We start from the raw sequence: 60,223 nt of genomic DNA, 5'->3' as shown, positions 1-60,223 counted from the left end.
AAAGTTCACAGAATTGGTTCACATTATTCATGAATACCATGCATACATACAGCTTTATTCATCTGGTTTCATTTCACATTTAAGTGGTGCCTTCCATGAGGCTAATTAGCATTTCTGTCATAGAGGAACCAGGGCAAGGTCTTTGTTTCTCAACACTGTTGCTAAGGAACCTGTTAAAATGTTTTATTGAAAAGGTGTTGCTCACAATGCCACACGGGGTCTTTGTAGCCTAAAATTGTTCTCTCCGGGATGCCATAGGTTAATGGGGACTTGGTCACACATTAGTGGTCATGGTTTGAAGGGATAATGCTTTTGTCAAATTAACTAAAAAAGTTACATTTATTTTGCATTTTAGCTAACCCTAATCCATTTCCTAACCTTAACCTAATTATCCTAACCCGATAAGTTCATTTCCCTCACCTGTTGCATAAATTCCAACTGTTATAAAAAGTTAAATCTGACAAAAGCTGTATGCCATCCAGTTAAAACCCACATTAGTGGTATTATGTAAATGGCTGGAGGGGGGTTTGGAGTTGAAGGAAATTAATCTGATTATTATTATATTCATGTGCTTTCCCTCCACTGCCATATGTATTATCACTGATCATGGGCCTTTTCTTTTCCTAATCGGGTTATATAGTATATTAAAATATGCTCCAAAAGGACAGAGAGTCATTGGACCATGGGATGCATACAGTACCTCATTCAACTTTGTGTGAGCATAAATACTATAGGTGATCTCTTTTTAGGGGATATTTGGTGCTTAAATGTTGTATTATCCTGATAAATCTGGTTATTGTTCTGTAATCCTGTTTGTTGCATTATCCTTATGAACAAATATAATCATTAAACGTAAAGAGTCCCTTTTAATCAGAGGTATTATCAGATCAGATAAGCCCACATCGGCATCCACAGAGAAAGACAGGAGATTATTGGATGCCTAGACCGGGATGCTACTGCAATAACGCTCTGCAGTTTAAAGTGATGAAATTAGAATTATTAATCAGCCATTGATTAATCATTTTGACACACTGCCTAATTTCCCGGCAGGACAGGGGACTCCAAAGGGTATTTGTGAGGGATGCGCACACTTAAATCAACAGGATGTAATACGATTTGTAAGGCTGTTCCGCTGGGATTTAATACTCCATTAACACAGGGGCATGTCACTGTAAAATTAAAACACATCATAAAGATACACACAAACCAATAGTTATGCCACATACTAGGCTACACTAAGCACACTTAACTTTGCACTTGCAAAAAGCATACTTTGCACCTATCTTGAGTTAGTTTCTTTCAGTCAAGGGGTTTCAAAAAATCTACCATCCATGATGATTGATTCACCTGGTTGATTGTTGATATACTTAGAAAGTTTATGTAAATGTAACAATATTTAACCGTAAGTCAGGGCTGGACTACAGCATTTGGGGCCCAGGGGGGCTTTTTTAGGAAAACAGATTTTTAATTGGGGGGAGACAGCTAACTTTGCTTTTCAACACATTTTGTGTAGAAGAAATGTGCCGTTTTATAATGCTATTCTACACATCTTGTAATGAGGCTATGAGAAAATGTAGAAAATTTAAAGCTCTTTTCCAGCCATTCTACACTTTTCATGGGTCAGAGAAAAAGTGTGCTGTTTAATAGCTCCTCTCATGCTATTGTTCACATTTTGCCATGAGGCTAAGAGAGAATTTTGAGCTTTTAAAGCTAATTTTCTGCAATTCTACACATTCGGCTATCATACGCTATCTGGGGGTGCCCCCAACCTCCTGGGGGCCCACAACCATTCGGTAATCCCAACCTGCAGTAAGTAATATTACTTTATCACAATTCCATGTAGTCTATGAACCAGCTTTCATCATCGACCTAGGTTCCTGGAGTGCCGCAGGATTTTGTCCCAACTGTACACCACACCAGACCAGACCAACTGAGCTAATTGATCAGTTCAGTGATTGCCTAAATTCAACACACCTGGTCTTCCAGGTTGGTTAAATCAAAAATAGGAAGTGCCTGCAGCACTCCAGGACCAGGGTTGCCTAACCCTGACATAGAGAAGGATAGAGACCTCTAGTGGCCAAAAGGTTGTACTAGCATGGGCAGCGTAATTGAGGGTTTCTAACGTAGTCAACTGGGTGGGACTACCATTAGCTGATGCCTCCGGGTGACCCTGTTGGAGTCATGTCAAACCGGGTCATCAGGAGGGATCAGCCTATTGTGAAGAAGAAAATGTACTACTTTAAAATGGAGATGCATGGGCAGCGCCATTGAGGCTCACAGACGCTATAATGGCACAAATACAAAGATGAGGCCTCTATCTATCTCTATGGCCTAGATCTACTAAAACTTTTTGGAGGTGGCAACACTGCCATCTACCTACAATATTGTACCTAGCTCTTCCTTCAGGCACGATCCACGCGGGAGCGTACGTTCGCGTGCCACATCCTTCAGTGTACATAATTTCGCTTCGCTATGCTGTTTCTGATAGAAACGCGGTAGATTGGAACCCATAGATAGGACGAGGATACATATACATAGATAGGACTAGGATACATATATTTGATGAACTGGAAAGTCTGGCCATTTTTTTGTCGAGGGAGGTAAGCAACGTAAGTTAACCCAGTGCATGTTGAGATGAGGCTATTTTGAAAACAAATTGCTTTGTCAGCCCGTAGCATTGTTAGCTGCTGCCTGCCACATTTAGCCGCTAAACTAAGCCAGCTAACGGTAGCTCACAAGCTGATGGCAGTACAGAACTAGCTACCACAGTTAACTGGCTGGCTAGCTAGCAAGCAAACGTTAGTGCTAGCTTGCAGATGTTAGGTAACGTCAGTTATCCAAAGCAAAGCTATGTAATTACTGGTGGTTATAGTTTCAGCCACGTTTAAATTTGATTGGCTTATTGGCTATCTTACTTCCGGTGTTTAAGCGTTTTGTAGTCATGTGCCCCTCACCTGGTAGCTACCCAGCTAACTGTAGTTAGCTATGCTCCTAATTGGTTTGATATAGATAATCACAATATCAACAAAGCCCCTCTGAACCATTTCTGCTTTGTCTATCCAGGTGTCAATTGGATTCTGAATCGTGACCGCGTCTCGTCTAACTATAATTTTCTATGGCTGCCCCAGCCATGCAACAGCCCAGTTACCTTCTGGTTAGTATATTGTGTTGCTGCTCGTCATAAGCAACATGTGAACCTCTTGTTGCCTACTTGAATTTGTGACAATGCCAAGTCATTGTCACATAATAGCTAGCATAGTACCGTGGCAGCAGTAACTGTCGTCAGCAGTAATGTTGTTGTCTTTTCTTCACAGGCCAACCTGAAAATGGACTCGACCACCAAGCCTTTTCTCCAGTGTTGCCAGGAGCTGGTCAAGGTCATTGATGACTACCCTGCAAAGGTTCAGTTTGTCTGTATAAGCCAGTGTCGTTTATACAGAGGGGGGGGAAAGCATGTTTCTGTCAATAGTTAATATCCATCAATATCCATGTCAAAGTTTAGTCAGTCAGCATGTCAGCTTTGTGCCTGAACCTGGTTCAACTCAACCATGTTACCTAAAAACATTCATCCTCTGTTATTATCTCACTCTGCAGGAGCTGCACCTGATTTTCCCCTGGCTGGTAGAGAGTGTTTTTGGCAGTCTGGATGGTGTCATCGTGGGCTGGAACTTGGGATTTCTGCAGGCGTGCAGCAATCAGTACAACATCATTATGGACTTTCTAAACCCTAGGTAGTCTGTCATCCTATGTCTGTCTTTGTGTTCCCGTGTCTTTCTGTCCACTGTCTACCTTTATGACGTTGAATTTTAGAAAAGCAGTAATTTACTGATGTTAATTATGATCGTGTGATTTTCAGTGGTCCAATGATGAAGCTTGTGTACAAGCTTCAAGCAGAGGAGTACAAATATGAAATACCAGTCAGCTTCCTGCCTGTAAGTCACATCTCTTTTTAAATGTAACTTTTTATTTGATACATAGCAAGGTCTTCCACAACTTTTTTTTACACTAACCACTTTATTATTTCTCCTCCCCTCTCGCAGGGTCCTGTAAAGGTGTCCATACAGGAAGGCATTCTCCCAGATTGCCCACTTTTAAACAACAAGCTGCATTTTCCTTTGTCTGGTCTGCAGACACTCAGCCTGGCACTCAGTATCCTTGACGCTTAAACTCACTCGGCCCTCGCTTTCTCAAAAACATTGTTGACAATGTATGTTTGTGATTTGGTGTGTTTTAAAGTCTGGTGGTATGTCCTTAACCCTCTTCAGATCCCTTTGAATATTACATGTTTATGTTTGCCTCCAGTCTCATAACACCAAAGGTAACGATGCTCAACTGTCATAACAATATCTTATTTTGGTAGTTTGTGATACGTGAATCAGACTATATTATTTAACCTCATACAAGTGTTTTGATGTTGTGTTCTCAGAACTACTCTCAAAGACAGCATGTGAGCAGCTTGGATAGTGCATACTTTGTGCTAGTGGACACCTACCTCAAGTATTTCCTTCCTACAGAGGGCAGTGTTCCCCCTTCTCCATTCACCTACAAAAGAGGCTCTGTGTCTCCACCTGCTCCCAGGTACTCTACAGTGGGGATAGAACTCTAAAGTCAGGTGTGACAGAGCGCTAGCAGGGTTGTGATCAGTGGGGTGATAACATTTGAAGGATGCTACCTTAACTTATCCAATAAGAGCACATACTTTCTTATTCCTTTGCCTCCTTTTAGTTTCTCTTTCCTTCCTAATGCTAGGAAACTCAGTGCGCACTGTCATGTCTTTGGTGTCCAGGGCTCCCAGCGTACCTTTTGCAGGGTATGGCATCCACAGCACCAGCCTCCTTAAGCGCCACATATCCCATCAGCCCTCAGTCACTGCTGACCCTGCAGCCCAGGAGATCTGGAGGTCAGAGGCATTACTACAGGTGAGCCGCCTTCATTTGTCAGCCATGAATGGATTTGGTGTGAACTGTCAGTCAGGTGTTTAGGGAATCGGGAATAAGACGTGTGTGTGTGTGTGTTATCCCCAGGTGTTTGTGGAGATGTGGCTGAATCACTACTCCCTGGAGATGTATCAGAAGCTGCAGTCCCCCCAGGTGAAGGTAAGAGCATGTCACACATGGCCCTTCCCACTACCAGACTCAACCCCTTCACCTGCACTGCAATACCGCACGACTGACTGGCTGATCTCTATCCCCACCCCCACACACACACACGAAACACAGCAGGGCTCACCCCATTGAGTACCATTGGCCTTCCCCCACTCCCACACTGGCATTTGCCTCACATGGTGATCTGCATCAAATCAACCTGTCCCCTGGCTTTCACAACTGGGACACAAAACGGGTCCCAATGTACTCTTTTTAACTAGAGGGGAATATTTCTATCTGAATAAGATGTGCACTCTCTCATCTGGGCTATAGAAATGTGATTTGTATCCATCTCCTTTTTGACTGTATATGAGTTTGTTTTTTAATGCCATTTCTAATGCATTTTTCAGGGTAACTGGAAAATCAGACAGAGGGAGGTCTGGCTTCAGTTGGTCTTGACTGTCTTTATTTGCATAGATTATGAAACATGAATACTGTCAAAATTATCAAAGTTCAATGTCAACCCAATCAAAAAAGGGCATGGGATCAGGCATTTCTAATTTTATCTGAAAGGCAGGCTTTTTGTTTGGAGGATTTTCTTTTGTTGCTGAATTATTGGCATATGGGCAACTGCAGTGCAAATTTACTGCACTTATTTGTGTATGTGTATCTGGTAGTAGTGCTTTTGCTTCTCTCAGACCTGTGCATGCTGTCTGTGGCTCCATTCACTGTTTCAGTACCCTTGTGTTGTTTATTTGGCTGTTAAGCTGTTTGCCATCTCTACATCCATTCAATATAATCTAGCCAAGTCTTTTTCATTATCCATACACCTCTCAAATCCCCAAAGGCGTAAAAGCCATTCTTCCTATCCCTGCTATCACCTAGTAGCCTAGTACATATACCATCTTCTGTTAGAATGTATAGTTAAAGTATGTGGTCATCCATAGTGTAAAAGATGCAGTACTCCCTCTCCCCCTTAAAAGAAACTACCGGTCATGGCCATTGGACCGAAACAATCCTTTTACCTTTTGAACCGTTCTTCCCAAAAACCTCTAACAAATCTGTTTTTAACCATGTTTTGTGTCCCTCATTGTAGAGAAGAATGGTTTTCTTTCCTGTGTTTGGGGTGAAAGGGCTACTACATTACTCTAACTGCCATAGTATTGTGTTCATGTGGTCAATATATTTCTGTTTGTCTTTATCCTTTGTTTTGTTTCTACTCGTTTTCTCCCCTTTTTGGTCTTCACCCCTTTTTCTTTGGATGCACCCTATCCTTTGTATTCATGTTCACCTCCCTCTTCTCTCTCCTATTCCCCCCCCCACTGTAATGTTGTTTCCCTCCTCTTCATCCCCTGGTTGTGATGGGTCGTACAGCTGGCGCTGCTGCAGTATCGCCTCAGTATGTCCAGCATGCTGTGCCAACCCCTGACCCCTCCTGGCTCTGGAACCCTCGACACGTACCAAGTACTTTCCCTTTTCATTCAATCCCTCTAGGCTTGCTGGAGGTAAACCTAGGCTCTGAAGACAGAGTAGCGTTAAGCTTAGGACAGGAAGGTCAAGGGTACTTCTCTTCAAGAAAGCATTTGAATGCTGTTACAGTGCATTCTATAAAAACCAACTGCCTGAACGCAACCAGTCGAAGACCTATCCTTGGATGGGCCCCATTTTGACAGCACACCATTTTGACATCTCACAGTAGAATATGGCCCATAGAGAAATATTAATAATTTGAAGAGATTGACATTTTAATTTGTGCGCATGTGCACGCACCCTTTTTCTTTTAAAGCATGTCTTGCTATGTGGTTAATGTGTGTACCATTTCTTTCTCATTTCACATTTTTCCATTCTGCGCAAACAATACTACAGTATTCAAAACCTCAATAACCACATTGCCCTAAATCAATGAATTCATCATCAAATTGTCTACCTCATTCTCTAAGAATAATGGGCCTGAATCTCAATTTAAAGTATGTGCCTGTTTCTGAGCTAGACACATTGAATGCCTTTTCCAGATGGACTTTTTCAACAGCATGGTCATTTGAGAAACAGTACCAGGAATAGGGGTTATTGTTATCCGAGGAGCTTCTTATGATTGGCTGCTGTCCCTGTGGATTTGTGTATGACTGGCTGTTTCAGGAGCCATTCACCCCAACAGAGGAGCACGTTCTGGTGGTTCGTCTCCTAGTGAAGCACCTCCATGCCTTCTCCTGCAGCCTGAAACCTGAGCAGGTCTCCTCCTCGGCTCACTCCCACACCAGCCCCCTGGAGGAGTTGAAGAGGTGAGCTGAGCAGTGAGCACCACCAGGGTCAGACATTAGGGTCGACATTCTCTCAACTTTATTGTAACTTTAATGGTCTGGATCTAGTTTGGCCTCTAATTCACTGTTGGTCTGTCTCTAGGGTGGTGGTACATCGTTTTGTCCAGCAGAAGCTATATGTGTTCCTCCAGCACTGCTTTGGCCACTGGCCTTTAGATGCCTCTTTCAGAGTGGTAGGTATCACAGCTCAATCCTCAACCTTCTCAGCTTGGGTGAGGTGTTGGTGTCAATCACAACTTCTCATTGGGTCCAACCAATACAACTCACCACCTCTATAATGGAGATAAAAATGTTTGTGTGCTCTTATCGCCACTGTAAAAACCATTATCTCTACGTTTAGGTGTTGGAGACGTGGCTTAGCTACATCCAGCCATGGAGGTACACAGGAGAGAAGACCAATCCTCAGACAGACCAGAACAAAGTTGTACCTGAGAAATGGTGAGTTATTTGTTGGATCACCAGATGGGTCAGGCTGAATAAATGTGTTTGTAGTGCTTCCTTCAAGTCTTTGACTCTGCAGTACTGACAAGGAATTAGATATGTCTTATTGCTTCCTCACACTTTTACATTAATCTTCCTAACCAGTTTTTCTCAACAAAAAATTCAGGAGCATGTTTGTTCAGGAGAACCTGCTCATGTACACCAAGCTCTTTCAGGGCTTCCTTAACAGGGTGGTACGCACAGACCTGGTCAACGTCAAAAATGCACTAATGGTCTTCAGGGTGGCCAAAGTCTTTGCTCAGCCAAACCTATCGGAGATGATTCAGAAAGGTATGGACAAAAACAGTCACCCAGCCTTATGATACTTGTGTGATGTATATGCACTAATAGTCATGTAATGGTCCAGCTACAGCAGTCTCAGCTGTCACTGCCCTGTCCTAATGTAATTCTCCTGTCCTTCCACTTCCTGTCCCTCTCCAGGAGAGCAGCTGTTTCTGGAGCCGGAGCATGTCCTCCACCACCGGCAGCACCGGTGCTTCCTCTCGCCGGGCCACGGTGGCAGCTTTTTATCGGCCCGGCAGCCTGTGGTGACAGACAGGGTGTTCAGGGTGAAGAGCCACGTGTATGGTCTGGAGGGCCAGGACTGTCAGTATAAACAGATGTTCGGCACTGAGCTGAGGGGCACGGTGAGTGGAGCGGAGGGGACCATACTAGCGATCGAGTTCATTTCAATTCCAGACAGTTTTCAAATTCTGAAATTGAGCCCAACTTTGGGAGAAAATATCTGAGATTTCTAAGCGAATCACAAACTTGCAGTATCAAATCGCAATACATATCGTATCTGCACCTAAGTATCGTGAGGTCCCTGGAAATTCCCAGTGCTAGTAAAATGAGCTAGCTATATTCTGCAAGATTAGATCTCTCTGAACTGCACTCTGTTGCTGTTGCTTGCTGACTGTCTTGGTAAGACTACGTTCTTCTTGTTTATCACAAGACCCAACCGCCTAGGCCTGCCCTTTTTGCTTAGATGGACCAACTATAAACGTGGTCAGTTGTCATCCTCCTTTGGTGTAGGTCTTGAAGCTCATTCAGATCATCGACCAGGCGAGGCAGACCGCCAAGAAGATATCAGATCAGTCAGCTGAGGTGGCGGCCAACAACTCCTTCATGTCCTGGTTTGGAATGGGCTCCCCTGACCTCAACTACACCTTCAATGGAGGAGAGGTGGATGACACCGGGGCGTGTGTTAAGAAGACCCATGAGTTTCTGGAGAGGTCACTGGACTACCTCTGTCAGATATTTCGGGTAGGTTTACATATTACTTTTCCTGAACATTTAGCATGAACTAATGCAGACTTAATTCCTCAACTCATGCTATGTTTTGTCGTCTACAGCTGAATGCAGGACAACTGTCTCAGCTGATGGCTACCCTAGGCTCTGGTCAGGATGATGGGAACTCCAAGCAGCTACCAGACTGTGTTCAAGGGGAGAATGGACTCATCCTCACAGACCTGGGCCGGATGCAGGTCAGACTACTTATTCAACTATAATAACCAAACCCCAACACACATGCATCCCTTATGATATATCTCCACACTGTTAAATATGTGATGTTTTTGCAGGTCATCAATGGACTGCGTAGATTTGAGATAGAGTACCAAGGGGACCCAGAGCTTCAGCCCATCAGGAGCTATGAGAACGCCATCCTGGTCAGACTGTTCTTCAAGATCTCATCTCTGGTGAATGAGAGGGTATGTGACATGGCATTTCTTTGCAATTTACAAAACTGATACGCTGAACCTGTCATCTCTATTTTGACTGTGAGACCTCAGCAGTGCTGTTAACTATCATGATCCATTCTGAAATATGTACATCTGTTGTATACACACAAAAGCTGAACTAAGAGAAAATGGGTTTCCATAGAAGTCAGAATTCTGTCTGTTTTGGCCTGTCATAATTGTTGCCTCTCCCATCCAAAGTTTGGAGGTCACATGGATGCTCTGTGCTCGCGGCCGGACTTCCTGGGCCAGTTGGGACGGCACTACCTGGCCAGCCCCGAGGCCGCGGCGGATGGCAGCGCAGGAGCCCAGAGACGCGACTAACAGCAGAGAGGTACCGACGGCCGCGGCTAAGCCTGCGCATGCTGGCGAGCTACAGAACCCTGCTGATGCTTCTACTGCTCTACCTGTTTGGGGCACTGTTCTCATTCGGCCCCATGTCCAGCACACTACTCATCCTTACAGGAGGTTTTCTCTACGGACTCTTAAGTTGCCCTGTTTGGAGATAAACTCAAGTTCCAGTAACAGGAGAATGAAATGGCTTTTTTTGCCACTTGCCTTCATGCTTGGGCCACCTATTGTGATAAATGTTGTTTCTTTTTAATATTGTAAATCAATTCAAGCACGTTGCTGTTTGGATGACGTTGCGCTAAATATTAATATTTTTAAGCAGTTTTACTGGTTGATATGTGAAGGATAGTTGTTTAACATTCAATATCTTGTTAGAATTTTAAATCAGTCACTTGAACAATGAAAGGATGGAGGTTATTTTCCTCAAACTAAAAGATTTACATGTGTAATAAAGACTCTTGCACTAGTATTTTTTACCTCAATGGTAGAGGAAAATGTAGGTTTCTGCCGAAATAGACACACTCGAACGTATTTATTTTTTCATGAGCTGGCCATGAACAATTACTGTTTTTAAAAAAAATGCTGAGTTGTCCTAACTTTTGAGGACACAAGCTCAAGTACAAATAATATGAACATTATTTGTACTTGAAATACCGAATACAATATCAGCATGTAATGTGGCTAGTTAGTTGTAAAATCTCCTAAAATAAATGCACTATCAATTTAGGAGTCTACAATCTCATCATGTTCAACCTGCTGATCAATGTGCCTCAGCGTAGTCCTCATTCGCAACGGTATATACCTTTGAGGAAGTGCATTCTGGGGGATTCTAAGAATTAGCACGAATTTATCAACAAAAGTACAACATAAATATTTTCTGAGATGTGAGATAATTAACTTGCTATACATAGTATCGTATAGCGTTGGAATTGAGACGTTACGCACTTTCTATGAAAATAGGCCAGTTTCTCGACATAACAACCGCGTTCATAACTGGTAAATCGGAATTCTCGGACTTCCGTGTTCAGTAAATTGAAAGCATCTGGGGAGAAAAAAGAGCTCGGACTTAGAAAAATCGATTTGAACGGTGATCCAACTCGGAATTGCAACTTGAACTCAAACCTCCTTTTAGAGTACTGATGTGATTTTACCTCGTATTTCTCCGAGTTCCCAGTTGATTTGAAGGCGGCAGACATTTAGCAATCGCGTGACGCAGCAGTCTGCCGGGTGGGGCGTTATACGTTCCTTCATTGGATTTCTAGCAACTTTCTATACCTCTGGCAACCGTGCCATGCAATGCACCCTGATCTAAAGAGTCAGACAAATAGGAAAAATGTGCTAGACCCTTCGTTAAATCAAATTCTCGAGGTAGAAATATAGCAAAAATATGATCAATGGCTCATTCGAGAGAATACAGCCTCCGGAATGGCGCAGTGCTAGAGGCATCACTACAGACCCAGGTTCAATCCTGGGCTGTATCACAACCACCCATCTTAATCATTTATTTTTATGGGCCAGTCTGAGATATGTATGTTTTTTTTGCAACACTGCCAAGAAGGCCAGCATCCCGGAGTCGCATCTTTACTGTTGACATTGAGACTGGTGTTTTGCGGGTACTATTTAATGAAGCTGCCAGTTGAGGACTTGAGGTGTCTGTTTTTCAAACTAGATACTCTAATGTACTTGTCCTCTTGCTCAGTTGTGCACTGGGGCATCCCACTCTTTCTATTCTGGTTAGACAGTTTGCACTGTTCTATGAAGGGAGTAGTACACAGCGTTGTACGAGATCTTCAGTTTCTTGGCAATTTCTCGCATGGAATAGCCTTCATTTCTCAGAACAAGTATAGACGAGTTTCAGAAGAAAGTTATTTGTTTCTGGCCATTTTGAGCCTGTAATCGAAACCCCAAATGCTGATGCTCAAAATACTCAACTAGTCTAAAGAAGGCCAGTTTTATTGCTTCTTTAATCAGACCAGTTTTCAGCTGTGCTAACATAATTGCAAAAGGGTTTCTAATAATCATTCAGCCTTTTAAAATGATAAACTTGGATTAGCTAACACAATGTGCCATTGGAACACAGGAGTGATGGTTGCTGATAATTGGCCTCTGTATGCCTATGTAGATATTCCATACAAAATCAGCTGTTTCAAGCTACAATAGTCATTTACAACATTAACAATGTCTACACTTCATTTTGGATCAATTTGATGTTATTTTAATGGGCAAAAGAAATGTGCTTTTCTTTCAAAAACAAGGACATTTCTAAGTGACCCCAAACTTTTGAACGGTATATATACAAGTACCAGTCAAAAGTTTGGAAACACCTACTCATTCAAGGCTTTTCTTTATATTTACTATTTTCTACATTGTAGAATAATAGTGAAGACATCAAAACTATGAAATAAAACATGGAATCATGAAGTAACCAAAAAAGTGTTAAACAAATCAAAATATATTTTGAAAGTAGCCACACTTTGCCTTTGACAGCTTTGCACACTCTTGGCATTTTCTCGATTAACTTCATGAGGAATGCTTTTCCAATCGTCTTGAAGGAGTTCCCACAGATGCTGAGCACTTTTTGGCTGCTTTTCCTTCACTCTGCGTTCCAACTCATCCCAAACCATCACAATTGGGTTGAGGTCAGGTGATTGTGGAGGCCAGGACATCTGATGCAGCACTCAATCACCCTCCTTCTTGGTCAAATAACCCTTACATTTACATTACATTTAAGTCATTTAGCAGACGCTCTTATCCAGAGCAACTTACAAATTGGAGGCGTGTTGGGTCATTGTCCTGTTGAAAAGCAAATGATCGTCCCACTAAGCGCAAATCAGATGGGATGGCGTATCGCTGCAGAATGCTGTGGTAGCCATGCTGGTTAAGTGTGCCTTGAATTCTAAATAAATCACTGACAGTGTCACCAGCAAAGCACCCCTCACCATCACACCTTCTCCATGCTTCACGGTGGGAACCACACATGCAGAGATATCTGTTCACCTACTGTAAGTCTCACAAGGACACAACAGTTGGATTCAAAAATCTCAAATTTGGACTTTTCAGATCAAAGGACAGATTTACACCAGTCTAATGTCCATTGCTCCTTTAGTAGTGGTTTCTTTGCAGCAATTGGACCATGAAGGCTTGATTCACACTGTCTCCTCTGAACAGTTAATGTTGAGATGTGTCTGTTACTTGAACTCTGTGAAGCATTTATTTGTGCTACAATTTGAGGCTGGTAACTCGAATTAACATATCCTCTGCAGCTGAGATACAGTTGAAGTCGGAAATTTACATACACCTTGGCCAAATACATTTAAACTCCGTTTTTTTTCTCACAATTCCTGACATTTAATCCTAGTAAGAATTCCCTGTCTTAGGCAAGTTAGGATCACCACTTTATTTTTAAAATGTGAATTCTCAGAATAAGAGTAGAGAGAATGATTTATTTCAAGTTTTATTTTTTCATCACATTCCCAGTGGGTCAGAAGTTGACATACACTCAATTTAGTATTTGGTAGCATTGCCTTTACATTTTTTTTTTACTTGGGTCAAGCATTTTGTGTCGCCTTCCACAAGCTTCCCACAATAAGTTGGGTGAGTTTTGGCCCATTCCTCCTGACAGAGCTGGTGTAATTCAGTCAGATTTGTAGGCCTCCTTGCTCGCAAACGCTTTTTCAGTTCTGCCCACAAATGTCCTATGGGTTTGAGGTCAGGGCATTGTGATGGCCACTCCAATACCTTGACTTTGTTGTCCTTAAGCCATTTTGCCACAACTTTGGAAGTATGCTTGGGGTCATTGTCCGTTTTGAAGACCCATTTGTGACCAAGCTTTAACTTCCTGACTGATGTCTTGAGATATTTCCACATAATTGTCTTCCTCATGATGCCATCTATTTTGTGAATTAAACCAGTCCCTCCTGCAGCAAAGCAACCCCACAGCATGCTGCAGCCACCCCCGTGCTTCACGGTTGGAATGGTTTTCTTCGGCTTACAAGTCTCACCCTTTTTCCTCCAAACATAACGATGATCACTATGGCCAAACAGTTCCAATTTTGTTTCATTAGACCAGAGGACATTTCTCCAAAAAGTACAATCTTTGTCCCCATGTGCAGTTGAAAACCGTAGTCTGGCTTTTCTTATGGCGGTTTGGAGCAGTGGCTTCTTCCTTGCGGAGCTGCCTTTCAGGTTATGTCGATATAGGACTTGTTTTACTGTGGATATAGATACTTTTGTATCTGTTTCATCCAGCATCTTCACAAGGTCATTTGCTGTTGTTGTGGGATTGATTTGTACTTTTCGCGCAAAAGTATGTTCTTCTCTAGGAGACAGAACGCGTCTCCTTCTTATGGTCCTATGGTGTTTACACTTGCGTACTAATGTTTGTACAGATGATCGTGGTACCTTCAGGCGTTTGGAAATTCCTCCCAAGGATGAACCAGACTTGGGGAGGTCTACAATTTATTTTCTGAGGTCTTGGCTGATTTCTTTTGATTTTCCAATGATGTCAAGCATAGAGGCACTGTGTTTGAAGGTAGGCCTTGAAATACATCCACAGGTACACCTCCAATTGACTCAAATGATGTCAATTAGCTTATCAGATGCTTCTAAAGTCATGACATAATTTTCTGGAATTTTCCAAGCTGTTTAAAGGCACAGTTCACATACACTAAGTTATCTTCTGACCCACTGGAATTGTGATACAGTGAATTATAAGTGAAATGATCAAACAATTAAACAATTATTGGAAAAATGACTTGTCATGTACGAAGTACAGTGCCTTGCGAAAGTATTCGGCCCCCTTGAACTTTGCGACCTTTTGCCACATTTCAGGGTTCAAACATAAATATATAAAACTATTTTTTTGTGAAGAATCAACAACAAGTGGGACACAACCATGAAGTGGAAAAACATTTATTGGATATTTCAAACTTTTTTAACAAATCAAAAACTGAATAATTGGGTGTGCAAAATTATTCAGCCCCTTTACTTTCAGTGCAGCAAACTCTCTCCAGAAGTTCAGTGAGGATCTCTGAATGATCCAATGTTGACCTAAATGACTAATGATGATAAATACAATCCACCTGTGTGTAATCAAGTCTCCGTATAAATGCACCTGCACTGTGATAGTCTCAGAGGTCCGTTAAAAGCACAGAGAGCATCATGAAGAACAAGGAACACACCAGGCAGGTCCGAGATACTGCTGTGAAGAAGTTTAAAGCCGGATTTGGATACAAATCCCAAGCTTTAAACATCCCAAGGAGCACTGTGCAAGCGATAATATTGAAATGGAAGGAGTATCAGACCACTGCAAATCTACCAAGACCTGGCCGTCCCTCTAAACTTTCAGCACATACAAGGAGAAGACTGATCAGAGATGCAGCCAAGAGGCCCATGATCACTCTGGATGAACTGCAGAGATCTGCAGCTGAGGTGGGAGACTCTGTCCATAGGACAACAATCAGTCGTATATTGCACAAATCTGGCCTTTATGGAAGAGTGGCAAGAAGAAAGCCATTTCTTAAAGATATCCATAAAAAGTGTTGTTTAAAGTTTGCCACAAGCCACCTGGGAGACACACCAAACATGTGGAAGAAGGTGCTCTGTTCAGATGAAACCAAAATTGAACTTTTTGGCAACAATGCAAAACGTTATGTTTGGTGTAAAAGCAACACAGCTCATCACCCTGAACACACCATCCCCACTGTCAAACATGGTGGTGGCAGCATCATGGTCTGGGCCTGCTTTTCTTCAGCAGGGACAGGGAAGATGGTTAAAATTGATGGGAAGATGGTTGGAGCCAAATACAGGACCATTCTGGAAGAAAACCTGATGGAGTCTGCAAAAGACCTGAGACTGGGACGGAGATTTGTCTTCCAACAAGACAATGATCCAAAACATAAAGCAAAATCTACAATGGAATGGTTAAAAAATAAACATATCCAGGTGTTAGAATGGCCAAGTCAAAGTCCAGACCTGAATCCAATCGAGAATCTGTGGAAAGAACTGAAAACTGCTGTTCACAAATGCTCTCCATCCAACCTCATGGAGCTCGAGCTGTTTTGCAAGGAGTAATGGGAAAAAATGTCAGTCTCTCGATGTGCAAAACTGATAGAGACATACCCCAAGCGACTTACAGCTGTAATTGCAGCAAAAGGTGGCGCTACAAAGTATTAACTTAAGGGGGCTGAATCATTTTGCACGCCCAATTTTTCAGTTTTTGATTTGTTAAAAAAGTTTGAAATATCCAATAAATGTCGTTGCACTTCATGATTGTGTCCCACTTGTTGATTCTTCACAAAAGAATACAGTTTTATATCTTTGTTTGAAGCCTGAAATGTGGCAAAAGGTCGCAAAGTTCAAGGGGGCCGAATACTTTCGCAAGGCACTGTATATGTCCTAACCGACTTGCCAAAACTATAGTTTGCTAACAAGAAATTTGTGGAGTGGTTGAAAAACGAGTTTTAATGACTCCAACCTAAGTGTATGTAAACTTCCGACTTCAACTGTAACTTTGGGTCTTCCTTTCCTTTGGCGGTCCTGATGAGAGCCAGTTTCATCATAGCGCTTGATGGTTTTTCGACTGCACTTTAAGAAACTTTAAAAGGTTTTGAAATGTTCCACATTGACTGACCTTCATTTCTTAAAGTAATTATGGACTGTCGTTTGTCTTTGCTTATTTGAGCTGTTCTTGACATAATATGGACTTGGTATTTTACCAAATAGGGCTATCTTCTCTTCTGTACACTACCCCTACCAAGTAACAACACAACTGATTGGCTCAAACACATTAATCAATCAATCAAATGTATTTATAAAGCCCTTCTTACATCAGCTGATGTCACAAAGTGCTGCACAGAAACCCAGCCTAAAACCCCAAACAGCAAGCAATGCAGGTGTAGAAGCACGTTGGCTAGGAAAAACTCCCTAGAAATGCCAGAACCTAGGAAGAAACCTAGAGAGGAACCAGGCTATGAGGGGTGGTGCCCGGTGGAGATTATAACAGAACATGGCCAAGATGTTAAAATGTTCATAAATAAAATGTTCAAATAATAATAATCTGTTTTTGTCGAGGGTGCAACAGGTCAGCACCTCAGGAGTAAATGTCAGTTGGCTATTCAGAGTATATCTACTGCTCCTGCTGTCTCTAGAGAGTTGAAAACAGCAAGTCTGGGACAGGTAGCATGTCCGGTGAACAGGTCAGGATCCCAAAGCCGCAGGCAGAACAGTTGAAACTGGAGGAGCAGCATGGCCATTAAGAAGGAAAGAAATTCCATTAACTTTTAACAAGGCACACCTGTTAATTGAAATACATTCCAGGTGACGACGTCATGAAGCTGGTTGAAGAATCTCAAATATAAAATATATTTTGATATGAATATGATTTGTTTAACACTTTTTTGTTTGAACCCTTGAATGAGCAGGTGTGTCAAAACGTCTGACTGGTACTGTATATCATTCAGTTCATAAAGTCCCATACAAACGTTCTCTTTTTTTGCTTTCTTGTGTAAGGCAGCTCCAAAATGCAGGTGTTTCAGCCTAGCTCAGTGCTTTCTGTGGTTGTGGGGTAGCAAGTGAAAAATACGGAGTGTAGGGGTTAGTAATGTTCTCTAGTTGCTCCGTGACTAGCTTGGTGTTTTGTCACTCATGGGGATCCTATGTCAACGCAGAATCTATGGGTAGAGCTTGAAAATTCAAGCCCCTTGGGTGCTGCCATACAGTTATATTACGAGCGCCCATCCAAGAAGGCTCGAGGTCATTACCCACAGATAAAATGTCAAATCACGTTACATCTACAGTAGCTTTGATTGGACAGCGTCAAACGTCATACTTTCCAAATCTTAGCTAGGAGTCATCATCATGAATCAAGTCAACAATCTACTGGCAAATCCTTGTCATATGAAGGGAAATAATGAATCATTGGACATAAACATTACACAACATTTCCAACAACAAGTTGGAAATCGCAAAATCAACAGTGACTGGTTTGGAAGGAATCAGTGGCTAACAGCAAGCATTGCAAAGCAATCACTAGCCTGCTATTCAGTGGAGTGGGTGTGTGGTCCAAGTCTGAGGTTATGGGTCTCTTTTCCAAGCTTAAAAGGATAAACATTCGACATTGGCCTTGCTGTCAATCCAGCATCACTTCTACCGTGCTCAAAACAACTGGAAACTCGGACATTTCAGACTTCAATGAGATCAAGACAACTGGGAACTGGAAAAAGAAAATAGCTCTGACTGGGAAAATACGTTTTGAACGGTCATCCAAATCGGAATTGCAAGTCTGGAACTCTGCCTCTTTCTAGAGCTCCTGACCTGAAGATCACTGACGCCATCGTGATTCGACTTTGTTTTTTCAGAGTTCCGCGCCACCTTCCTGTTCAAGTGAGCACAGAACAACAATGTGAGTTCAAAAAAGTATTCTATGCTGCTGCATAAATTATGTAATATGCCAGGGAGATATGTATACTGTAGCTAAGAAAGTAATACTAAGTGTATGTTCTGTAGTAAGCAGTTAGTAGCCCATGTGCCTCACCCTAATAATTTGGTCCCTTTTCCCCACATAATTTAACCTACTGTTCTGACTTGGTAGAGCACATGTAGCCTATAGCCTTTTATTAAGAAATGTAATTATCTAATATTGTAAGAGCTTTCATTGTCTGCTTATGTGCCCCTCTTATTTATCCTACGGTTCTAACTTGGTGTACATGGAGAATACTGTAAGAACGACCCATGTTCTGAATTCTGTCACAGTACATTTCAAAAGTGCTGAACAAAAAGTTATATTGACTACGCCCGTTCTAGCTCGCTCCTCAATTTCTTAATTGAAATTACGGATTGCCTCTTATGCGCTCGTCGTCACCTTATGCCATAGTTTGTACATCTCAATTGACAGTAGAAACCACATTTGTTAAAGCAAGTCAGCCATATCAGCGATGTTTTTTTTTAAGGCAGCAAATTAGGCTGAATGAACTGTTTTGCTACCAGTCAAGGCTCAGCTGATAGCCAGGTCTAGTAGTGTTGGGACTGCTGTTGGGACAGCTTTATATAGGCCCTAACAGTTTGTGGGCACCGTTTGTCACCGTTATAGTGCAATGAATGTATTGTTTAGTGTTGTGTAGTGGCGTTGCTGGCATGCATAGATTTTTTTCCCTGTTTTCCCCACCAAGATGTACATGCTAAAATCGTCACTGATGATAGACATTTTCGCAATCTAAAAGTCGTATTCCTATTTAATTCCAGTGTAGTGAGAGAGACTTTATCATGGTGATCCCTCAAGCATTTCTCCATGCTTGAACGCCAATAACTCAGATACACATGAAAACATGAAATGACCCAGGGAATCGATAGAACATCACTCAGATGCACAAAAACATTTTAACGTTCAAAATGGGTGAACCTTTTATTTAAGCATGAAGTGATTTCGTCCGTCTGTGACCAAGAGAAACTGGTCTTCTTTCAATTCTATGAAATGATTTAGTATTTGTTCATGTGGAAAGCTCTAAGTCCGGCTAAGAATATCACATCGAGATGAAACCACGATGGCTGGACTCGCTAGACTGTCATCATTCATATGCAGTCTCCCTAGGCCAAAGATACTTTTGAGGAGATGGGAAACTCCATTGGAATCATATTAACGGTCATTGTGAATCTTACCCATGCGTTGTCAATGGGCTGTGCGGTTCATTCTGGCCGATTCTGGGACAAGGAGTTCACTCCTTCAAGAAGTGAATGTCAGTCTATTGGACGCTAGCTCAATAACCCAACATTAGCATGAATTACGTGAACAAGTACAACATTACAAATATTTTCAGCAATGTGAGATAATTAACTTGTTCTCTGTAATATTGTATAGCATTGAAATCGTGACATTTCATACCTTTGAGGAAAATAGGCAGATTTCTCAACTAATACCCTAGCCGTCTTCGAGAGGATCAAAACCGTAATGTATAATGGGTAAATTGACTGACTGATCTAAAAATGATAATGTAGTTATTTATGATGCCATGCTCTAGATAATTGCCAGATAACATGTTAATTTATATATTATTATTATTAATTTCTCTAGTGTAAGCCGCCTCTAATGTCGTTTTAGAGAACGTGGCAGTACGTCCAACCGGCATCACAACTGCAGAATACGTGTAACCATACCAACCCAGGACATCCACATCTGGCTTCTTCCCTGAGGGATCGTCTGAGACCAGCCACCCAGACAGCTGATGAAACTGTGGGTTTGTGCAACCAAAGAATTTCCGCACAAACTGTCAAAAACCGTCTCAGGGAAGCTCATTTGCGTGCTTGTCGTCCTCACCAGGGTCTTGACTTGACTGCAGTTTGGCGTCGTACCCAACTTCAGTGGGAAAATGCTCACCTTTGATGGCCACTGGCACTCTGGAGAAGTGTGCTCTCTACGGATGAATCACGTGCAATCAACTATGGCAGACAACGTGATGGCAGATGGTTTGCTGATGTCAACGTTGTGAACAGAGTGCCCCATGGTGGCGGTGTGGTTTTGATATGGGCAGATATAAGCTACGGACAACGAACACAATAGTAATATTATCAATGGCAATTTGAATGCACGTGACGAGATCATGAGGCCCATTGTCGTGACATTTATCCGCCGCCATCACGTCATGTTTCAGCATGATAATGCACAGCCCAATGTCACAAGGATCTGTACACAATTCCTGGAAGCTGAAAATGTCCCAATTCTACCATGGCCTGCATACTCACCAGACATGTCACCCATTGAGCATGTTTTGGATTCTCTGGATTGAAGTGTACGACAGCGTGTTCCAGTTCCCGCCAATATCCATAATCGTTGCACAGCTATTGAAGAGGAGTGGGACAACATTTCACAGGTCACAATCAACAGCCTGATCAACTCTTTGCGAAGGAGATCAATCTGCATGAAGCAAATGGTGGTCACACCAGATACTGACTGCCCCCCCCCCTACTTTTTTTAAGGGTATCTGTGACCAACAGATGCATATCTGTATTCCCAGTCATGTGAAATCCATAGATTAGGCCCTAATGAATTTATTTCAATTGACTGATTTTCTTATATGAACTGTAACTCAGTCAAATCTTTGAAATTGTTGCATGTTGCATTCATAATTTTGTTCAGTGTAGTAACCAACGCCAAGGTGGCCCGTAAAGTTTTTCACAGAGCCAGCTTGTCTCTGTCTGATATTATTGTGATGCCTAGACAGCATGTGGGTGCTCATTATATACACACTAACTATAGCTAAATAACATTGCAATATTTAATGACGTTTTGCCAGCAAGATTGATCTGTTAGAATATCTCATTTGAATTCCAGAAGATGGACAATCAAGACTAATAGTGAGAGGTGGAAATGCATTGAACCAGAGGCAGGTAGGCTACAGGTAGGGATGCAGGCAGAGGATGATTAACCTGTGCCCCCACACATTGACTCTGTACCGGTACCCCCTTTATATAGTCTCGCTACAACACCCAAAAGTACTCGTTACATTTTGAATGCTTAGCAGGACAAGAAAATTATCACATTTTTGCACTTATCAAGAGAACACCCCTGGTCATCCCTACTGTCTCTGATCTGGCAGTCTCACTAAACCCAAATACTTTTTTTTGTAAATTATGTGAGTGTTGGGGTGTGCCCCTAGGTATCTGTAAATTAAAAAATAATAATAATGCCATCTGGTTTGCCTAACATATATATTATATTTATACTTTTACTTTTGATACTTAAGTATATTTAAAACCAAATACTTTTAGACTTTTACTCTAATAGTATTTTACTGGGTGGCTGTCACTTTTACTTGAGTCACTTTCTATTAGGGTATCTTTGCCTATAATCAAGTACAACAATTTGGTACTTTCCACCCCTGTGTAAATGCAACAAGTACTGATACTGTATCATAAAATAGTACTCACAGCTTTCCGAGAAAAACGTGTCCAGAAGTTTAGCAAGCGTGCTCGGAAGTCTTTCAATGTTTTTATTTTATTAACAGTAACATGCCAAACATAACAGCCAGAGGGATTCCATAAAGAAATTAGAAAAAAATAAAAATGATCCACATTATATCAATTCAAATACAGACATGTAGCGAATACATTTTAACATTTTGTTTTGTATACGTTTTAACGACTCTAAATAGTTTTCCAAATCAGATTTAAAAATGAAGGGGATTATTCTTGTGTATCAAAATTTTTCCTAATAAAATTGTTATGCACTTGAGTGAGGACCCAAAAGCGGTATTCAAAAACAGAGTCCTTTAATGTTAACACAGGGAAGACATAGATCCTCTTCAGATGTAGATAATGGAAAAATAGACAACCCGCAGAGAGGGCGACAAATGAAACAAAAAGTCCTTCTGATAATTACAAAAGAGCCCCCTTCTTAGCAGCAGAGGAGAATAGCTGGGTTAAGCGGCGACAGGCTGCAGGTCTCTCTGGGTAGGCGCGGGTCGTAGAGGAACAGTGGAACCTGATCTCACGTAGCATCAGATGAACTGGACACAGTACAAACGATAAGACAGTTAGCTGAGTACAGGATGCACTTGCCAGGCAGATTCCGACAGGACGGGGCGGGACAGGGATGAAGCAAACGAGACGATAGTTTGTTTCTGGCATGAGAAACTCAAACGAGAATCTGACAAAGAAAGAAGCAGGAACAGAGAGAGAAATAGAGACCTAATCAGAGGGAAAAGGGAACAGGTGGGAAAAGGGTGAACGAGGTAGTTAGAGGAGATGAGGAACAGCTGGAAGAGGAGAGAAAGAGAAGGTAACCTAATACAACCAGCAGAGGGAGACAGAGTGAAGAGAGAACAGGAACAAGACATAATATGATAAGACATGACAAAAATAAAGAGATTTATAACATACTCACGTTCAATTGTGGAGTCAGTGTAGTAAAATATGTCAAACTGTGAAATTTCAATGTTTGTATGTAATTTGAGGCCAAGATATAGTTTTACATCAGTCCAGAACACTTCAGTATATAAACAATGACAGAATAAGTGTTCAATAGATTGTTTCTAGTTCACAAAAACTGCATTCACTGGTAACATCAGATATATATTTAGAAATCAAGCTATTACACGGATAGAATCTATGGATAATCTTAAAGGAGATCTCCTTTACTTTATTGGTCACCATAAATATGTGTGGAGTGAGCCAAGCATTGGCGCCAGTTTACATCAAACACTGAAGCCCAACAAAATATTGCAGAGGAAATAGACTTCCTGTAGAAAATATCCCTTAATAAACGATGAATTTCGTATCTAGTAGACCAATGCCATTCACATGGATATCGCTTACAATAGATGTTCCAAAATATGCATTATTCTGAAGTAAAGTTTTTATCCCACTAGGTATAGCTTTAATAACTGTGCATATTCCTTGCTTGAAACCTCAACCTTTATCTTTCCATAAATTCTCTCCGTGTAAATAGATTCCCACTAATATTAAATAATTGGCTGACAAGGACAATGTTTTTCGAGAACCAGGAAGTTTACCCACAATATATGGACATTGTAGTAAAAAATTAAGCCCTCTGAACTAGAGGTCGACCGATTAATCGGAATGGCCGATAAATTAGGGCGGATTTCAAGTTTTCATAACAACCGGAAATCGTATTTATGGGCGCCGATTTGACGCTTTTTTTTACACCTTTATTTAGTTAAGCAAATCAGTTAAGAACACATTCTTATTTTCAATGACGGCCTAGGAACGGTGGGTTAACTGCCTCGTTCAGGGGCAGAAAGACAGATTTTCACCTTGTCAACTCGGGGGATCCAATCTTGCAACCTTACAGTTAACTAGTCCAACGCAATAACGACCGGCCTAGGAACGGTGGGTTAACTGCCTCGTTACAGATTTTCACCTTGTCAACTCGGGGGATCCAATCTTGCAACCTTACAGTTAACTAGTCCAACGCAATAACGACTTGCCTCTCTCTCGTTGCACTCCACAAGGAGACTGCCTGTTACGCAAATGCAGTAAGCCAAGGTAAGTTGCTAGCTAGCATTAAACTTATCTTATAAAAACAATCAATCATAATCACTAGTTAACTACACATGGTTGATGATATTACTAGATATTATCTAGCGTGTCCTGTGTTGAATATAATCTGACTGAGCATACAAGTATCTAAGTATCTGACTGAGCGGTGGTAGGCAGAAGCAGGTGCGTAAATATTCATTCAAACAGCACTTTCGTGCATTTTGCCAGCACGTCTTCGTTGTGCATCAAGCATTGCACTGTTTATGACTTCAAACCTATCAACTCCCGAGATGAGGCTGGTGTGACCGAAGTGTAATGGCTGGCTAGTTAGCGCACGCTAATAGCGTTTCAAACTTCACTCGCTCTGAGCCCTGGGGTGGTTGTTTCCCTTGCTCTGCATGGGTAACGCTGCTTCGATGTGGTGGCTGTTGTTGTTGTGTTGCTGGTTCGAGCCCAGGGAGGTGCGAGGAGAGGGACGGAAGCTATACTGTTACACTGGCAATACTAAAGTGCCTATAAGAACATCCGATAGTCAAAGGTTAATGAAATACAAATGGTATAGAGGGAAATAGTCCTATAATAACTACAACCTAAAACTTCTTACCTGGGAATATTGAAGACTTATGTTAAAAGGAACCACCAGCTTTCATATGTCCTCATGTTCTGAGCAAGGAACTGAAACGTTAGCTTTCTTACATAGCACATATTGCACTTTTACGTTCTTCTCCAACACTTTGTTTTGGCATTATTTAAACCAAATTTAACATGTTTCATTATCTACTTGAGGCTAAATAGATTTTATTGATGTATTATATTAAGTTAAAATAAGTGTTAACTTGTTAGGGAAGTGCTCCCGCTGTGGGAACATCAATCAGCGGAAATTTCAAGTGCGCCACGTATAGTTTTTGATAAAACTCAAACTTTCATTAAAATGCACATACAAGGTACTGAATTAAAGCTACACTCGTTGTGAATCTATCCACCGAGTCAGATTTGTAAAATGCTTTTCGGCAAAAGCATGAGAAGCTATTATCTGATAGCATGTATCCCCCAAAATACTGCAACGTCACCTAACGACAGATTTTGCGATAGCCGGGGGCTACTCAAAACGCAGAAATAAAATATAAAACATTCATTACCTTTGACAAGCTTCTTTCTTGGCACTCCTAGATGTCCCATAAACATCATTTGGGTCTTTTTTCGATTAAATCGGTCCATATATAGCCTAGATATCGATCTATGAAGACTGTGTGAACAACGGAAAAAAATAGCGTTTTCTAACGTAACGTCATTTTTTTAAATTAAAAAAGTAGACGATAAACTTTCACAAAACACTTCGAAATACTTTTGTAATGCAACTTTAGGTATTGGTACACGTTAATAAGCGATAAAATTGATCACGAGGCGATGTCAATTCTATAGGTGTCCGTCTGGAAATAATGTCCGGAAAAATCTCAACCAAAATATCCGGTCGGATACTGAAGAAATTGCTTGTCTCTTCTTCGTTTGACCAAGAAACAAATCGTAGGCAAATGACAAGACTGTTGACATCGTGTGGAAGCTGTAGGTATTGCAACCTCGACCTCATTTAATCTGGTTCACCTTTAACAATTCTTGGAAGTGGCGCATGGATATTTTTTTCCCATTTTCAGTGATCAGATTTTCCTGCACTTTGATGAAAAGCACGTTCTGTTATAGTCACAGCCGTGATTTAACCCGTTTTAGAAACGTCTGAGTGTTTTCTATCCACACATACTAATCATATGCATATACTATATTCCTGGCATGAATAGCAGGGTGCTGAAATGTTGCTCGATTTTTAACAAAAAGCTGCGGAAATTCGCAACTTCCCTAATTAATTCAGTATTGTTGTAATTGTCATTATTACAAATAAATAAATAAAATATTTTTTGAAATCGGCCAATTAATTGGTAGCGGCTTTTTTGGTCCTCCAATAATCAGTGTCGGCGTTGAAAAATCATAACCTTCCTTGAAGACTTTTTGTTTTGTGACAGATTCAGTTACAGGGTTCAAATTAAGATCACCAAAAATCTTACGGCTGTGAATGATCTTTACACCGAGGTAGGTTACAGTATCTTTTTCAGATATGTTACAATCTGATGGATTAACAGCTCCTTTCAAAACACACATCTCACATTTGGAAAGATTTAATGCCAAACCTGAGATTTTGGAGAACTGCTTCACGATATCCAATGCTAATCTAGTGACACATTTTATTTTATTTTAAATGGTGTCATCCGCCAGTTGGGATATCTCGATCTCTCTGGCCTGGAATGTAATGCCTTCAAATGGACTTTTATGAACTAATGAGCATAAAATTTGAGATACTAACAAAAATTCTAAAAAAGGTGAAGTTGGACAACCTTGTCGTATTCCTTTGTAAATGTTAAATATTGAGGATGTTCCATGACAGAATTTGATACAGCTATTGCCACCATTAAATAGAGTCCTAATAGCATCAACAGCAAAAAACGACCACATTTACAATCAAAGATAAAATTGTGACTTACTGTATCAAATGCTTTCTGAAAATCCAAATATAGGATAACAGGGAAGTCATCCAATAGATCACAATACTCAACCAAGTCTAACACCAGCCTCAGATTATTAGATATGTAAATATCATAAACCCTGATTGTGACATTCATCAATCAGATCATTCAAGCAAGACTTGAACCTTTTTGCAATGATTATGGCTAGAATTTTGTAGTTGTTATTTAGGAGTGTGATTGGATGCCAATTATCAATATTTAAGAGATCCTTGTGTGGTTTAGGTATAAGAGTAATAACCCCTTGCTTCAGAGAGGCAGGTAGTTCTCCCTTCTTTATAGCCTCCAAGGCTTCAAGTAACAATGTTGCTATTTCTTCAGAGGTTTTTTCTTCCCAATACGATGAGAGACATCCACAGCCATATCCATATATCCATCGGAGAAGTCCTGTGCCACACGGTTACAGATGTCTCTTACTAAGCCTTCACATTCTCATCCTGGTCCTCGGGGACACCGTAAAGCCTAGCCCCCACCTTCTCCGGAACGCTCTGCTTCCGATAAGCGCTCTTGCATGTCTGTAATGGTCTTCTACTGTGCAGTGCATTTCTCAGAAGTAGCCGTTTTTGCAAGTTTAAGCTCTTCGATACTCTTGTATGCATGACTCAGAGAGGTTGTTTTCGCGTATCATTTTCTCCAGACCATTGGCTCTTTCGTTTATCTTTGCAGAGACAGCATCGACTATGTTGACCTGTAGTTCGCGCAAAGAGAATTATGTCTTTCTCTTTTTGGGTACAGGGCTATTGACTGGATTTTCAGAATCAACCGAATGTCCAGAATCCTCCATTGCTTCTCCCGAGGAGTCAGATGGCGTGTTTTCTCCAATGTATGAGTGCTCAGCTAGAAACTGCCTTCTCTTTGCTCTTTCGCACATTTTTTCCTTCCATTTCTCAAAGTTTCAGATCAAATTAGCGGTCAACTAAGCGTTGTTCTCTATTGTGTTTACTATAAGCCAAGTTCTGTTAACTTTTATCCCTCTCATACGTACTTAAATGTAAGGTTACTCGGAGCAAGCTGAAATCTCGTCTGCACTCGCCGCCATCTTCAGCACCCCCAGTCTTGCGATGTTGCTCACCTAGGTTTGGAAATTCTGCTTCACATAGTATTCATGGTATTCACAGGGTGCTTTGTACACCAAAATGTCAGTCGGAACCGGTCCAGACCCGCACTTAATTTCTAAGAAATAAAGTAATGAAAGTTGAATTGAAAATGAAATTATTTGCCTTTATCGTTTCTGTATGCTTGTCTATATGTGTTATTGCAAAGACGAGACAGACATTTACAGTGCTTGCGTTCGAATGGTAGAACGTTCAGATACGTTTTTATTTCCCGCCACCGGAGCAACACATTGTGGTTGTCATGGCAACGTTGTATGGTAGTAGTGCATGTCCACTAAGGAGAGTGAAAAGGGAAATAAATCGTTGTCGGTAGTGCCTGTGGGTAATCGGTGTATTTTTATTTTTTCCTAGCTGTCTCGTAAAATTGTTTCTAAACTTTGCATATTGTGGAGGTGAACAATCCATTTAACCGGGAACGTTTACTGCACGATTTATTTATTTTACTAGGCAAGTCAGTTAAGAACAAATTCTTATTTTCAATGACGGCCTAGGAACAGTGGGTTTAACTAGCAGAACGACCTTGTCAGCTCGGGGGTTTGAACTTGCAACCTTCCGGTTACTCGTGCAACGCTCTAACCACTAGGCTACCCTGCCGCCCCGGCAGCATTATGCATGCGGATAGAATGACCTGTTGTTATTTGTTAGTCTAGCTAGCTACTATGTAGCTAAGTTAGCCAGCCAGTTAAAAAAACTGTCGTGTTGCGAGCTAACCGTATAGTTTAGCTATGTCAGGCAACAGTCTTCCGCCTGTGCGAAATCTACCCCACTGGTCCCGCGTTGGATGTCTTGACAAGCCTTGCTTTCCACTACCACGTCCTTTCCCGTTTAACCACCTTGAACCGTTGTCCGATTCACCCCGAGGGGACATGGATACTCGCGTTGCATCGCTTCAGAGGAATATTCAGTTCCTGCAACTACAGCACAAGGACACTCTTCAGAAGCTACACGGTGAAATAGATGACCTCAGACGGGAAAATAAAGGTGAGTCAAACCTGTCCTCGTGTCTTTGCTGATGTTTTGATTTCCAAAAGCTTCATAGGCAGCATATTTGTCATGGTTTTGAGCACCATAATTTTCATCTTTGCACAGTAACGTTATACATCATGTTACTAAGTTAAAATAGCATATACAATGTATGGCCTTTCCCCTTAACTATACCAATGCCACAATTTAAGCTAGACTACTGCCTTTCTTTCCATACAGCCTAATAGGTCCACATTTTATGGGTAGCCACTAGCCAGCAATAATTTGTATATGATAAAGTTCTTTAGTGGAAATCTGTATCTGTAATACATGTTTGTTTGCACGTTTTTTAGCATGATAATCACACAGGGATCTGAGGATGAGGCACTGCTGACAGAGGTGACACACTATAGCCTAGCGCTAGTGGTTGCATAGTGATACAGTTATTGAATGAGGAAAATGAAAGGATGGTGAGTATCTCACCGTGGGAGGCGGTGGAATGCAGTATCATTTTACAGAACAGACAAGCTTCTCTATATCGCCTCCGCATCCTATCCCCCTACAAAGAGATATTTTAATCCCGTTAAAAAGAATCACATGGGTCCTCTGTCTTCACTCTGTCAGATCAGCGAGACACATAGTGCCAAGGTTGCTCAAAGGACCTTGTTAGAAGAGCTTATAAACAGCACGGCAGTTGAGGTATGCTGTTGCTGCCACCTGTCATGTCTACTTCTGTTCTGTGTCATGTCTTCTACATGACCTCTCTTTGACTTTGATGTTACAGAGCTGCAGTATAAGCTGATCATGGAGCCTTCAAAGTCTTGCAGAAAAGGTAGGCTTCAATCATCTCTTCAATCATCTTTGCTGGAACAAGTGGGCTAGGTCTATTGGGACCAAGAAAGCATTGGCTCTTGGACTTTCAGATCTGTGGTCGTTAGATATTACTTTTCACAACATCTCTTTAAGTTTCCCATAATAGAAATCAATGAACAATAATTGTGTAAGCTTGTGTGGTGCGTATGCCTACCTATTGGGGAAGGTATTTCTTTAGGATCAAGCCACTGGAGCACAAGGCCACCGACACAGGGCAGTGAGGCTCAGAGAGAGAGAGTGATCTACCTGGAGCAACCTTTACAAGACACATGCCCATCTCGAGACCCATGGCTCAGGTAAGCATCCATACCTCTACCCCCTAGTTCATCTTCTCCAAAAGTGTCTCGTCTAAAAACACTTGTTTGACCCCCACGGAAGCAGTATAGCGGGGGACGGTTGTGTGGCTCACGCCTACACTGAGAACACTGGAGTGGCAAAGCTTGAACACGAGTCAGAGTTGAGGGGAGGCCTTATCACCTCTCTACAACCCCTCCGGATCCACAGCAGCCCATCCCATCCCCCCCGACCCCCCACCCTTCAGGAATGTGAGGTTATCATACGGCAGCTCTACAACGCCAACAGCCTGCAGTCTCAGGAGGTCAGATGTCATCCTCTGACACATCATGCTATTGCACAGTCCCTTATAGCATTGGCCAACATAACTATGGTTTAGAACAGTGGTAATCAATATTTTCTGAGTCAAGATCACTTTCGCAGTCAAAAAGCAAGTGGCGATCTACTGCTCAGATTTAGCTTTTTTACATTAACCTCATACAGTTTTGTAGGAATACGGTTTGGGCAGTAGGCCTAAAACATTATCACAGCATATTGGCTATATGATTGGCCTGCCAATATTGTTAATCAGACCATATTATATTTCAAAACTCAAGCTTTGATAATAAAATATATCATTGGTTTAGCACTTGTGAGGCACTGTGGAGCATGAATTGAAATAATTAGCTTTTTTATTTTACTGGGCTGATGGTACCTGCATCTGATGGTCAACAAGGTCAAATCAGGACGATTACCGTTCAAAACTATTTTTCCCAACCGCCTCTCACGGTCCCTGCTCTCTCCTTCCTTTCCTCCGGTAAGACTGACCAGAGAGAGGGGACACAGTCTTCCACCTGATGGCGAAACTCAAGTCGCACTGCATCTGCCTCATGCACAAATTCATGTTGTTCCTATATCCCTTAATATTAAATTTGACACGTCGAGCTGCTAATAATAATAAAACGCAGGGCTATCGATACTTAGCTACTCATTTATTGCAGTTGCAGCCTGAAGAATCGTGTTTTATAATAGTGTTGAATATAGACTTAAAATCACTCATAAAAACAGCAGCTCTTGGCTGTATTCTTTGACAGTCTTCTCTGTGGTCATGGTTTTAAAAGTTATTAAATCTTACGTAGGCTAGTAGCCTATTAAACTTGGCTATGGCCAGGGTCATGGAAGCTCTGTAACCACAGTGATTTGAGCTATCCGACTGGGCAGCGCAGTAGGTGCACTCGATTTAGTCGCAGATTTGCCAGTCCGCCAGGTAGGCGGAGTTTGTCTCATGGGAAAACTTTGCTTACCCGGTGCGCAGGACTTTTGAATCAAGTGCACCTGCCAGCAACAGCTCAACACAATTTTTTTTAAAAGCCTTTATTGTTCGTTGGCTTTTCTACAGAAATATTTGGTGATTGACTAGGAATGCCTTGAAGATCGCGATCGACCGGTTGGCAACCACTGATTTAAAATGATTCTACTAAAACCGGTCATTTTGTGCAGCAGACAATTAAAATAGATTGTCACATTGTAAAACCATAAACTACATAAATATTTCTTACATTTACAAAGGCACGCATGATTTGTCATATGCCCAATAGCTAGTTGTTTTCTGACCATGTTCTCCATAACTGAATGTAAAGTTTACATGGAGAACTGAGTGTTTTTTCAGTGAAGTATCGCTCTCCCTGATGGTTTGTTTCATATAGATTATACGTGTGAAGGCTGTCCTCCAAGACATTGTGTTCAACAAGAAAATCACTCCTGAGAACTACATCATGACAAAGGCCTACCTTGCTGACAGCACCAGGTAAACAGCAGTTTTGTAGGCATCTTGTCCACCTGAATAAGTCATTTATATAAAGAATTTTAAAAATACAGGTAAATTGTACAATACATTTGATTTCCCTCTCAGCAAGGCAGAGAAGTTTCCCCAACTAGCACTTCAACCACTTCCCAAGAGAATGTAAGTGAATCTTTCCTAATCTCTTATACAAGAACATTAACCTTGGTAGTGGAACAGCTATCTTCCATGTCCCTGTACCCTTTCTAGGTCTGGGAACCAGGCAGGGGTGACAGAGAGGGTGATCCTCCCAGCCCTCAAACAGCACCTGAGCTCCAGCATCGCAGAGAGGCAGAAAAGGACCCAGGCTGTACAGAGGAGCAGGCTGAGGAGAACAGTGCATTGAGAGGGACAAAGAGTACAGCAGGCCAGCCAGCACCACAGAACCAAAGCCTCTTTAAATAAGATCAGAACCAGCTCCTATTATGGCCATTGAAGGACTTAAATTACCACTGAATGAATGTTAACAGTACCTGTCAAAAGTTTGGACACGCCTACTAATTCCAGGGTTTCTTTGTTTTTACTATTTTCTACATTGTAGAAATACATCTACATTGTAGAAAATAGTGAAGGGAAAAGGGGATACGTAGTCAGTTGTCCAACTGAATGTATTCAACCGAAATGTGTCTTCCGCATTTAACCCAACCCCTCTGAATCAGAGGAGCTACCTTAATTGACATCCACGTCTTCGGCGCCCGGGGAACAGTGTGTTTACTGCCTTGCCCGGGCAGAACGACTGATTTTTATCTTGTCAGCTCAGGGATTCAATCCAGCAACTTTCCAGTTACTGGCCCAACACTAACCACTACGCTACCTGCATATGGAATCATGTAGTAACCAAAAAAAGTGTTATTTATATTTTATAATATATTATATTTTATTTGAGATTCTTCAAAATAGCCACCATTTGTCTTGACAGCTTTGCACACTTTTGCCATTCTCTTAACCAGCTTCATGAGCTAGTCACCTGGAATGCATTTCAATTAACAGGTGTGCCTTGTTAAAAGTTAATTTCTGGAATTTTTCATTCTTAATGCGTTTCAGTCAATCAGTTGTCACAACACAAGGTAGGGGTGGTATGCAGAATATAGCCCTATTTGGTAAAAGACCAAGTCCATATTTTGGCAAGAACAGCACAAATAAGCAAAGAGAAAACAACACTACATCATTACTTTAAAACATGAAGGTCAGTCAATCTGGAAAATTAAGAACTTTGAAACTTTCTTCAAGTAGTCGCTAAAACCATCAAGCGCCATGATGAAACTGGCTCATGATGACCACCACAGGAAAGGAAGACCCATAATTACCTCTGCTGCAGAGGATAAGTTAGAATTAACTGCACCTCAGATTGCAGCCCAAATAAAATCTTCAGGGTCCAAGTAACAGAAAAATCAACATCTGTTCAGAGGAGACTGTGTGAAATCAGGCCTTCGTGGTTGAATTACTGCACAGAACCACTACTAAAGGACACCAATAAAAAAAAACACTTGGCCAAGAAACATGAGCAATGGACATTGGAGATCTGTCCTTTGGGCTGATGAGTCCAAATGTGAGATTTTTGGTTATAACCGCCAAGTCTTAGTGAGATAGAGTAGGTGAACCAAGGAGGAGAGTGATCACCCGACCTCAACCCAATTGAGATGGTTTGGGATGAGTTGGACCGCAGAGTGAAGGGAAAGCAATCAACAAGTGCTCAGCATATGTGGGAACACCTTCAAGACTGTTGGAAAAGCATTGGGGTGGCAGGTAGCCAAGTGGTTAGAGCGTTGGACCGAAAGGTTGCAAGATCAAATCCCCAAGCTGACAAGGTTAAAAATCTGTCGTTCTGCCCCTGGACAAGGCAGTTAACCCACTGTTCCTAGGCTGTTATTGAAAATAAGAATTTGTTCTCAACTGACTTGCCTAGTTAAATAAAGGTACAATTAAAAAAATACACAATTCCTAATGAAGCTGGTTGACAGAATGCCAAGTGTGTGCAAATCTGTCATCAAGGTGGCTACTTTGAAGAATCTCAAATATGTTTTGATTTGTTTAACACTTTTGGTTGCAACATGATTCCATATGTGTTATTTCATGTCTTCACTATTATTCTACAATGTAAAAAATAAGGGGGTGGCCATAGCCTAGTGGTTAGAGCGTTGGACTAGTAACCGGAAGGTTGCGAGTTCAAACCCCCGAGCTGACATGGTACAAATCTGTCGTTCTGCCCCTGAACAGGCAGTTAACCCACTATTCCCAGGCCATCATTGAAAATAAGAATATGTTCTTAACTGACTTGCCTGGTAAAATAAAAAAATTAAATTAAAAAGAAAAGCCCTGGAATGAGTAGAGAACGTCTAAGTTTTTGACTGGTACTGTATATAAAGTTAATATTTTAATGTACATACATTTTTATTTCTCCCTAGTAAACTTATTTTGGTGTGCCGTTGTTGTTAGGTTGGTCAAGTCAGTTGAATTTCGTCTTATGGTAAAGGATGATGGGGATGGATCTGGTTAATGAAAACAGGTGAGCAGAAAAGTATTTATTCTTGATAACAAAAAGACAAATTCCCTTACGAGCACATATACACACTTCAAAGCTTTACACAGAAAAGTGTTTAGTTATTAGTTATACATATTCTCACCTTAGAATTCTTTACAGAACACACCCCAAATGGACTTTCTCATAATACCATTTTGTGTTGAAGCCTCAACAGCACACCCTAGTGGTGGTAGGGGAGAGCTGGCGTTCCAGGGTGAGGTAGCCCACCCCTTTCAGTTTGCACAGTCTGTGATAAGTTATGTTGTCTCCAGCAGAGGTTTGATGAAGAGGTGAGCCTCTTGTCTACGCTGCAGAAAGACAGGCTTGTCTGACACTCTGGGCCCAAGTATTGAGCAGTGCAGTCACAGAGTGCTTGTCTGGGAGCTGTAGGAGTTTGGAGGTCATGTTTCTGTGAACGTTCTTTAGGAAGGGGTTGGCACCTGGAGAGAAAAACATAGTGATGCATTAATCAACTAGAAAATGCATGAAACCTGAAAAGACTAGCTATTGACATGGCAGTATGGTTAAAAATGTATAATTGTTATTTTGCTGAACATTTAATTTGTTATACATTGTAAACTGTAGGTAATATTCGGCAACATTTCATTACAACCAAAGTTAAAGTCAATTTGACTAAAACAGGCTACATAGTTGAGTATGGGTACAGAGAGAGCCAGTGTGTCTTACCATACACTTGCCCATCGTCTGCCCACTGAGGGCTTTGGTCTGGGTAGTCTGCAGGGATGCTGAGCTGGAGAGGTGGCACACTTGGCAGGTTCTTGTCATCTGGAAGAGAAAAGCAGAGAATAGCATCAGACATCAATGAACATAATCTTAGGGAGGATAATGTGATTTCCTCCAGCCTTCATTTCTTAACGCCCTAAACCAGGGGTCGGCAACAGGCGGCCAGTAAGGATTTTAGTCTTGTAAAAATCAGGAATTCAGCTAGAAATTAGTTTAATTTATGAAATCTGTTCCCACAAATAAAAAAGAGACGTGATCGTGTCTCAATGCAACCGTGGCTGGATCTAGTTGCCAACCTCTGCCCTAAACTCACCTAGTTTACAGATTAGATGCACCGTGCCGTTGTTACTGCAGAATGAGGGGTCCAGGTTAACCAGGAACTTGGCGTTGAGGCGGGCCACCTCCCCCTGCAGGATGTTGGGGATGGTCTGGCGGTCATCCTCCTCATGTTTCCTCTTCCGGGCCACGATGGTGGGGCCTCTGTGGAGTGGAGTGGGAGAAAATAGAGATGGGTGTCAGATGACGGCCTGATCCCACTGCTACTGTACTCTTTCACACACTTTCTAAATGCACTGTAGGGAAATGAGGATGGTCTTGTATCAATGATAGAGACGTGGACAGATCTAAAGCAGGTTCGCGCCAAGATGTCAGCCGAAAATGTTTCCGCCCTGTAGGGTTTCTGGACATGGAGTGGTTAGGGTAAACTCACGTGATTGGAGGCCCGTGGATGGCTGTCATGGCTGGGGCAAAGGTACGGTACAGGGAATGGTTGAAAACAGGAGAGCGGATGTTTGCCATGACGGCATCCAAGAGGGGCTGGCACAGGTACTGCTGCTTGGTGCAGGGCACAGGTGGAGGGGGTGGTGTCGGCTGGAACAAGTTTAGAATAAAGTCTTATTAATAAGCTAAATAGGGAAACATTTAGTTAAATAGTTGCTAGGGTTTTAGGTTCTTTACAACTAATGATTCACTTTCAATGGGTAACCTTTATGAACTCACAACAGAAATACATTTTGAGAGCCAAAGAGCAATAACAGCACAAAGATTTTCACCATGATTGAAAAACGGGGTCTCACGCTTACCACAGCCATATCATTCTTCAGTTTCTCCAGTGCTATTTCACACTTCTGTAAGGTCCTGAGAGGACACCTGCAAGTCAGGGAGAGGAGATACGTTCTATAGCCATTGTTAAGACCAACATGGATGGGCAATGACACACTCATAAGCAACACACTTGTATTATTTTACCTTGTGCTGGGGTCAGTGAGAATGTTCAGCAGGCTCTTCATCTTACTCAGGTCCTTTTTCCTATCTGGTGGGAACACAAACTCCCTTTAGTGAGTGGGAACAGCCGAGAGTGGACATAAAAGAAAGAGCATGGCATGAGTGTATACCTTCGTTTTTGTCTATCTTGTTGATCATCCTGCGCAGCGGCTCGATGTATTTGGAAAGCTGTTTGAGTTTCTCCATGTACTGTTGGTCCTCCAGTTGAGAGGCCCCGACTGGACTTATCACTGAACTGGGGTTCCCTACACATCACCAGACAACCACATGGGACAACAATCAGAATACTCATATACAGGTGAAGTCCGAAGTTAACATACACCTTAGCTAAATACATTTAAACTCAGTTTCACAATTCCTGACATTTAATCCTAGTAAAAATTCCCTGTCTTCAGTCAGGATAACCACTTTATTTTAAGAATGTGAAATGTCAGAATAATAGCAGAGAAAATGTGTTTTTTTCAGCTTTTATTTCTTTCATCACATTCCCAGTGGGTCAGAAGTTTACATACACTCAATTAGTATTTGGTAGCATTGCCTTTAAAATTGTTTAACTTGGGTAAAATGTTTTGAGTAGCCTTCCACAAGCTTCCCACAATAAGTTGGGTGAGTTTTGGCCCATTCCTCCTGACAGAGCTGGTGTAACTCAGTCAGGTTTGTAGGCCTCCTTGCTCACACAAGCCTTTTCAGTTCTGCCCACAAATTTTCTCTAGGATCGAGGTCAGGGCTTTCTAATGGTAACTCCAATACCTTGACTTTGTTGTCCTTAAGCCATTTTGCCACAACTTTGGAAGTATGCTTGGGGTCATTGTCCGTTTGGAAGACCCATTTGCGACCAAGCTTTAACTTCCTGACTGATGTCTTCAGATGTTGCTTCAATATAGCCACATCATTTCCCCTACTCATGATGCCATCTATTTTGTGAATTAAACCAGTCCCTCCTGCAGCAAAGCACCCCCACAACATGATGCTGCTACCCCCGTGCTTCACGATTGGGATGGTGTTCTTCGGCTTGCAAGCCTCCCCCTTTTTCCTCCAAACATAACAATGGTCATTATGGCCAAACAGTTCCATTTTTGTTTCATCAGACCAGAGGACATTTCTCCAAAAAGTACGATCTTTGTCCCCATGTGCAGTTGCAAACCATTGTCTGGCTTTTTTATGGCGGTTTTGGAGCAGTGGCTTCTTCCTTGCTGAGCGGCCTTTCAGGTTATGTCGATATAGGACTCGTTTTACTGTGCATATACTGTGCATATAGATACTTTTGTACATGTTTCCTCCAGCATCTTCACAAGGTCCTTTGCTGTTGTTCTGAGATTGATTTGCACTTTTCGCACCAAAGTATGTTAATCTCTAGGAGATGGAACGCGTCTCCTTACTGAGCGGTATGACAGCTGCATGTTCCCATGGTGTTTATACTCGCCTACTATTGTTGTACAGATTAACGTGGTACTTCAGGCGTTTGGAAATTGCTCCCAAGGATTAACCAGGTCTACATTTATTTTTTAATTCTCCCATGATATTAAGCATAGAGGCACTGAGTTTGAAGGTAGGCCTTGAAATACATCGACAGGTACACTTCCAATTGACTCAAATTATGTCAATTAGCCTATCAGAAGCTTCTAAAGCCATGACATCATTTTCTGGAATATTCCAAGCTGTTTAAAGGCACAGTCAACTTAGTGTATGTAGACTTCTGACCCACTGGATTTGTGATACAGTGAAATAATCTGTCTAAACAATTGTTGGAAAAATGACTTGTGTCATGCACAAAGTAGATGTCCTAACAGACTTGCCAAAACAATAGTTTGTTAACAAGAAATTTGTGGAGTGGTTAAAAAACGAGTTTTAATGACTCCAACATAAGTGTATGTAAACTTCCAACTTCAACTGTACATTCAATATGTGTATACATATACAGGGGCACTGAGAATGGGTTTGATTGGGCTTCCAATATTTGACATAACAGGCAAATGGGAAACTAAAGAAGCTCCATACAAATCAACATCTTACATAAAGATAATTAAGAATGTCAACTTTAGTAAGGAAAACAATCATTGGTGAGTTATGAGGCTTACGGGCTTAGAACCGCACCTCTGCTCCAGTGAGGAGTTGGGACAGTACCTGGAGTGTTGAGAGGTCCTGGGGAGGGGACACCATAGTTCTGCGGGGTGCGTGCGGTGGCTGGGCTATGTGAGGGCTGGGGGGACGGGCTAGGCTGGAAGCCCCCCGGCGACGGTGTGGGACCAGAACTGCTGTGAAGAAACACAATACAGGGTCACAGTTGACACCAGAGAATTTCATTTCAAGACTACACCTGAAATAAAACTTTCAAATGCCATATTCCAGTCAATAAGAGAGTGAGCATGCCAACTTTGCTCACCTGACTGAGTTTGGCTGGGAGGATGGGGGCTGTGGCGATGGCTGTGGCTGGGGAGGGGGGGGCATGGACTGGGGTGTCTGCACCTGTACCGGCGAGGGCGATGACATCATCTGGTGCTGCTGCACCTTTGGAGGAGGTGAAAAGAAAAGGGAGCTCACATCAGAGGAACCCAAGCAACTGTTCAGCTGGTTGGAAACTGCATCACATTACCATCCAACCTTAATAGCAGGGGGAAAAACCTGCTTCAAGCCATTACGCCGATCAGGGCCTGAGTGCCTACTGAGGAAGATGGGAAGAAAATATAATTGAGTGTCTTATTGGTACTTACCAAACACAACAATGAATACTGGCCAGATGCCCTAATACTTAGCAAAATAATACACTATATTTCCAACAAAATCTATAGGCTTACTAGAGCTGGGGAATATGGACAAAAATACATATTGCGATAAATTGACCAGTTGTTTGAAATATTGATAAATCATTACAAAATTATTATTTTGTGGGGAGGTGCTAGAGTTGGCGATATGTACAAATTGTGATAAATGTAACTATTTTGCTGGATAATAATAAATACAACTATTAAAAAAAAGATGTCATGGACAATTACTTTACATTAGCGGTAGGACTCTAGACAAATTTCCAGTACCCAGTAAGACAATAGATGGTAGCTTATGATTTTAAAAATTAGCTATTTCATCTAACATATCCAGGGAATGCATGATTGTTATTTTGATATGCAACCTGTCAAAATAGAATCCAGCCTAGGATTAGCCTATCAGATTTAATTTGGCCTCTTTGTGCACATCGGACTACAGGCTAAATATGATATTGTTGCCATGTAGACTAATTAATGAATCTATCAGTAAATGTAGGCTAATGATCTACAAAAACTTTCCAGCGCTCATCCTAGGCTACTTGATGTAGGCCTATTCACTGCAAATTGCGCGCTCCACTCTTCGGGCGCATCGAAACCATACTAGGCTTACAGCCTACTCCAGTTATAAAGTGGTGCCATGAACTCAGTATTAAGAGGTGAGGAATAAATGATATACTCACAGAAAGCTGTGACACTCCTCTCTGGAACTGGAACAGTAGTTGCTTTGAAAACTGTATTTTTCCCGCAATTGCATTTTGAGAAACGGTCATATACTTGTGCTTCTCAGAATGCATCTCTCCCTCCTCTGTGCACACAGTGGGGAGAGGGAGTGGCTCGCTCACAGCAGCCAACAGCAAAACAGGGACAGGCAGATACTTTCATAGCAGATAATGCATAGGCTATTACTGTGGGAATAAATTGTTTCAGAGCCATCTACAGAAACGTTGTGTAGCAAAATCACAAAAAATGACAGAGGTACACAAAATGCTTCAGTAAGAGGAAGGCAATGTCGGGGTCGGTAATTTTGGGTTTATTGTCCCAGCTCTAAGGCCTACCCTTCATGGGTTCCAAATCAGAACCTGCTTGTAGAAGGTACAACTCTCTTTTCATGAATCAACTACATACTGAGCATGAGAACAGACATTCACTGTCAGATCTAATTCCAATGGTCTGTGTGAGGAGAGCAGGAGAGATGGTTTGGGTAAAGTGGGGAGGACATTAGAGGGCTACACTGAAGGGTAAGAGTTGGCATAAGAAAGCACACCAGAGGGACATGGTTTTAGGAGAGGTGGTCACCATAGAGGTCAGGGTCAGAGTACTGCCTGGTCACTCTACCCTGGCGTAAATACCTGTGGTAACTGCTGTCCTCCCACGGCAGCAGAGTTTGGAGGTATGGCGGGGTTCGAGGCAGCGCGGGGCAACCGGGGCGGAATTTGCATCCCAAGGCGGGGCATCATCATCTTGGAGGAGGACAGAGGGGACAACAGACATGTCACAAGCAAAACAAGAAATGCAATGCATCAGCGGAGATGAGGCGGATGCATGCACAACGCATTTGCACACGCATATGCAAGCAAGCTCCCAGGAACAACACTTGTAAGGTACACAAGAACAAACATATACACGCACACACACTCATTGACACACATCACACAGTAACAGTTAGTCATATCTTTAGCCCTGGTGTGAGACACACAGCCAGGCAGCGTTACCATGACAACAGTGATGAGGCCTTCCACAGCCAGTGGGAACATGCTCCCTCTTTATTCACAAGGCCAAACTATGCAGCGTGTTTGACAATTATTTAAATTGATTAGTGAAGTACAGAAGGTAAACATCCGTCAAATGACTACAAATAACAGATCATTATTTTTGGTAATCTAGTATAACTAGCTTTAAGTATTTTAAATGACCGCCAATGTTCCCCCCAGTAAGAGGTTTGGCAGTGATTTCCCAACCGAGTCTATTGGTCAATTGGATGAGATGGTGGGGGTTCTTCAATAATTGATGATGCCATGTCTTTGCATCTAAGAGTAGCGCTAGTAGATGTAGCAGCTGAGTTAAAGGATATATTTGGTTTGCAGGACAGAGTAGGCATGCAGTTATAGCATTCATTGCACGAACAGCACACATGCATGAAGGGGGAACAAGACATTCTAAAGTAGGTCTGAGGTATAATCAAGAGACATCCTCTTGGAGAGAAACATTCATTTCTCTCAGCAGTCCACCCATGGGTTTCATTCTGAGAAACCTTCAATAGGGAGGATAATTAGCATTGGGGTGAAGGGGTCTCCATTAATTCTAGTTTGGTAGAGAAAGAAGGGATGGGGAAGTGTCCTGTGGAAATGAATCCTAGCTCTATCACTCCTTTGCCGGGAAGCGATAAGATGAGTCCCAAGCCTAACAGGAAATTCTCAAAAAGCACCATACAGTGCCTTCAGAAAGTAATCATGCCCTTTATTCAACATTTTGTTGCATTACAGCCTGAATTCTAAATATATTAAATATATTACTCTACACACAATAATGACAGAGTGAAAACATGTTTAGACATTTTAGCAAATGTATTGAGCATTTTAAACCTACATATCTAATTTACATAAATAAGTATTCACACCTGAGTCAATACTTTGTATAAGCAGCTTTGGCAGAGATTACAATGTAAAAATGTAACTCGGACACTCAGGAACATTGATCCACTATCTAAAGTGTAATGAATAAATTTACCATGCTCAAAGGATATTCAATGTATTTTATATTTTTAGCCAATTACCAATAGGTTCCCTTCTTTGTGAGGCATTGGGAAACCTCCCTGGCCTTTGTGGTTGAATCAGTGTTTGAAATTCACTGCTCGACTACCCCACACATACAGATAATTGTACGTGTGTGGTAGAGATGAGGTAGGTATTCAAAAATCATGTTAAAGAATATTATTGCACACAGAGTGAGTCCATGCAACTTATTATGTGACTTGTTAAGCAAATTATTACTCTTGAACGTATTTAGGCTTGCCATAACAAAGGGGTTGTATACTTAATGACTCAAGACATTTCAGCTTTTCATTTTCTATTAATTTGTAAAAATGTCAATAAACATAATTCCAGTTTGACATCATGGGGTATTGCGTGTAGGTCAGTGATAAAAATATAAATTTATTCCATTTTAAATTCAAGCCATTCCAAAATAAAATGTGGAAAACACAAGGGTTGTGAATCTTTTGAAGGCACTGTACATGCAAATGACAACCAACTAAATTGATTCCCTGGGTTACGTAGGAGATTCATCATACTGTTCAAACCAAAGAACCCCTGAGCCATTAAGCAGAAAATTTGCCATTATATGAATCAATGCAAACTTAAGTCTCTCTAGCTAATGCTATGAGATATAACAACCACTACTACCTTCTGGCTATGGCAGCAGCTTAAGTATGGCAACAGGCAAACTAAATATGGTCAAAACAGTACTGCCATAACCAAGCAAAAATGCAGTAACTGCTCATTTCGTCAAAAATGTGTTAATGTCATTTTTACTACATTAAATGCTTAATGGACAAATATCCTTCCTCTATTGTATTGTGTTTTGGAGAAAAGAATGGGGGTCATGTTAGCAGTAACTGCATAAAGTTACTGTGAGACCAAGGTAAATAAAAGCCATTTTTCTCAGTTCCACACTATGAGCAGTTAATGCCTTTTTGCTTGGTAGGGAAGCGTAGAGTTTGCGACCCAAAATTTAATCAACCCTGTCGTCACTCCAAACGGGTAAATCTGAAAGCATGCACTCACTCCAGGCCAGGTTCAGTGGCAGTCAATAAGTCCCACCACACCAGCTTGCAGTGCTCTTACCTGGCCAGGTACAGCTGCCGCTAGCTGGGCCTGAGCCGCCGCCTGTTGGGCTTGCTGCGCTGCCTGCTGGGCCTGCTGTTGCTGCTGCTGCTGCAATGCTCTAGCCTGGCCACACACAAAGCACACACACATACAAAGAACACACGGCACACACACACACACACACACACATAGGGAAGCAAGCAAGCAGAGGGGTGTGTAAACAAGTTACTGGAATATGTGTGTTATCCCAGATACTTTAGATTATGAATTTAGAGTGGACAACAAAGAGTCACCACTATTCTACAGAGATTTGACTAAACTTTAAGTTCATATTTTTCAATAACACCACCTCTGCTTTACCTGCAAGGCTTGGATCTTGAGCTGCTGCTGTTGCTGCTGCTGCTGACTGAGCGAGCTGATGGGCACATGCTGTGTGGGGGCCATCTGCCCAGCCAGAGACTGGGGCACCATGCCCTGCTGCTGCTGGGAGTGGGGGGGCAGCTGGGTCGGCTGGGGCTGAGACTGAACCTGTTGCTGCTGTTGTTGCTGGACCATGTGCTGGATGGACTGTGCATGCTGCTGTTGGAGTTGTAACTGAATCTGCTGTTGTTGGTGCCTTGATGGGTGCATCTGAAGACAGATGGGGGAGGGTGTGTAAATACTTAAGATGCAGATTATTTTAAACCCCAAAAATATTTTGTTGTCATGTCATACTTGTTTACCAAAAGATAAACCAATTCAACTGCCTTCTTGCATGTCTCTGTTTGTTTTTAATTGTACATCTAGGCAGGCTATCATGGCAGGGCTTTTAAGCTTATACCTGGTTCTGTTGTTGCTGGTTTTGGGCCTGCTGCTGCTGCTGGTTTTGGTGCTGCTGTTGGAGCTGTTGGTTCTGATGGTGTTGCTGCTGTAATTGTTGCAGCTTCATCTGCTGCTGGACCTGAAACTGCTGCTGTTGTATGGCTGTCTGTTGTTGCATTGCTGTCTGCTGCTGCTGCTGCTGCTGCATGGCTGTCTGTTGCTGTTGTTGCATGGCAGTCTGTTGCTGCTGTGCCTGGAACTGCTGGAACTGGATGGACTGTTGCTGGGCCTGCTGCTGGGCCTGCTGCTGAGCAATCTGCTGCATCTGCATCTGCCCTGGACCTCCTACTACAGGGAGGATGTGGACAAAACAGACATCCTCCAGCTGAAAACTTGGGGAAAGCCCTGGAGGAAAAGCCCTACACCTGAGCACACAGAAATAAGAGTCTGGAGCAGTGCATGTAAGCCGAGTTGGGCAGTTGGACACCCTGTTCATCTCACAGAGTGCTCCACGTCTTTTCCCACTCTCCAGTCAAACTGTGCCCGCTCAGCTCCCATTCATCTCCGCTCACATGCTCTGAGCCTCACGGAGGACACAGAAATACGAGTTTGGAGGTCCCCGATACAAAATCAAAATGTCATGACTGGTAAGCTATTGATCCAATTGTTTCTGTGTGCTAACAGACAGAATTCAAATAAGTAAGGGATAATCAACGAGGCGTTCTATGGAAAATATTGAATGATGTGGAAGGTGTGTTCCTCATTTCAAAGTTGCATCGTACTGCAGCACCACTTGCAGGATGCCTCGGTATGGTACAGCATGTTACAGTGCATGACGTCATAGTATTTTACTGTCAGCCATTGTTGCCGCTAATGCCCTTAATGCTTGTTGAAGCCACCAGAGGGCATCTTTGAGGGCGTTTTCATGAAGCTTGTTGGCGCTTGCTTTCTTTCCTAAATAATCCTACAGAGGTCCATGCAGGCCAGACATTTTGATTGCTATACCCTATCTGAAAGAGCATAACAAGTTAATTTTGTTGACATGAAGCAACCATAGCCTCAGCTACTATAGCACAGAGAAATGCATGCTATTCTGTTCTTTTTAAATAAATTGTCTTAGTATTATGTTTTTTTTAATGACCTTAAACAAAATATTGATGGATTACTTTGTGGTTGTGTATATTAAATGTAATTATAGACTGGCAGCTATTGGTAAGCTACTTGTTGAGTCCTGGATATTCTACTGTTAATATGCATAGCGCACAGCAGACCTTCATGGCACTTTGATAATAATAATAATAATACTTTGATGAAATGCTCAGTAAGTCTTTTATGATATTTATCTTAATGTAGGCCTACTACTTGAGTGTAAAATACACATATTTCAGTAAATTCAGGGACAGGTGGGTTTAAGGTTTTTAATTAAATAAAGTTATTGAAATGACATGGAGCTGTAAGCCTAAGAGTCCTGTTTACTGTAGCTGTGCATAACTTACTTATTGGCATAAAGGCCAACTTCAATATACAGTACATCAATCAATCATTCCTGCATGTCATCACACAAGTCATCCATGTACTTAAATAAGGGACCCTTGAATATTTAAACAATTAATAAACCGCAACATGTGGCTAAAGCGATTGAATTCACGATCGCATTTGACTGTTTTTAATATTGGCTATACTAGAGACTAAAACATTTTTAACTATATGGGATTGATTATAATTTGGTTGTAAAGTATTATTGTATTTGATGTGCTCTTTATACTGTAAGAAATGTAGCTTAATTAAATTGATTAATATTATGGTATTTCTATTCCAAGAAAAAAGAAAATGAATTTTACATTAGCTTATGTAGGCCTCAGGGTTTCCTTTAGGACAATATGGCGCTGTACGACCGGTCAAGAGTAGGTATAGGCTACTAAGTGACTGGAAGAGAAGAGCAAAATAATCCTAACATTTCAACAGCCTAATTGTAGGCTAACTAATATCCAAACGGATATGTGATTGATTTATCAAGACCAGTCCCCATGCATGTCTAAAAGCAGCGTGAAACGGTGCGGAAATAGTTGACCACACGTGGGTAGGCTATTGCTTCAAATCCTATTATAACAGTTGGATGACTTTGGGTGTTTCAGTATGTAACAATTTGTTGCTTTCAATTGCATTAGCCTACTTTATTCCACTATTTCTCTCATTCAGTGATTTATTCCCATAGTAATTCGTTATGGATCCATCCAGATGTGGTTAGAAAACAGTGCATGTGGTGGGCTATGCAAAGAGATGGGTGAAGTGACATGCCTCGCAAACATCCATTAATACATTTAAAGTCCCTAAACTCAGCAAGAGTATTGTCCTGCTGATAGCCCATCAAGGGTGGATGCCTTCTTATGCATTCAAATGTATTGGAAAGGCTGCTAAACCATTTACACCTGGCCCACAGCGTTATTACGTACAGTACAGTGCACTTTCACGCCATTCTCCACCTGACTCTCTACCAATGCCACCAGAATATTATTTCTATTGTTGTTATCTATTCGGTAACATTCCACAAGTAAATGTAATAAATATAACACCTATATTTAATAGCTCTGGTTTTCGCCATCAACTTGTTAATTTAGCAGACATCACTTGCGTATATTCAGTAAACACACAGTTTAAGAATATAAGACCATTTTCATTTCTATTAGAATAAAAACAGTACAGTGTAACAGTTTTAGTAAGTAATAAGCTACGGTCCAGTTACAGCTTTTTCTGACAAAGTAGAAACAAAAAACCTGTTTTTTTTTTGTATGTGCGCGTGGGACAGAGGAAGAGTAATTCTTACACTATTGTTCTGAATTCAAACTCTTTATCATCCTCATCAATCAGCTCATTAAAATTCAATTGTAATACATTTTGTCACTTCCGTTCAACAACTCCAAATCGCTTTTGCATGTGCTCCAAAGGGATAACATGATATAGGTTCATTAAATAATCCAAAGGAAAATGTGATAATGTATTAGCCTAATGGATATACAGTACACCTACTCATTCAAGTTGTATTTTCACTATTTTCTACATTATAGAATAATAGTGAAAGCATCAAAACTATGAAATAACACATATGTATTCATGTAGTAACCAAAAAAAGTGTTAAATCAAAATAGATTTTAGATTCTTCAAAGTAGTCAAAGTTGATGACAGCTTTGCACTCTTGGAATTCTTTCAACCAGCCATCCCCTCTGAAGCCATTCTTCTGGGATATAAGAGTGCAGTGAGATACCCTATGGGTTGGACGATACTTTTCTCGTCAATCATCTTGAAAAAGATGTATTCTTACAAATTGAAAATCAACCAAAGTCTGCCTTGAAATGCTTTATCTAAATGTTGAAAGTGCGTGGGCAACGGAGAGAAACAAAATAGTGCAGTTTGAGGCCATGTGGCGGAGAGTGATACAGGCGCTGGAGATGGGGATGTGAGCAGGTGGGTCTGGGCAAGTGTGATGTAGTTGTCGTTTGTATGTGCCAAGGCTATATGACTGCACCATCAACTTGTTTATTTAGCAGACATTACTTGCTGCTTATATTCAGTCAGGGACCAAAAAGCATAATCAGCACTCTCTCCCACTTGCGGTGGTCTGGAGCAATGAAGCAGTGACGCAGGGTAACGTACTAAACCACAAATTACCTTTAAGTCCCGCGGCATAATCTCGAAAGTTAATTGAGGAACCACTGTTACCTTCCACAGGGTTGAATTATTTTCCAGAGAACGCAAAGAGCCCCGAGTTGATTATCCCTTTTATACCATGGCTATAATTTAAAGTGGAACTCGCAGCATTTTAGCAACACAAAATCTTGTTAAAATCTGTTCATATAGGGGCCTCCCGGGTGGCGCAGTGGTTAAGGGCCATCAGAGTCCCTGGGTTCGCGCCCAGGCTCTGTCGTAACCGGGAGGTCCGTGGGGCGAGGCACAATTGGCCTAGCGTCGCCCGGGTTAGGGAGGGCTTGGTCGGTAGGGGTGTCCTTGTCTCATCTCGCACCAGCGACTCCTGTGGCGGGCTGGGCGCAGTGTGCGCTAGCCAAGGTGGCCAGGTGCACGGAGTTTCCTCCGGCGCATTGGTGCGGCTGGCTTCCGGGTTGGATGCGCACTGTGTTAAGAAGCAGTGCGGCTTGGTTGGGTTGGTTGGGTTGTGTATCGGAGGATGCATGACTTTCAACCTTAGTCTCTCCCGAGCCCGTACGGGAGTTGTAGCGATGAGACAAGATAGTAGCTACTACAACCATTGGATACCACGAAATTGGGGAGAAAAAGGGGTAAAATAAAAATAAAATAAATAAAATAAAAAACATCTGTTCATATACACCCCTGGGAAGAATATGACATTTTCAGACAAGCGAGAATTTAGATATATTAATTTTCATAAATCCATAGAATGTTTGGGAACAAAGTATAGCATTTGTGAAAATTATATAGCAATATAGAGTGGTAAAGCGGCCGTGCGTTTGGGCAATTAATAGACACTGCAGAAAATAAAACCTTAAAAACATCTGACTAAGCAAACTGGTGCGCGATAGCCAATCTGAGCTACAGTAGGCCTATATGCAAATAACCCATTTGCCAAACGGGCCCAATATCTTTCACTTTGAAATGGACTGTGTTTACAGGCAGTAGCAACAGCTACACAACATACACCTGGATAGATTTCACAGTCCTATTGATCAAACAACCATGACAAAAATAGGCTCTCTCCCTCAGTTGCCTATGCACATCAACAAGATCAACAACTAATGCTAGCCAGAGCGAGATTAGCTCAAATCTAGCGGGAACATTAGATAAACCCTCTCAAACGTTTTCAGCTAGTTGGCCGTAAATTTCACAGATAAACGATTGGGAATAGTAGCGTGGAATAGTCACCTGCTCGTCCTGCAGCTTGACTGCCAATGCATGCTTGTCCCAACCCACATTTTGACTACTGAATGGGAACTTGCCAGCCCACCCATTTGATCGATGCCAAATACATTTGGTTGACAACTAAGAGATATGCCTACTGTTGTGACGACCCTCCCACTCTGTCTGCCGAATTCTTTCTCTTTACTTTTTATTTTCCTTAATAGGATGTCAGTGGGCAGAGCCGGGAGGGTTGTCAGCGAAATGGGACACACCTGGGCTCGGGTGTGTCCCAGGATAAATGCACCTCTTTCCCATTCATTGAAGAGTCTCTCTCCATGCAGACACAGATTTTGGTTGTGGCATTTTTGTGGCTGTTTGCGTTGGCACCTTTCAACAACCCTCATTATCACGTATGCAAGAAACCACTCACTTACACTACTGACTACACACACCATTGTTAATTATATTTAGTTTACTTTAGTTATATAAATATATTTTGTTATTCCCCATCTCCACGTTGTCTCCTTGTCTGTTACGTGCTTTGAGCCAGTTCGTGACAAGTGGGGGCTTGTCCGGGATTTCATAAGGTTGGTTCCTAGACATTTTGGTGTATAGCACTTTGTTGCATTATGAAGGACTAATACTAGTGTAATTTGGCTTACTAGTATGCGTGTTGTGTTTGGGAGAAAAATTAGTTAATGTTAAACTCTGTAGGTGCTTAATTTGCATCTTTTGTTACATCTTGTTTTAGTTGTAATGTTTGGTGCCCAATACTGGTTGCCTTTGTTTGGTTTGTCAACTTGCCACTGCAGTGGATAGTTCGTTGTGTGCTGCATTGGAGAAATTACATAGGTTTGTTCGTGCTCCCCATCCCCTCTGTTAGGCTTAGCGACGTGTTTCACTTTGGAATACGTTGGGCATGGTTACTTTGTTTTGTGTGGTATCTGTGGACTGAACAATAGTCTCGGGGGCACATCCGTGGCTTGGGTGAATCTGCCAGTGTGCTGGGTGGTTTATTTCCTTGCCAGCGGGCTACAGTGTGTAATTACCAACCGCAAATCCGCACGAAGACTAGGGTTGAGTTACTGTAGATTTTGGGGAAGCTCCATATATATATATATCTCCTCTCTCTTCTGTGGTGCCCAGTGTGATTGTCATCTGGTTGTGGTCTGGTGTGCTCAGCAGAGGGGAAGAGCGAGATCTTTATTTTTTATTTTCTGTTGACTATGGCGTCTTACGTAGACGAGTTAATTCGCTTTCCTTCAGAGGAACTGTTAGAATTATGTACTAAAGAACAGCTGTTGAAAGTTGCTGAACACTACAAGGTTGAAATTTGTGATAAATGTCAAATTCTATTAGGTTGATATTGAAGGCCAATCTGATGGAGTGGTATTCTTGAAGTTACCACTGGGGCAGCCTCTGCTGAGGACTCGCTGTCTCCCCGTATCGTTACAATGACCGTGCCATCGGTTAGTCCGAGTAGTCTTCTTTTTGAAATGCTTCGGTTACAGTTAGAGCATGATCGTGAAAAGCTAGAACATGTTTGTGTAAAGTATGAAAAGGAATTGGCGTTTAAACCGGATTTGGAGCGTGCTAAATTCAAGCTGCAACAAGAGCGGTTAGAGTTGGTTAGGGAAGGAAAGCTCTCAGGTGAGAGTTTGCTCTGGGAAGGAGACCCAGATTTACCTAGGGGTCATTCCTCTTTTGGTCGTGCCCCGGACACATTTGATATTGTTGGGAACTTATGGTTGTTGCCTCAATTTAATGAAAAGGACTCTGAGACATTCTTTTCGTTGTTTGAGCGTGTTGCTGACGCTAGGAGTTGGCCTGATTCTGACCGCACTTTAATGTTGCAGTGTGTGCTGACTGGTAAAGCGCAGGATGCAATATCCAGCTCTTAGTGTTGCCGACAGTGTCAGTTATGATAAGGTTAATTTACAAATTGGTTCCTGAGGCTTACAGCCAACGATTTAGAACTTTAAAAAGGGATGATACAGACTCATGTTGAGTTTGCACGAGTATTATCGCTGGTGTTCCACCTCTGCAGTTATGACTTTCCAAGGGCTATGTGATCTGATTATGATAGAGCAATTAAAGGACACAATCACTGATCGTATAGCCACGTACATTAATGAACGAAAAGTAAAGACTGTTGCTGAAGCTGCGGTTTTGGCGAACGAGTATGTTTTGACTCACAAGTGTATTTGCAGAGCCACGTATTTGGAGAGAGTGGGAGCGTTCAGAGCGATTTGGGCCTCGCTCACCGAGATACTTTGGTTCACGGGCAGTGTTTCGTTCAACTAGGAGCCTGCCTCCCGTGGTAAAGCTGACTTTGGTCAAGACTGTCACTACTGTCAAGGTTCAGGTCATTGGAAAAACGAATGTCCGGTTCTCAGGGCCAGGGGTAAATTCAGTACATGTGCTTACGTTAAATCTAAGCCTACGGCGTTAGCTGCGCCTGTATCACATCAGTTCATTCCTGACACCTTGTCTCATTCCCAGGGGCATGTGAAAGTCCATATTGACCCAGACTATTTACATTTCATTACGGAGGGGTTTGTCTGTCAGGAAGTAAGAACCTAGTGCCAGTGAAGATCCTGAGACACAGGTGCCTCTGAATTGTTTGTGTTGGAATCTGTGTTACCCTTCTCTGCTGAGACTGATTCGGGGAATAGTGTTCTAATTAGGGGAATAGGTTTGAACACTCTGTCAGTTCCATTGCATGAACTGATGTTGGATTGTGGACTGGTTAAAGGTGAGGTTGTTGTGGGGGTTTGTTCTTCGTTGCCTATTGAGGGTATCAACGTTATCCTCTGGAATAAGTTGGCTGGTGAGCGTGTATGGCCTAGTGGTTTCCACTAAGCCGTCATTTGTAGGGATTCCTGATGTGAGTGCACAGAGTTTCCCAGAGCCCAGAGGTGTTCTTTGCGGATGCAGTGACACGTTCTATTAGCCGTGGCGACCTGGTCACTGCGCCGGCTAACGAGAATACCACAAAGTCTGTCACTGCTTTCCCTGTTATCCAGTTCTGTATCCCGCTCCGATCTAATGAATGCGCAACGGGATTGACCCCACATTAGAAGAGTTGCGTGACCAAATTGTGCCTGTGGAACAGATGGGAGATGTCGCCCATGGCTATTTTCTCCAATGGTATTTATTTTATTTTTGGGTGTGAGGAGAACCTACAATCGCATATTAAGACATTTCTTTTGGCCTAGGTTAAAGAGGGATGTTTAGGCGTTCATCACAACTGGTCACACCTGTCAATTAACTGGTAAACTTAATCAAGCCGGTAACACTGTTTCCTATTCCTGTACTCAGCCAAGCTTTTGAGTATCTGATTGACATTTGGTCCTCTGCCTCGTTCTAAAAAGGGTAGTAGTTACCTGTTCACTGTTATGTCAGACCACTAGGTTTCCTGCTGCCTATCCTCTCAGGTGTATCACGACTAAGTCTGTGTTAAAAGCTTTGACTCAGTTTCTCTCACTGTTTGGAATCCCTAAGGTCATTCAGAGAGAACAATGATCTAATTTCAAATCCAATCTGTTTGGTCAGGTTCTCCAACAGCTCCATATTAACATCTTGCGACGAGCAATCCCGTATCCGGGAGCGTAATCATAGCCTCAAACGCATTAGCATAACGCAGCGGACATAAATACCCCTAGAAACTTTTCCTATTCATGAAAATCGTAAATGAAATGAAATAAATATATTCAAACACAAGCTTAGCCTTTTGTTAACAACACTGTCATCTCAGATTTTCAAAATATGCGTTACAGCCAACGCTAGACAAGCATTTGTGTAAGTTTATCATGGCATAATACTATGCTAGGCTCTGCTGGCAGCAGCCAACATTTTCACAAAAATAAGAAAAGCAACCAAATTAAATCATTTACCTTTGAAGAACTTCAGATGCTTTCACTCAGGAGACTCCCAGTTAGATAGCAAATGTTCCTTTTTTCCAAAAATATTATTTTTGTAGGCGAAATAGCTCCCGTTTCTTCATCATGCTTGGCTGAGAAATTGACCGGAAAATGCTACAACTATAACGCCAAACCTTTTTTCAAAATTTGCTCCATAATATCGACAGAAACATGGCAAACGTTGTTTAGGATCCATCAAGGTGTTTTTAACACACACACACATATATGATAATATATGATTATATATATATATATATATATATTTGATAATATATCCGTAGAGGCAATTGGTTTCTCATAAGAAGCGATTGGAAAAATGGCTACCTCAGTATTTTAAGCAAGATTTTCTGCGGGAGACACCATGTGACCACATGCTATACATGGTCCCTTACAGCCATTCTTCAATGGAAAAGCCTAAAAAGACGTCACAATGCTGTACACCTCTTGGGGACTACGTGGAAAACGTAAGCTCATTCACAGCCATATAAGGAGTCATTGGGATGAGGCGGTTTCAAAAAATGCGGCACTTCCTGGTTGGATTTTTATCTGGGTTTCGCCTGTAACATCAGTTCTGTGGCACTCACAGACAATATCTTTGCAGTTTTATGCATAGTCGAGCATCTTTTCATGACAAAATATCTTGTTTAAAACGGGAACGTTTTTCATCCAAAACTTTAAATAGCGCCACCTAGTCGCAAGAAGTTAAACACAATTTGTCTAACGCCTATCACACGCAAAGTCAAGGAGCACTGGAACGTTTCCATCAAACACTTAAGTCTTTGTTGAGAGCTTATTGTACGGAGATGGATAAGGATTGGGAGGGGTTGCCTTGGTTACTGTTAGCCGCTAGGTAGGTTTCAGAGGAGAGCACGGGTTTCAGTCCAAATGACCTTGTGTTTGGACATAAGGTGCGTGGATTTCTATCTGTTCTCCAGGATGACTGGAAGTCCCCTCAGTCCCTGTTTATTGTATGTGTGTGATTTCCGGTGACGCCTGTACACCGCTAGTGAAATGGCTAAAGAGGAGCTGTCATCTTCACAGGAGAGGATGATGGGCATATTTGATCGGCGAAATCAGCCTCGTCACTTTAGTCCAGGTGACCAGGTTCTTGCTCTGCTGCCAATTGTTGGTTCTCCTTTTCAAGCCAAGTTTCAAGGTCCATATACGGTGGTGCGCCAGTACACTGAGCAAAACTATCTAGTTGCCAATCCAGAATGGAGAAAAGCACACCAACTGTGCCATGTAAAATTGTTAAAACTATTATGCACGTTCCTCTGAGACTGAACAGTGGGAGTCAACAGGACGGTAAAACCTGTTATTTTGGCCGATACGTTATTTCCCTGGGTTCTTGTCATTCTAGGTTCGTGCACGAGGAGGAAGATGTTCCTGGTCCTGACGTTTGTAGATTGAAAAATTCAGAGACACTGGATATTTTAGACAGCCTTCTCGCTCATCTACCTGTTGATGGGCAGAAAGAGATGGTTGGTCTGATTCTGAGATTTCCATGTTTGTTTTCTGATACACCTACCCATACAAACTTAATAGAACATGATATTGACATTGGAGATGCTGACCCCATTCGTCAGTGGTTCTATAGAGTTTCTTTAGAGAAACTGTGTTGTCTGGATGCTGAGGTCAGGTACATGCTGGAGAGTAAGAAGGCAGAGCCTTTCTCCAGTTGGGCTTCTCCCTGTATCTTGGTCAGTAAACTGGATGGGACAAACAGATTTTGTACGGACTACCGGAAGGTAAAGTGTCACTAAGCCAGATTAATTTCCTCTTCCTCAGATGGATTAACACAGTCCTCAAGTCGGCGCAGATAAGTTTGTGAGCAAATTTGACCTGTTGAAGGGATATTGGCAGGTGCCACTGACGAGTAGGGCACGTGAAATCTCTGCCTTTATTACAACCTCTCGTATTCAGTTATGAGTTTCGGTCTGCGTAATGCACCTGCCACTTTTCAGCGACTTATGAACAGGGTTGTCACCGGTCTGACCGGGTGTGCTCTTTATCTGGACGATGTAGTGATATATACAGATACTTGGGAAGAACATCTGTCCCGTATTCAAGCCTTGTTCAAGCTCCAGGTCGCCTCACGATCAATCTGGCTAAATGTGAGTTTGCTCAGGCGACCGTTACATACCTTGGAAAGGTGGTTGGGCAGGGTGAAGTGCGTCCTGTTTGGGCTAAAGTGGTAGCTATTGATGCTTTTCTACCACCAACTACTAAAAAGAAATTGATGCGTTTCTTGGGAATGATTGGTTATTACTGTAGTTTTTATTGGAACTTCTCTACTATGGTCGCTCCCTTGACAGTGTTTTATTTTGTGTCTGGTATTGTCCTGTTCTGTCGCTCCAGTCTGTTCCCTTTTGGTCTCATTTTATTTCCTCTTAAAGGTTACTTCCTGTCCAAAGGTTGCTGAGGTCTGGGGAGGACGAGGTTGGCTGGGGCAAAAGGACGCAAAGGCTGGATTAATTTACTGTGTGACTGGTATGGTGTTCCGGGGTCTTTGTTGGACCGAATTCTCTTTGCTTTTGTTTTCCTTAATAGGATGTCGGTGGGCGGAGCCAGGAGGGTCGTCATCGAAATGGGACACCTGGGCTCAGGTGTGTCCCAGGAAAAATGCACCTCTTCCCAATCCATTGAGACTCTCGCCATGCAGACACAGATTTTGGCTGTGGCATTTTTGTGGCTGTTTTTGGTGTTTACACCTTTCAACACCCCTCATTATCACATTTATGCACGCAACCACTCACACTACTGATTACACACACCATTGTTAATTATATTTTGGTTACTTTACTTAAATACATATATTTTGTTATTTCCCATCTCCATGTTGTCTCCTTGTTTGTTACGTGCTTTGAGCCAGTTCGTGACACTGTGGATAAGTCGTTCTAAGTTCAGCTTAAATAGCTAGCAAAGCGATTCACATTTCTTGCTAGCTAACCAAATGACACCTGCATCTCTAGCTGTACCTACCCAAAAACAATGAGTCAAGTCACTCACCCACTCCTCCAATTACATGACATCCTCCTAGAAACTAGCTAATGTTAGGCTTTGTGATAGCTAGCTACAAAAATAAATATGCTAGCCCAGTGGTGTCAAACTCCATCAGCGAACAGGCCATATTGAAAAAACAATGAATTTGCGGGCTAGCTTCTTTGTATTTTTTTACGTGCAACTTCGACCCAAACTGGCCAAAATATGGCCCTTTATAATGTCCACTTATGTACATAGGATGCCGTATATAGCATTTTGACTTATTTAAACAAAATAAATAATATTTGTCCAGCTTTGCTGCTATGCCTGCAGGTGTTCATAATGTTGTGACCCTAATCAAAAAGTATTTAATTACTCCAAATAACAACTTATCTATAGGTTGTTGCAACATTTAAACTTAACATGGATTTCAATTTTTTTTGTACTGCAAGAATCCCCGGTGCGGTTGAAGGCAGCATTGCTGTATGGTGCACTTAAAATGTATTGTAGTTGTGTAGCCAGCCTAGGCGACTGCTTAAAATGTTGCTGTAATAGGCCTGCATATTTCTCCTTTGCATGGTGTTTTGTTGCAGGTTTAGTTTTGTCATTCATTGTCCAGCTATAAAAACCGAAACCAGACTGCAACATTTTAGCAGCCTAGCTAGGACTGTGTCATGTGTCTGTCTGTACAGTTTCCCTGCGCTGTAGGCTATAAATGGGACACACGAAAGCAGTGCAGTTGAAGTGATGCAAGCACATCAGCCTGTAGTTTCATAAAGTAGATGACTTAACTGTTGACTCCTTTATACTAGCTTGTGTGCCCTAGTCGGCCCACGGGCTTTGTTTGTTACACATGTGAGCTAACCTATTATCCACCTTATGACTGACTTGTGATCATTGCCCTTGCTAGTGTGATTGTAGTTACATTTGTCCATTTCTGTTCAAAATATTGAGTCATTGAAACAAACGGTGAGCCCCGATTGTGCGGAGGCAGTAAACAATGTACCAGGCCATCTGATTTACAACCTGATAGCAATATTTTTTGGACTACCAAGTAATGGTGAATTATATTAATTATGTATTGAACTGCATCCATCTATTCTGTCAACAATGCCTTACTGTATGTCATGGAATTTTTTTCAAATATAACCTATTTTTAAAACCTCTTAAAGTTGATTTTGAAGCATAAACTGGGAATTTTATTGACTATGATTGTTTGTCTCATATCTGCAAAGTATATAGTTAAAATGCTGTCAGTTCCACTTTAACACATTTGCCAAAAGAAATGTTAATTTGCAGGTAGAAATGTGTTCAACATCCACTGAAGTAGCTAGCAAGTTTACTAGATAGCTACAGTAGTTGCCTTGCCAACCAAACATACTTGCTAGTTGAGCTAACCAAACCATCAGTCCTAGCCTGCTATTATGAAAATCTAATTCAATAATACCAATGTTTTAAATTAAAAACTTTTGCTTTCAAAAGCAGCTCGAACATGTGAATTTACCGTACGTTATAGTGATAATGCAGGCTCTAGAATGCCCTTCAAGCCAATCAGAAACGAGTATTCAACAACACCATGGTATAAACATGAAATAAAGTGAGAAAATTAAATAGTTTCAGAGATACTCACTCGATTGAGGATTTCCAGCCACTCCTGCCATGGCATGCTGACTCATTTGCATCTGCCCCATTCCACCCATGGGCGCCCCAGGTGGCCGAGGCCCCATACCTATGCCCCCTGGAACCCCTGGAACACCTGGGAGATTTGTCAGGGCATTCATGGGATCTGGAAGAGGGGAGGCAATGTGTACATTTACACATGTGCAGTGGCATATGTAGATATTCTTCTGAAAGTATTTTAGTAACAGAGAACATGTTTTGCAAAATAATAACACACCAGGACCACCTCCTTGCGCCTTTTTATCTGCAAAACAAAAAAAGTCCATTACGTACTTGACAGATTAGCTGTCTCGAAAAATATGAATGTGAGCTAGACATACATAGTAGATAGAAAAAGTACGTGGGGTACGTACGAATGTCTCTGAAATGAATGATCAACCTTGCTACCAGGGACAAGTATTCTTCCTGTTCAGAAGTAAACAATAACACACTTAGATGAGAGATGGCCATTATTTACCAATAATTCCAGTTACTCATATACAATGTTAGAGTTTGATGATCCATGATGAGGTTACTAGGTGTGTGTAAATTAAACCGTTCACTCACTCTAGATTTGGCTTTGACATAGACATGGTTCTCCATATCATTGCTGGACTTCGTGTGTGCAGTCCCAGCCTTTCTCATTGCCTCTTCACTGAAAGAGAAGAAGCGATTCAGATAGATTGCCTGCTGTATTTTGCTAGCGCACATGTCAATGATATTCGTTACATTCCTGGCAGATAAAGTGCATTTTATTCCAAGTGAGTCCAAGCAGGAATGTCACTGGGGTCTGTGTTGTAGCTAACATCTTGCTAACTAACATTAACTAACGTTAGCTGGCTACATAGTAGGGGAGGATCCAGGAGCATGGAGTTTGTGGGGACAGTCGAGTGTTAAAAGGCTACAGAGACAAGTAGGAACAACAGGAACTTATGTTATGAGTGTGGGGATTTACTGCTGCTACCTAAGCTGCAGGAGACAGTCTTCTGTTTTTAGCTGTGAGGAATGGAAGAGGAAAAAGAGGAAGGTGTTCAAGAGAATGAGGAAAGCAGAGGTTGAATTTGATGAAAATGGCAATAGAAAAGGAGATGGGGGTGAAGAAGACTGGTGCCAAGTCGAGTGCTGGAGGTAAAATGGAAGTGAGTGATGGCGAGTTAAGTGAAGTAGAAGGTGTGGTGTAGTGGTCGGAGCCCGAGGTCTGCATCGATGGACATGAAAACAAATGATTTGGTCCAGTAGGAGTGAGATTTGTCCTTTTGGTGGATCCATTTGTGGTTTCAGGTTGGGTGGGAAATGATTTGAGTCAGTGATGGTAACACATAGTGGGCTTGAGACATTTGTGTGCGTTTCTTCCAACTAGAGAGAGCAGGCACTACGCTTCACGCACCTATACTATTACAGGTGTCAAACGTATGGACACGTGGCAGCAGTGTGTAGGAGGTTAGTTCCTAGGTGTGAGAAGTGTGCAGAAAATCATGATACAAAGGAATGTGTAGTATTAGGAAAATAATTTGTATGTGATAATTGTAGGAGTGGACATGGTGCCAGAGATCAGAAGTGTCCGGTGCAAGAGAGGCGAGTTGAGGTTACCAGGGTTAGAGTAGTGCAGAGGGTGTCGTATGCTGAGGCAGTGAAAGATGTAGAGGAAGATGGATCCAGGGTGAGGGATACTGAGACAATCCCTGCTAATTAATAGTAGATCTGTGCCAGCACAGAGGGATAGGTCAATGAGTGAAATGCTTCAGTAAGCTTGGATTCTTAGCGTTCATAGCTATGGTTACCAACTGTACAGCAGAGAAGTATGTGTGAATACGAGATTTGACTTCAGGAGAGTTACAGGGTGTGTTGAGGTCCTGTCCTGGGGTAGGGCCAGATAGGGTTAAATCGTGTAAAAGGGTGGTGGGTTTTAATGAGTGTAGGTTTTCATTCCCCCCCCCCCCATTTTGTGCATCAAATTATAATGGATTTATATCGCAATCTAGTTGGTGGGGGTAATGCAACATAAAATGGATTTCCACCGCCGATAAACCTCTCCGAAGAAGTTACATAGCAAGCGAAGCAAAGACAGCGAAGACTATAGTAACTAGCTAGTTTAACTAACCATTAGCTGAAAGCCCAAATAGCTAAACGTCTCAAAACTTCCCGAGAAAAACACTCTAATTAGCTAGGTATTTATGGCAAATAGGGACAAATGTAGCTAACTATATCAACCCCGATTAAGCTTGATTTACGGCCTCATAACAAGCATGTTTCATAGCTAACTGGCTAGTAACCAGAGGAGCCGCCAATGGGCTGATCCATAAAGCCAACTAGCGGCTGCCCCGGCTAGCTGCTAACTCGTTAGCGCTGACTGAAGTTGTGGTGAGCTAGCTAGCCACTGTAGTGATAATAGCGGAGTAACTAAAATATCACAACGTTTACAAACAATATTAATAAAACATAATTGTCTCACATTTGTGCAACAACTTTCTGTCGGAATGCAGGGCTTCTCCAGTCGCTATCTGGTCCTGGGACCTCCATTGCAGAGTTTTCTTCTTTGTGTAAATTTCCGGGAGACGAGACGCTGTGTTGCGTATTGCTGCCTTTCGCAGGTCGGAGTGCGGATTGCACATTTTGGTCACTGGGGAATCGGGAAATCTTACATTTCTCTACCATCTAACTCTGCACCTATACACTATCCCCAAAACCCACCACCCCATCCCAATACTTGGACCTAAATGGTCGTGCCAGGCTGTCGACCTGGGATGATGGAACCCCTTCTCTCAACTTCCTGTAGATCTTATGCACTAAAACCTCTCACACCCAAAATATTTATCTGCTGCTGCAACCTTGGAGAGGAAATGGCGCAACCTTGCTCACCATAAAAATAGATCTTTTTATTAGACACGTTTAATAAAAGATTGACGTTTCAGCCTTCAATGGCCTTCTTCAGAATAATAACAAAGGGAAAGAACAAGTTCATATAGGGCATAGGAAAGGCCATTAGGGGGAAACTATGCTGCTGCAACTTCCACAGCTATCTCCTGTGATTCCCACTCCATCAGTACAGTGCAGTTGATCACCATGGCTATAAACACAAGAAATCCAACCTTACTAAACCTTACTCTTCAGGCCTACTCACTGGGGGGGCTCCCAGTCTAATCACTCACGCTTGGGCTATCCTCTACTCTCTTCGATGCCTCAGCATAGGAAACTTACTGCCACACTCAAACTCTGGCGGTCTCAACCTGTTTCTCTTTCTCACAGGGCACTTCGGATC

At 41.9% G+C, this 60,223-nt stretch overlaps 2 protein-coding genes, 1 long non-coding RNA gene and 1 pseudogene across 12 annotated transcripts; 2 read left to right on the top strand and 2 right to left on the bottom strand.

The window, feature by feature from the left end:
- Positions 1–2,224: 2,224 nt before the first annotated feature.
- LOC124049013 lies at positions 2,225–10,441 on the top strand (annotated as a pseudogene).
- An 11,504-nt stretch (positions 10,442–21,945) lies between these two features.
- LOC124049012 lies at positions 21,946–24,628 on the bottom strand. The gene is made up of 3 exons (XR_006841339.1): positions 24,566–24,628; positions 22,847–22,883; positions 21,946–22,469 (listed from the first exon to the last, which is right to left on the bottom strand). It is a non-coding gene; the product is annotated as an uncharacterized LOC124049012 (long non-coding RNA).
- A 2,255-nt stretch (positions 24,629–26,883) lies between these two features.
- Positions 26,884–32,187, top strand: si:ch211-222n4.2 (uncharacterized protein LOC101885505 homolog). 7 transcript variants are annotated; one of them, XM_046370278.1, is made up of 7 exons: positions 26,884–28,627; positions 29,394–29,441; positions 29,631–29,778; positions 29,861–30,080; positions 31,462–31,562; positions 31,668–31,718; positions 31,806–32,187. In XM_046370278.1, exons 1-7 carry the CDS (start codon positions 28,372–28,374, stop codon positions 31,939–31,941), a joined length of 960 nt encoding a protein of 319 aa, XP_046226234.1. In that variant the 5' UTR covers positions 26,884–28,371; the 3' UTR covers positions 31,942–32,187. The 7 variants fall into 7 exon arrangements, with proteins under 7 accessions (XP_046226234.1, XP_046226236.1, XP_046226239.1 ...); XM_046370280.1 differs by having other exon boundaries at positions 26,885–28,627; positions 29,643–29,778; XM_046370283.1 differs by having other exon boundaries at positions 26,886–28,627; positions 29,661–29,778.
- Positions 32,188–34,102: 1,915 nt separating this feature from the next.
- Positions 34,103–59,702, bottom strand: LOC124049009 (mediator of RNA polymerase II transcription subunit 15-like). Of its 4 annotated transcripts, none has more exons than XM_046370275.1 (18): positions 59,417–59,702; positions 57,532–57,619; positions 57,339–57,390; positions 57,203–57,229; positions 56,936–57,091; positions 43,551–43,879; positions 43,091–43,360; positions 42,749–42,853; positions 40,256–40,366; positions 38,528–38,652; positions 38,269–38,396; positions 36,255–36,389; positions 36,109–36,172; positions 35,943–36,009; positions 35,570–35,730; positions 35,174–35,340; positions 34,804–34,902; positions 34,103–34,556 (listed from the first exon to the last, which is right to left on the bottom strand). In XM_046370275.1, the coding sequence occupies exons 1-18, from the start codon at positions 59,617–59,619 to the stop codon at positions 34,420–34,422; spliced, it is 2,424 nt and encodes an 807-aa protein (XP_046226231.1). In that variant the 5' UTR covers positions 59,620–59,702; the 3' UTR covers positions 34,103–34,419. The 4 variants fall into 4 exon arrangements, with proteins under 4 accessions (XP_046226231.1, XP_046226230.1, XP_046226232.1 ...); XM_046370274.1 differs by having other exon boundaries at positions 38,269–38,399; positions 59,417–59,701; XM_046370276.1 differs by having other exon boundaries at positions 38,269–38,399; positions 43,551–43,876; positions 59,417–59,701.
- Between the last annotated feature and the right edge of the window lie 521 nt (positions 59,703–60,223).

Source organism: Oncorhynchus gorbuscha, linkage group LG11 (genome assembly GCF_021184085.1).
Source record: "Oncorhynchus gorbuscha isolate QuinsamMale2020 ecotype Even-year linkage group LG11, OgorEven_v1.0, whole genome shotgun sequence".
Lineage (NCBI taxonomy): Eukaryota > Metazoa > Chordata > Actinopteri > Salmoniformes > Salmonidae > Oncorhynchus > Oncorhynchus gorbuscha.
The sequence above is the reverse complement of the archived record's forward strand: the minus strand, read 5'-3'. Positions and strand labels throughout refer to the sequence as shown.

Coding starts and splice junctions, on each gene's coding strand:
- si:ch211-222n4.2 (XM_046370278.1), top strand. CDS start 28,372: ATGTCAGGCAACAGTCTTCCGCCTGTGCGAAATCTACCCCACTGGTCC. Junction 28,628..29,393: donor CCTCAGACGGGAAAATAAAG/GTGAGTCAAACC, acceptor TTGATGTTACAG/AGCTGCAGTATAAGCTGATC. Junction 29,779..29,860: donor TCTCGAGACCCATGGCTCAG/GTAAGCATCCAT, acceptor CCCCCACGGAAG/CAGTATAGCGGGGGACGGTT.
- LOC124049009 (XM_046370274.1), bottom strand. CDS start 59,619: ATGGTAGAGAAATGTAAGATTTCCCGATTCCCCAGTGACCAAAATGTG. Junction 57,620..59,416: donor CAGAAAGTTGTTGCACAAAT/GTGAGACAATTA, acceptor CTTCTCTTTCAG/TGAAGAGGCAATGAGAAAGG. Junction 34,903..35,173: donor GCATCTAATCTGTAAACTAG/GTGAGTTTAGGG, acceptor TTTCTCTTCCAG/ATGACAAGAACCTGCCAAGT.